Below are 72,089 nucleotides of genomic sequence, written 5' to 3' on the forward strand. Positions count from 1 at the left end.
TTTTACTACTAAATGTAAAAATTGTGAAATTTTTGAAACTTTTTTGTTTATTAGTTTACCATCACCAAATTTTTATGGTAGATTGCTAATACAATGGACCGTTTTCCCTAAAAAATTCAAGTTGGTAAAAAGATAGGGTTTTGAGATATTTGAGTTTTTGTGACAAAAATGATGTTTTTCAATGATAAAATAGATTTTTTTTCACAGTGTATATTTTCTTAGAAATCACCATTTAGCTATCTAACTTTGCTGAAAAATTCATAACAATCGAACAATCCGTTTTTGCTGTGCATATTTTTGAATATTTTTGAACCATTTTCACATACACCCTTTTGAAAAGTTAGTCGTGGCTCTAAATAAAAATTTGATATCGAAAAATGGCGATTTAGATGGAACTGAAAAACTGTGCAAAGTTTCAGTTCAATAGAAAATCATGAATTAAAAATTTTCCTTAATTTTGATGCTGTTGCTTGGAATCGCTCAGCCATTGAAATTACAGGACAAAAATCCAAAGAAATTTTCATAAAAAAAAAACAACCATGCCGAAGGAACTCTCAGAGCAATGGCTATAGTGCAGTCTACCGAATACGGAGTAGTGGGTTCGAATCCTACCAGAACGTGATTTTTTCACAAATTCATCTATTAATTTGGCAATTGGCAACTTTCTGAGCTTCTGTGCTTAATATATTACAAGTTTTCCCGCTATAGGATTTCACTAGAGATTTCTCTAGTATTACCTCCTAGGATTTCTCAGGAAATTCCCGAAATTCGTTTATGGATACCTCTAGAGATTTATATTGGGATTCCTTCAGCTCGAAGTGCTTGAAGAAGGTCAAGAGGAGTTCCAGGAGTAATACCATGATCAATTTCTAGAGTAATCCATGTATAAAAACTCTGGAGGAATTCCTGGATGAGTCTTGAGGAAAATCCCTGGAAGAAAAAAAAGGCATTTCTGGAAGTATTCTAGGAAAACTGCCTAGATGAACCCCAGTAAGAATGCCAGGAGAAACCCATAGAGGGATTCCTGCAGATATCACAGTAAGAATTTCTGGAGGAGACCTAGGAGGCATTCCTGAAACATTAGAAGCAGCAGGAATTGCTTAATGGAATTCCAGGAGGAGTTCCCGGATGAAAATTAAGAGGAGTTCCTAGAGAAATCAAATGAGAAATATTTGGAGAAATTCCAGGAAAAAATCCTTCAGGATTTCCAGGAGAAAACACCGAAGGTACTTCTGCAAGGCTCCTAGATTGCTCTGAATAATCCCAGCAAGTTTTTGAAGGAATCCCTGGAGAAATTCGTAGAAGAATCCCTAAGTATTCCGGGAGGTATTACAGTAAGAATTTCTGGAGGAGTCCTAGGAGGAATTGTTGGAAGGACCACAGCAGGAATAGCTTAAAAAATCCAGCTGAAATTCCTGGAAGAAGGCCAAGAGGAGTTCCTGGAGAAATCCCATGAGAAATTTGTGTCAGAATCCTTGGATAAAATATCTTGAGTAAAAATTTGGGGAGGAATCATCGGAGAGCTTTTGGAAAAATCACTTAAAAATTTCAGGAGGCATTCATAGAAGGATTCTAGGATGTACATATTCCTAGAAATCTCAGCAGAAATTCTGGAGGAATTGCTGGAGGAAACTATACAGGAATTTCTAGAGAAACCTCATCAGGAATGGCTGAGGGAATCCAAAGAAAAAATCCTTGGAATATCCAGAGAAGTCCCTGCTACAACCGGTAGAGGTATTCTGGAAGAATCTAAAGAGAAGGCCCAGAAGGAATCGCACGAGGTATTTTTGAAGCAATCTCAGGAGGATTTCCCGGAAGAATTCCAGCCATAATGCTCGGATGAATTCGTATTGGAATCACTAGAAGAATTTCTGGACGTATCATAGTAATAATTTCTGGAGGAATTGCAGGAAGAACCGCATTGTATTTACAAAAAAAAAGATCAGATTGAAAATAGAATGCGCTATAAGATTATTGATCCTTACGAACAAATTTGTGAACCCTTGCTTCGAATAACTGTCGTCGCTGCTTGAAACCGAAGATAATTCAGCCGCTGCACACAAATACCACGTCAAACTGCTTGGTAGCAACCAACGATGACATCACTAGCAGATCGTTGATCGCTCGCGCTCTCCAATGCTCGCCTATACGAGCATTCTCAGCCGAGTTTCGTCGGTCATGATCGTTACCATCAGCGACAGCAGCCGATCAATACAGGGAACGAGTGCGACTGGGAAGCAGTCGACAGTATTTGTCTGACCTTTCGTCCAACTGGTTTGACCACCGATCATCGAGCGCGAAACGTTGATTGCCCGCGGACAAGATTGGCAAACAAAAACGGGGAGAAGCCTCGTGCGCGGGAAAAGGTAGATGGAGCAGTGGACGTTGACGCAGGGAGACCCAGCTACTCTTCTATGGCTGGGAGAAGCACTGACATGGATGAAGGTTCCGTGGTTCAGAGTTCTGACGGTCGAGGATCGTGGAGGGACCGCACCAGCATGCGGGATCGAAGACGCCGTCACGTGGATAGAGTTCGTACCGCGCGTTGTGATGCCGTTCGCGGCGAAGAAAATGGCAAATGTAAAAGAAAACTGAGAAGCGCTTCGACGAAAATGTATAGTTTCTAAGTGATAGGTGTTAGACGCACAGAAAAAAAAATCGCAAATGTAACTCCTTGTCCTTTTATCAAGAGAAGGAAGAGCTAACTCCTTTTTTATTGTTACAGAAGGTTAAAAATGAATTTCTGTAGGAGTTCCACGAGGAATTTCTGGAGGAATCTTTGGATAAAATCGCTGAAGGAATTCCTGGATTAGTCCTTGGAGAAATCCTTGGTAGAACAACCAAAGGAATTTATGCAAGAATTCCAGGAAGATTGCCTTGAAAGATCCCAGCAAAAAAGCCGGAGGAAAGCTCTAGAAGAGTCCGTAGCATAATTCCTGAAGTACCACAGTTAGAATTTCTGGAGGAAGAATACCTGGAAGAACCGCAAGAATTGGGAGGTATCATGGAAGTAATTTCTAGAGAAATCCTAGAATCAGGAATACTTAGGGTCCTAAGAGAAGTTCCTCTAACAACCGCCTGTATTATTACCTACAGTTCTCCTTGAAAAAATCGGTAGAAGTATACTGGAGGAACCCCTGATGGTATCGCAGGTGGAATTTCTGGAGGAATGTCAGGAAGATTGCCCGAAAGTATTGCAGCAAGTAAGTATGCCAGGAGAAATCCCTGGAAGTATTTCCGAAAGAGTCCTAATGGGAATTGCTTGCCAAATTCCAGCTAGAATTCTTGGAGCTGCGTCACTAGAAGTTCTTGGAGAAATCTCCTATGGAATCTCTGGAGAACCTCTGGAGGAAGTCCTGGATAAACCCTTGAAGAAATTTCTGGACGAATCACCCAAGAGATTTTTAGAAAAATTCCAGGAGATTGTCCGGAAGAATTTCCGGAAGAACTTCCTTAGAAGCAGGAATTCTTCTAAGGAAGTTCTTCCGGAAATTACCACAGTGAGAATTTTTGGAGGAGTTCTAAGCGAAATAGCTGGAAGAATCACAGTAGGAGTTGCTTGAGGAATCCTATTCACAATTTCCGGAGGAAGGCCAATATATGCTCATGGAGGAATTCCATGAGACATTTCTGGAAGAATCTCTGAATAAAATCTCTGAAGGAATTCCAGGAAGATTGTCTTGAATCACCCAACATGAATTCCTGAAAGAATCCCAATAGAAATTTTTGGAGGAATCCCTAGAAGAATTCGAAGATGTATCCTAAGAGAAATTGATGGATCAATCTCTGCGTAAATTTCTAGAATGTATAACCCCGTCAGGACTGCCTGGAGAATTGAAAAAAAAAAAACAAAACAAATAAGGGGCTGTCCATTAATTACGTAAGGCATTTTTTTCGATTTTTCGACACCCCCACCCCCCCTTGTTAGATTTTTTGTATGAAACTCTGAATATTTTTGTATGGCGCGTAAGATTTTCCAAACCCCCCCTCCCCCCATAATCCCTTACGTAATTAATGGACAGCCCCTAAATCCTAAGGGAAGTTTATTGAAGAAATATCGGGATAAATCCATAAGAGAAATCACCGTATGAATAGATAGAGGAATTCCTGGAGGAATCCATGGAGAGGTATGTTGATTGTTCTTATCAATGTCCAAAACGCCATAACGTACAACAGTGATTCCGGGTGTGCTTAAGTTTTGTTCAAATGTGCCATTATTATTAAGAAATATTGGAATTATTGTGTGTATTTTTAAATTTTAGGTGACTGTCCAGGAAATTTCTAGGGGGTGAAAATTTGTTCTTGGGGGTACCAGGCACCCCTGGAACCCCCCCTAGCTACGCCAATGCTCGTCAGCTGGTGGGTACTGATTTACCTAAGCGTTTATGTCTCCTATAATGATCTTGACGTCGTGGCTTGAGCTGCGATCGTACTCGCGTTCGAACTACGCGTGGAATGTGTCATCATCTGTGATTCCGGAGTGTTGGCTGTGTACGTTGATTATGCTGTAGTTGAGGAATCGGCCCTTGATCATCAACCTGCACATTCTTTCACTGAACACGCATCCTCTGCATATCACTCTTTACAATGAAAGCTGTTCCCAGCTCGCGTGTGTTGCTGCAGCTCTGGTAGATGGTATGATTACCCTTACACGTGTACACCATGGATCCTGTCCAACACACCTCCTGCATCGCTACAATGCTGAACCTGTGGTCCTTTAGTAGATCGGCGAGTATACAGGTGCTCCCAATGAAGTTGAGAAGTAGGCAGTTCCACGTAACGAGTTTCCAATTGCAAGTCCTTTTTGTTCACTGGGGTCGTTGCCGTTGGTCTCGGTTCGTATTGCCCCCTACTTTCAGGAGGACCATATCACACAGTTGATCACATCCATCTCAGTCAGCTTACGACCAAAGTTCCCACCGGGGTTGGTTACCCGATCTGGTTGCTCGCAGCCCAGCCGGTGCCACGTAGAGGTAGGGAAGTTGCTGGATAGAGTCTATCGATATCAATGGAATCTGAATTGTCCGATTTACCCTACCTTTACTGTGCCTTGCACGGCAACTGAACCTTGAATCAGAATACATCGCTCTCTGGTTTCCAAATGATCCCAAGCGGGATCACGGACTGCGAATCTTCGAGGTCGTGCCACGGCTGCACTCATTGGTTCTTGGGAGGGATATCTTCGAGAACTTCGTTGGAGTTAGCAGCCCACTTCTCCATCGGTAATGCTGTCGAATCCAACCAAGAGTCCAACTCAGCGGAAACTTCACGCCGTTCACAGCTGATGGTATCGACGTCCACGGCGCTGAATATGAAATCATCGATGCTCTTGGAGACTGGCTCTGCGTTGGAGGGGTACTGGGTTCGTGGTGAGACAGATGATGCAGGCTGTACCGTAAGTAACGGTGTGCAACTGGTTGCCCAAAACGTTCGTATTCTTCCAAGAAATGACGATAGACGGATTCTACTTTGGAGTCTCGGTACACACCGTTCCCCTGCACATCGCCGAAGATCGTCCTTAGCAAGCGTCGCTCGAAAACTCCGAGTAGATTGGCATGTGTCAGATGAGGAGTCTCCATTTGACCTTCTTTGCACTTTTGAGTGTTCCTTCGCAAAATTTGCGTATTTAGGCGACCCTGCTCAACAAACTAGGGAACCTGTACTAATTGATTGCGATCACATTTTATGGATAACTCGCTTCCATTGCTACTCCAAAAGAGTTTCATTGCGGTTTTGTACCTACAACGCCCTCCATTGTGGTATACCATAATTATTGCTATGAAGGAAGCTTGTCCTCTGCGGTCTGTGCGGACCGCAAGAGGTATTCCTGAATGGAACTCTAATCTGTTCAAGTTCAAAATATCTTCGGATAAACCATTCTTTTGTATAGTTACGAATCTCTAGCTTCCACTTGAGAATTATAGCTATATAATCGACTTAGTGGGCCCTAAAAAACTCTGCTTACTTCAAATCTCCAGGCGCAAATGGGGGTTTGTCCCATTTTCCTCCAAAGGGATTTGAGTATTTCAAACATGTTTTGAACTCTTGTAGTTTGCTATTGGGTATTTTCATGGCGTGAAATTACTCCATAGTTTTATCCCGAAAGGGTGCGTGCGTTGCATAAAGAAGGAATAAGTTCCAGATTCATATGGTTACCTCGTTCTTTCTGAAATGCTTGAAACGCATTGTCGATTATCACATCTGTGATGTTCGTCTGGCTAACATGCCTTTTCATGTGAACTCACATGCCTCCCAATTTGGGATGTCCATAGTGACTCTTTTACACAAAGTCGTCCTTTTCAGGGCACTGATTAAACCCGTTGTGGTAAGGGCTATGAGCTCTCGTTGCGCTTATGAGTTCATTTTCTCTTCAAGGGCACCCCTTCCTATTCCATCACCTTTCCCTTTCCTAATCCCATTCCATCACTTGTCACATTCCCTCATGTAAATGATGAAATGGGCTTATATGTATGGCGATGGCACAAATGTCCCAAATGGAGGATAACGTGCCTCTGGAGCCGGCCTTCTGATACCTGATCTTAGAGCTGAATAGATTAATTCGGTTGTCATGCTGCCACACGGCAGCTGCCGGCCTCAACGCAACATCTACGCTCTCGAACCGCTCTTGGACAGCTCACATGCCTCACCTTCTAGAAATTGGATCAGGTATTGCAGTTTTGCAACAATGTGAATATCCGCAATCGAGGGCAACGTCGATTGTGTAGGTGTCCCGAAATCCCCGGAAACTAGAGTAGATAAACAATACGCACATCGTTCCTAAAGTCAAGTCAAATCACTTCATCCTAATTGGAATTCTTAACAAACGTTTGACTGATTTAAGATTTAAGCATTTGATTGAACAGTAAATCAAATGCTTTAATCGAGATTAAGAAAAGCAAATCTGTTGAAATTCCTATAGCAACATCTCAATATCCTTCTCCGATGAAATGCAAATGCCAACCAACCCACCTTCCTATTTGGCGGTCGGCACAGCATCTTCAAAGAAAATCCGCACTGTTTGCCGGTTTATTTAACTTTTTAATTAAATAACTACGCACTCATTACGACGGGGCTGGAACCTACCATTCATCCGGATCCCGACAGCCGCAACTCGCAGGGCCGACGCCAAATTTATGCGTCTATCAGAAAGCAATAAAAATCATGAATCCGCCTTCGGCCATTAGAACCAGGAGGTTTCGACTACACTTGTTTACAGCATTTTTGAACTCGGTAAGCTGATGATCATTTTTGGTGTAGAATCATGCCATGAGTTCGAAAACGCGAAAGAAAAAAATTACAGTAGAGCGGAAATTTTTTCGACTTTCCATACAAGGTTGATGATTTGAAATCGATTTTTGTTCTATTTTTAAGCAAAGTCGCTCACTTCAAACATCTCATTCACCGTAATCAATGCTCCGATTGATCTGAAATTTTTACTGTAACTCGCCTACATATGATATGTTAAATAAACGTCGAGAGAGAATTTTTAAGTTGGTTTTTTCTTATTGAAAAAAATACATTTCTTCAACATTTTTTGTGAATTTTGCTAAAATTTAAGAAGATCGTCCCCAAAACTCGCCAATATCTTGAATTTCATCAATCTGACGCAAAACCTGTATTCAGATGATCGAATGGTATTGTATTCAGCTTTTAATTTATGGAAAAAGATTTAAAATTGGTTGAACAAAACGCAATATATTTGAATTTTAGTAAATTACATATTTTGAAAAGTAGCAAAACGCGATATTGAGCTAAAACTCAAAAACTGTTCTACTTAAATTTTTTTGGAGGTCGGTTTCGAAATCTGCACTAAATTTTGCTTCAAAAATTTTGGTCGTTGACAGAAGTTCACGACTTTCGTTTTATTTTGTAAACTTGTGCTACCTTCCCGCACCGCGCGCGCGGTAGAACGGGACGATTTGCCCGGTTTGCTTCCGGTACTCAGGAAGGTAATTAAACATTCCTTTTGGTGTATCGTCGTCGTCGTCCGTCGGATGAAGCCACGCCACTGCCGTCCGCCGTTGCTCACTGATTTTTAATGCTGATTGTTTATGTTTACTTTCAACTTCTCGTTTTAACAACTGCTTTTTCGGATTTTTGGGCAACTCCCTCCGGATCCTTCCGGATCGGATCCAGGTCCAGGATAACACCACACCGGTACCTAGAGCTCCACGAAGCGGGGGAGGTTTTCATTACACGGACGAACGGTTTGTCATAGTCCCCGAAAGCCTCGCTCCTTCAGTTTCACTCAATTACTACGACTTCCAATCTCGGTCGGAGGAATGTTCCTCTGGAAGCTGGTTCCAAACGGTCGTCGTCGACGACGACGACGAAGCAGCAAATGAACTTGAGTTTAGTTTTAATTTTTTATGCAAATTGATTAAGATGTTGATTGTTTGGTGGCGATGGTTGCGATGATGGTGAGGTTTCGTTGGACGATTTATGGCCTGTTAATTCCTTCGGGAATGGGGAACACTTCATTGCGGGTGGGAGGGAAGAATTTGATGAAGGTGATTAGCTGAATGAAGGTATTGATGTTGGAAGTTTTCAGGCAATTGCTGATTTACATTTGGGGTTAGTGTACTAACTTTCCTCTGAATGGTGAGTTGACAACCCGGGGTTCCACGGCTCAAGAGATGACAGAGACCGCCAGCTGAGAGTTTGTGCATAGCTGGTAGTGCAGCCTGGGCACTGTTGTCCTTCTGACATAAACTTCATTTATTGAGGATGTACATGTGACATGAAATTGTTATAGTCACTTGGTTTCGCAGGATTTGACAGAATTATCTACGACGAACTACATCCCCCTGAAAATTGTTGTAGGAGTTTCTCCGGGAATTGCTTCATGAGTTCCATCGAAAATTCCTTCAAGAGTTCCTCCGAGATTGCTCCAAGAGTTCCTCTGGAAATTGTTCCAGGAGTTTCTGCAGGAATCCCTTCAGAAGTATCTCTGGAAATTGCTCCAGAAGTTCCTCCAGGAATTGCTCCAGAAGTTCCACCGCACATTGCTCCAGGAGATCTTCCGAAAGTTTCTCGAGAAGATCCTTCGGGAATTGCTCTAAGAGTTCCCTCGAAAATAGTTACAGGAGTTCCTCCGGGAATTGCTCCAAGAGTTCCTACGAGAGTTGCTCAAGGAGTTTCCTACGCGTATTGTTCCAGAAGTTCCTCCGGAAATTACTCCAGGAGTTTCTCAGGGAGTTTCTTCGGATTTTTTTAAGAAGTTCCTGCGAGAATTGAACCAACAGTTTCTTCCGGAAAGTGCTCCAGGAATTCCTCCGAGAATTGCTTCAGGAGTTCATCTAGAAATTGTTCCAGAAGTTCCTCCGGAAATTATTCCAGGAGTTTCTCAAGGAGTTGCTCCAGGAGTTTCTTCGGAAACTTTTCCAGAAGTTCCTCTGAGAATTGGTCCAATAGTTCCTCCGGAAAGTGCTCCAGGAATTCCTCCGGGAATTGCTTCAGGAGTTCATCTAGGAATTGTTCAAAGAGTTCCTCCACGATTTGCTCCAGGAGGTCCTCCGAAAAGTGTCCCAGGAATTCCTCCGGAAATTGTTTAAGGAGTTTCTCCGGGAATTGCTTCAGGAGTTCCTCCAGAAATCCCTCCAAGAGTTCCTCCGAAGATTGCTCCAAGAGTTCCTCCGGAAATTGTTCCAGTAGTTTCTCCAAGAATCCCTTCAGAAGTATCTCTGGAAATTGCTCCGGAAGTTCCTCCAGGAATTGCTCTAGAAGTTCCACCGTACATTACTCAAGGAGATCCTCCGAAAATTTCTTAAGAAGTTCCTCCGGGAATTGCTCCAGGAGTTTCTGCGAGAATTGCTGTGAGAGATCCATTGAAAATAGTTTCAGGAGTTCCTCCAGGAATTGCTCCAAAAGTTCCTCCGAAAGTTGCTCAAGGAGTTTCCCCGAAAAATTCCTCCGGGAATCGCTCAGGGGTTCCCCCGAAGATTTCTCCAGGGATGTTCCAGGAGCTCCTTCAGCAATTGGTCCATGAGTTCCTCTGGAAATTGCTTCAGGGGTTCCTCCGATAATGGCTCTAAGACTTCCTCCTAGAATTGTCCGGTTATCGTTTCAGGATTTCTTCCAGGAATTGCTCCAAAAGTTTCTCCGGAATTTTATCTAGGAGTTCCCGCGGAAATTGCTACAGGAGTTTCTCCGAGAAATCCTCTGGGGGATCCTCCAGGAATTGATTCAGGGGTTCCTCTGGAAATTGCTTCAGGAGTTTCTCTGGAAATCACTGAAGGAGTTCCTTCGTAAAATGCTAAAAGTTACATCGAGAATCCCCTCGGATATTTCTTCAGGAGTTTTTCCGGGAATACTTCTGGAGTAACTCCAGAAATTCTTCTGAAAGTTCCTCGGGAAATACCGTAAATTCCTCCCGGGAAATTATTGAGGAGTTTCTCTAGGACGTCCTACAGGATATCCTCCAGAAATTTGCTCTAGGAGTTTCCCAGGGAATTTTCTAGGAGTTCAATCAAAAACTAATTTAGTAGTTCTTCCGGAAATTCTTCAAGGAGTAGCCCCAGGAAATTGCTCAAAGAGCTTCCTTGGGAATTCCTCCAGGAACACCCCGGGGAAATCCTTTGGGAGTTTCTCCAGGAATTCCTCTAGGAGTTCCTCCAGAAGCTCCTCTGGTAATACAAGCAGTTTCGTCTGAGTTTCACCGGACATTCTTCTAGGAGTTCCGTCAGAAATTCCATAAAGATTTCTCTCGAGAAATCCCCTAGGAGTTCCTCTGGGAATATCTCTTCAGGAGTTTCCCTGGGAATTCCTCTAGTTGTTTCCCTGGGAGTTTCTCTAGGAGTTTCCCTTGAAACTCATCCAGGAGTTTTCCTGGGAATTCCTCTGGGAATTCATCCAGAATTTTTCTAGCATTTCATCCGGAAACTCCTTTGTGAATTATCTAAGAATTTACACTATAAATTTCATCGCAAATAATTTAAGAATTTTCCCTTCTCTATAAGTTGCCGCTAGAGTTCCTTTAGGAGTTTCCTAGGAATTCCTTCAGTAGTTATACCGGGAATCCCTTTTGGGTTTTTTTTCCTGAGAATGCCTCTAGAAGTTCCTCTGGGAAAGTTCCATAGGGAATAGTTCTAGCAGTTACATATGGATTTCCTGTTGAAGTTCCACCGATAATTACCAAAAAATTCTGTGATATTTTTCAAGAGTTGCTTCGGCAATTATCCGAAGTTCCTTCGCAAAATTTTCCTCAATTTTCCACTGGTGCTCTATCAGGATTTATTCTTGGAGTTCCTCCATGTTCCATAAAATTCAACTGTATTTTTTTCCCAAGAGCTGTTTATTCCGGGATTTTCTCCAGGAATTCCTTCGGATTGCAGCAATTCCTCTACTAGGAATTTATACGGAAGACTTTTTCCTCTAAATGATACCTACAGGCAGTTTTAGAATTCCTGAAAGCGATCATTCAATAATCTTTCCAGGAGTTTCTCTGCAAATTATCAGGAGTTTCCTCAAAAAGTCTTCTAGGGCTTCCTACGAAAATTCTCCAGCAAAGGAACTTGGGAAGTGTCATCGGAATTTTATCCAGGAATTACTCGTGGTATTCACCACGGAAGTCCTAACTGAAATTCTTCGCAGATTTTCACCAAGGATTCCTCCCGGATTTTTTCTAGTAAATCTGTCTTCTCCCGAAGTTCCACCTGAAATTCATGTAGCAATATTAATTCCATGTCTCTCTGGGTTAATCCCATGTCTCTCTGGAGATGTGGAAATAATCTAAGGAAAAAAATCAATGTTGATTGAAGTATTCCGCGAAAAATTTCTTGATAAATTACAATAAGAAACAAAATGTAAAAATATCTCAAACAAATAAACGTTAATCCCCAGGTTAATCCCAATAGCATGAATCAGTTTAACTCTTGAAGAAACTCCCTGAAAAACCTGAAATAATTTTCCGGGAAAATATATCCGAAGGGGAATAACATAAGAAATTTCTAAAAGTATTCTCGGAGAAGCTTCCGAAAAAAAAAAAATGCCGGAGGAATTCTTGAAAGAATTCTCTGAAGAATTTCTGGAGAAATTCGTGTAGGAACTCCTGAGGAAATTTTTGGATGAACTACAAATGGAGTTTTCGGAGGAACTCTAAGAAATTCCATAGAAACTCCTGGGAGAGTTCTCGGAGGACCTTCTGGAGAAAGTCCCATAGATTTTCTGGAGGAGCTCCTGTAGAAATTCCCAGAAGAACTACTACAGAAGTACCAGGAAAATCGTAACAGCGTCTAAGAAATTCCTTACGATTATTTTTCGGAAGAATTCCCGGTTAAACTTCACTGAGGAACTCCTGAAAGAATTCCTTGAAGAACTGCTGAAGCAATTATCCGAAGAACTCCTGAGAAAATTCCAAGAACAGCTTCTGGGGAAAATCCTGGAGGAACTTCTGAACAAAGTTTCTGAGGAACTCCTGACGGAATTTTCGGAGCAATACTCAAAGAAGTACTGCTGGATATATCCTTGGGAAATCAAGCAATTTTGAAAAAAAAACTCGTAAAACAATTCCAGGAGGAAATCCTTATGTTATTCTTGAAAGATCTCCTGTAAAAATTCCTTGGGGAGCCCCTTAAAAATCCTAAATAGTATTTTGAAGGAACTGCTGGAGGAAGTCGCGATTTAATTCTCTGTGAAACTTCTCTAAGAAACTCTCGAAAAGTTTGCCGAAGAAGCTCCATTGAAAAAATGTCTGGAAAAAATCTTGGAACTGTTTGCAGTGAACATTCTTAAGGAATATCCGGAAGAAGTGAAGAAATTCAAAAAAATGATGATACTCTTGAATGAATTTCCAGATAATGTCCTGGAGGAATTCCCTGGGAAACTCGTTAATTGATTTCTGGTGAAACTTCGTATGAACTCCTGAAGGAAATTCTGGAGGAACTCCTGTAGGATATCCTGATAGAAGTTTCTAAAGTACTTTTGAAGAAGTTTCCAGAGCAACTCTTGCAGCAATTTTCGGATCAACTCATAAAGGAATTCTTGAAGAAACTCCCTAAAGAATGTCTGAAGGAACTATCGAACTATTCTGAAGAATCCCTGATGGAATTTACAAAGCAAAGCAGGCAAAGCAAGCAAAGCAAGCAAAGCAAGCAAAGCAAGCAAAGCAAGCAAAGCAAGCAAAGCAAGCAAAGCAAGCAAAGCAAGCAAAGCAAGCAAAGCAAGCAAAGCAAGCAAAGCAAGCAAAGCAAGCAAAGCAAGCAAAGCAAGCAAAGCAAGCAAAGCAAGCAAAGCAAGCAAAGCAAGCAAAGCAAGCAAAGCAAGCAAAGCAAGCAAAGCAAGCAAAGCAAGCAAAGCAAGCAAAGCAAGCAAAGCAAGCAAAGCAAGCAAAGCAAGCAAAGCAAGCAAAGCAAGCAAAGCAAGCAAAGCAAGCAAAGCAAGCAAAGCAAGCAAAGCAAGCAAAGCAAGCAAAGCAAGCAAAGCAAGCAAAGCAAGCAAAGCAAGCAAAGCAAGCAAAGCAAGCAAAGCAAGCAAAGCAAGCAAAGCAAGCAAAGCAAGCAAAGCAAGCAAAGCAAGCAAAGCAAGCAAAGCAAGCAAAGCAAGCAAAGCAAGCAAAGCAAGCAAAGCAAGCAAAGCAAGCAAAGCAAGCAAAGCAAGCAAAGCAAGCAAAGCAAGCAAAGCAAGCAAAGCAAGCAAAGCAAGCAAAGCAAGCAAAGCAAGCAAAGCAAGCAAAGCAAGCAAAGCAAGCAAAGCAAGCAAAGCAAGCAAAGCAAGCAAAGCAAGCAAAGCAAGCAAAGCAAGCAAAGCAAGCAAAGCAAGCAAAGCAAGCAAAGCAAGCAAAGCAAGCAAAGCAAGCAAAGCAAGCAAAGCAAGCAAAGCAAGCAAAGCAAGCAAAGCAAGCAAAGCAAGCAAAGCAAGCAAAGCAAGCAAAGCAAGCAAAGCAAGGAAGCATTTTCTACAAATTGTTTTAAGTTCAAAGCTTTATTTTTTGCCACATAAAAATTACCCTCACGTCGATCAATTTCACCCGAAATCACGGTACTCTATTTTAGTTTACCCTTAAAAAAGGCCAAATACACAAGGCCGAAACATCGGGCAATACGAAACTAGTCGTTTTGAATTTCCCCAGACTGAGAAAGCCAGTTTAAATAATATAGTTTCACTTGTACATACAATAAAAACCCGATTAGGCATTACTATCTTTTTACTACTACAATACCCGTAAAGAAGAATTACGACAATATTTACCTAAATTTCATCCATTTTTTGATTCAATAATCTTCAACACACCAGGCACCTTCCAATTCAATTACAGCAAACTTTCCCAGTTTGCAACAATTTAAATTGTTTTCAAAACCAGATGTGATATCATAATATATTACAAGCTACCGGTACCCCCGTCTCTCCTCCCGTTCCACCTATGAAGCAGATATTTCTGAAAGGGAATTTACACCGTTCGCAAACGTATGCTCTCCTCTGCACCGTATTTTGAATGTGAAATCGAAAGTTTTGACACCCCGAACGCACCCCCACATGCTCCATCGCTCCATTCCCATCCGGATGATGCTGAGCCAGCAGAAATAATAAGTGGGAAACGGAAGTGGGTTAGACATCGAAAGCATACATATGCAACTGAGTTCTGGTGGGATGGCTTCGAGCGTATACGTTCTCCTATCCCCCAAGTATGCAAATTATCATACACCGTCCTTACGGAATTCTATTCCCACCACCGTAGGAAACGTTCTAATTGTTTGATCCTTAATCATTCCAATCAACATGTCGCAATGAATGCTGCTCAGCAGCACAACAAAGCATTAATATACAGCAGAAAATGGATAAAAAGTGCCGTCAACAACCATCTCGTCAAAGCCGAACTGGACAACAGGACTTCCAGCAGAGAGCAGTCAGTGGATTTTCACCACCGTGGCGAATAATAAAATTAACATCAAATTTTATTCATAAATTTAACGTAATAAAATTCAAACTTGTACTCATTCGGGAAGCCCCGCAGTCACATCAAACCGGAGCGGTGGCAGCGAAGCGACGACGACGCACACCATAACTGCCGGACGTAAAAAAGTTTCGAGCAGTCCGACAGCATAATTTATGTTCCACGCTTTATTTTTGGGATTCTGAGGGGTGGTATCAACTGACCTTGGTATTGTCCTCGCCCAGAGGAGTGATCGGTGGGGTATTTTGATTGCAAACCGTAGGTACACGAAATGAACGGTCCCCATTTCAGAGGGTTGCCTAGCGCTACCTTGCTTCGTATTTAACAATGTAAAGTAATTTGTCATATGAAATTTTTTATCCAGTTGATCCGGAAATTGATACGATGAAAAGCAGACCCCTTTTGCAAGTTCAAATTCTCTAGTACCAGATCTAAATATCGTGATTTTTTGGTTTATTACAACAGTAATCACACTTGTCAGGACATCCATGAATGCAATGGGGTGCATGATACGCACGGTATTTTACCTGATATCGCCTGTATCGCGATTTGACCTGAAGGCTACGGCCCTAGGACGTTTAAGGACTCGCTGACAAGGGGCTCTGCCTGCCCTGGTCCTTGTCGGGACCCCTTTCCATCCACATGCTCGTATCCAACCCAGTTGATCGACGCCACATGAGTGACTTTAACTGCAGCGACAGCCTCCGTAATTGTCTAGATGAGAAAACCTCCGAAGCATACATATCGAACTTAGTGCAGTTTCCCCGAAGACTATCCTAGGACGCGTGGACAACTAGGGGCGATCCGGAGTACAAGGTCCGAGTTGGAGGACGCCATTTGACGAATCGCATTCTGGCACCTACGGCCTCGCTGAGATACACCTCGTGGACAGACATCATGCAGACGAGATAAGTATGGCGCGTTTCGGGCTGGTGGTCCCTGCTAGTGACGCCAATTGCCAGCCCTCACGCCGCGAGTAGCACTCGCTACAGTCTCCCCCCCACCCGTCCACAGTGGGAAAAAAGGACCCAAAATCGCAACTTTAAGAAGCCGCTGGTTTGGAAAAGCATCAAATACCTATTTCTATGTAAAAAATGACAAGGAATCGAATGGTGGTGGTCTCGTTTTGTGCAGACCACGGGAAAGGTCCCATTTCGCCCCATTTTGCCTTTTTTTGCACTATTTTAATGCAAAACAACAAAGTAGCAAAGATAAACCTCTGCCGCTGACATATAACCCGGAAAAACGTTAACTACTATAGTAGAGGTTGATCTTAATTGAAATGGAACATTTCCGTGCTGACTAGATCACTAGAACGCCCCATTTTGCCCCACACTACTTATTAATTATGAAAAAAACAGGTTTCTCCATGGATTTTCAACCAGTTTTCGATGTTTCCATTCAAATCATAGCAATCATGATGCAAATACTCTTAAATAACTGGATAGAGTTGATTTTCAGCATGGCAGAGCACGAGTTGTGGCTTACTTTGCCCCAATTTTCCCTTATTTTCATGTTTTGGTGCTAAATTTTTCCTAAAAGCATATTAAGATCTCCGCTAACGATCTGTATTTATAAAAAAACGTTCAATATTTCAGCGAAGTTGATCCACAATGAAGGTCACTATAATGTCCTATTTTGCCCCGTATTCCTTAAAATCTAATAAAATGAGTTTTTTTAGTTCTCATGATGTATTCGAAGCTTCCATGCAAATCATAGCAATCATGATGCAAATACGCTTAAAAAAACTAGATAGAGTTGTTTTACACCATGGAAGAGCACGATATGTGACCTATTTTGCCCCAATTCAATCTAATTTTGATGTGTCGGTGCCAAATATGTCCAGAAAGCATATGAAGATCTCCGCTAATGATCTACATCCATGAAAAACGTTCAATATTTTAGCAAAGATTATCCACCACGAGGGTGGAGCATTTTCAAGTTGCCCATATCACGATAATGCTCCATTTTGCCCCATAATCCTTCAAAAATTTGAAACATTAGTTTTTTTTATATATTTTCAAGCTGTTTTCGAAATTTTTATGCAATAACATGAACTTATGATGCAAATACTCTTAAATAAAACTGGATAGAGTTTATTTTTACCATAGATGAGCAAGGGATGTGACCTATTTTGCCCTAATTCATTCTAATTTTCATGTTTCGTTGCCAAATTTGACCAGAAAGCATATGAAGGTCTCCGTTGATGATCTACATCCATTATTATTCTAGCAAAGATTATTCGCAACGAATATGGAACATTTTCATGCTGACCTTATCACAATAATGTCCGGTTTTACCCCATATTCTCTAAAAACTGAAAAAATAGTTTTGATAGGTTTACAAGCTGTTTTCGGAGTTTCCATGCAAATTATGTCAATCACGATTCAAATACTTTTAAGAAATGAGATAAAGTTTATCTCCACCATGTAAAAACACGGAATGTGACCTATTTCCGTCCCCAATTCAGTCTAATTTGCTTTGCCATGGTGGAAATTAAGTCTATCTAGGACATAAACGTGGCGACGCGAATCAAGGAAACGAGGGCATGCAATTGAGTTGTTAAGGGTTTTTGTTTCTTTTTTTTTGGTGAGAGACTGCATAAGCCTTGGATTTATTAACATCTTTATTATTCTTTATTTGAAGGATATAAAAGTAGCTCTAACAGCTATGAAGAAACATAAATTTTCATCATGTTTAAGGTATATGGGGTCTTAATAGCACGGTAATGTTCCTCCCTCATATCAAATTGAGCGTTTTTAAAAGATATAGATCAGTACAGTTGCATTAATATGTTTTTTGGTCAAGTTTTGCTCCGAAACATGAAAATTAGACTGAATTGGGGCAAAATAGGTCACATTCCGTGTTTTAACATGATGGAGATCAACTTCTCGCGTTTAGTATTATACAGGCGTATCTACAATGATCGATTTCTCTTCATCGATTTTCTCTTCGGATTATCCCGGGAAATACGACCAATATTCTGATGATCTCTTGGTGTGTTTCGGTGAAGGAGGACTAGGACTAGCATCCAAAACAACAAAAACAACCGAACATGATTTGCCGGTCAAGTTATTAATCAAAGAGAAAATCGATGAAGAGAAATCGATCATTGTAGATACGCCCGTATGATACTGAGCGCGAGACTTTATCTCATTTCTTAAAAGTATATGAATCGTGATTGACATAATTTGCATGGAAACTTCGAAAACAGTTTGAAAACCTATCAAAACTAATTTTTCAATTTTTAGGGAATATGGGGTAAAATAGGACATTATTGTGATATGGGCAGCATGAAAATGTTCCATATTCGTTGTGAATAATCTTTGCTAGAATAATAATGAATTTAGATCATCAACGGAGACCTTCATATGCTTTCTGGTCAAATTTGGCAACGAAACATGAAAATTAGAATGAATTGGGGCAAAATAAGTCACATCCCTTGCTTATCCATGGTAAAAATAAACTCTATCCAGTTTTATTTAAGAGTATTTGCACCATAATTGCGTGTTATTGCATGAAAACTTCAAAAACACCTTGAAAATACATGAAAAAACTAATTTTTCATAGTTTTGAAGGAATATGGGGCAAAATGGAACATTATCGTGATATGGGCAACTTGAAAATGCTCCACCCTCGTGGTGGATAATCTTTGCTAAAATATTGAACGTTTTTCATGGATGTAGATCATTAGCGGAGATCTTCATATGCTTTCTGGACATATTTGGCACCGACACATCAAAATTAGAGTGAATTGGGGCAAAATAGGTCACATCTCGTGCTCTTCCATGGCGAAAAACAACTCCATCAAGTTTTTTTTAAAGAGTATTTGCATCATGATTGCTATGATTTGCATGGAAGCTTCGAATACATCATGAGAACAAAAAAAAATAATTTTATTAGATTTTAAGGAATACGGGGCAAAATGGGACATTATAGTGATATGGGCAACATGAAAATGTTCCACCCTCATTGTGGATCATCTTCGCTGAAATATTGAACGTTTTTTTATAGATACAGATCGTTAGCGGAGATCTTCATATGCTTTTTGTTAAAATTTAGCACCGAAACATGAAAATAAGGGAGAATTGGGGCAAAGTTAGCCACAACTCGTGCTCTGCCATGGTGAAAATCAACTCTATCCAGTTGTTTAAGAGTATTTGCATCATGATTGCTATGATTTGAATGGAAACATCGAAAACTGCTTGAAAATCAATGGATAAAACTAGTTTTTTCATAATTAAAAAGTAGTGTGGGGCAAAATGGGCCGTTATAGTGATCTGGTCAGCACGGAAATGTTCCATTTCAATTAAGATCAACCTCTACTATAGTATTTAACGTTTTCCCGCGTTATATGTCGGCGGCAGAGGTTTATCTTTGCTACTTTGTTATGTTTTGCATTAAAATAGTGCAAAAAAGGGCAAAATGGGGCGAAATGGAACCTTTCCCGTGGTCTGCACAAAACGAGACCACCACCATTCGATTTCTAGTCATTTTTTACATAGAAATAGGTATTTGATGCTTTTCCAAACCAGCGGCTTTAAAAGTTGCGATTTTGGGTTCATTTTTCCCACTGTGCGTCGGATCACTTTGCGGTCTTCGGGAAAAATTTTCGGCATATCCCAGGCTATACTTCAACGTCATGAGTTAGATCGTTTTGGACGAAAAATTTCAATTTATGAGAAAAATACAAAAGCGCACGTTTTCCCATACTGATTTCCATCAGATTTCAATCGCAATGCGGAATACGGAGAAGCAACCAATCGCTCCCAAATTGTGCACACAGTTGGTTTGGACGCTTATACAGATTCAAGGGCGTAGCCATCTTTTCAGGAGGGGGGGCAAGCCCCCTTAGTAAACTTGTACCCACTAGCTTTTATAACTATGCACAATACGATGAAATTGAATATAATAACATTATATTCTAAAAGCATTATTTGACCCTTCTGAAATCACGCTGTTGTATTTTATACAATACGTTCAAAAACGCTACCGTGGTGCTGGTAGCGCTGACCAATTTCTGGAAGATTAAGGATTTTTATTATTCGTGCAATATTCTGCTCTATTTTTATGTTAATGTCTACAAAATATTCATAAGAAAATATAACTGAACTCTTTTGGAAATTACGAACTCTTTTGAGGACTAGAATTTCCGGGTTTCTGTATGAGTCATTTCTAAATTATCTTCCAATACTATTCGTTGAAGGAATCACTCCAGAAATTCTTGAAACAATTAAAAAAATCATCAGGTATTCCTGGAGAAGTTGTTGGGTATATCCCTGAAAAAATGATTGAAGGATTTCTGAAATTTCCGAAGGAAAACATTAGAGCAGGTGTTCTCAAACTTTTTCAGCTTTCGACCCACTTTTGATTTTCAAAGAATTTGGCGACCCACCAGCACGAAAATTTATAAAATAATTTTGATTTTCTTTTTGGCAAATTTAGACTGCCTTTTTAAATAAATCCATTTTATATTTTTCATAGGTTTTGATAAACTTACGTTACGTAGTCTTCAAACATTGATTATTTTTTTGTTTATTTATGGTTTTCTTTTAGTTTTTTTGGAAAAGTCTAAGAAAGGTAAAGGTGCCCAATTTTGCAACATCATTTAACTCTTAATAATCTTCCAAATTTGAGATAAGATTCCAAGTTTCTAATATATTTAAATAGTCTGGCTCCGGATATAGTGGTTATTTTATGCTTCTGCAGAATTTATTCACAGCGAGTAGGTGAACATCAAGTGGTTTTAAGAATTATAGTACTACTGGATGGTCAGATGAATCCTTTTGAAATTTTTAATGATATCCTTCATACACACTTATTTTATTACCATTTTTTATTGAAATCACTTTTCGGTTGTTTCGTTAAAGTTCAAAGTATCGACATTTATCGAGATTTCACAGAAGTTTAGCTTTACTGAAGGTAAGGTTTTTTGCCGAAGTTTGACAATTTTCTGCTGAGTTTTGGCATTTCTATTTTTTATATTTTAACTTCCAAAATTGGCGTGTATGTCTAACAGAAAATGCTAACTGCAAGCAACAACTTGAACTATTTTTTTTTCGGAACACATGTAAAATCTAAAATTTTACCCTAATCTTAAAACTTCCGAAAACTCATAGTTTTAGAATTCGATTTCAGAACGAAGACAGTAGTTTCAATATTCAATATACAAGACTTATAAACAAAATTTTGAATAGAATAAGGAAAAACCGAAATTCTAGAAATAATTCTTTCAGTAAGGGATTCTCTAAGGGAGTATTTGATAATTAGAAAACGATTAGCAATAGCATTCGACATAAATTAATAAAGGCTTCGCGACCCACCAAAAATCAGCCCGGGACCCACCAGTAGGTCGCGACCCATAGTTTGAGAAACGCTGCCTTAGAGGAATTTCTAAAGAAATCATTTTTGGAATTCCTGGAGCAATCGCCGGAAGAATTCCCGGAGCAAATCCTGGAGCAATTCTAACAGGAATGCCTGGAGGAAGCCCCTAGAATCCCTAGAGGAATTCCCGGAGGAATCACTGGAAGAATTTCTGAAAGTATGCGTAGAAGAATTTCTGTATAAATTAGTGGAGGAATTCCTAGAGAAATGTCTAAAGAGATCTTATGAGGAAACCCTAGATTAAATCCTAGATAAATTTCTGAAGGAATCCTTGGACAAAATTCTGGAGAAGTTACTGAAATGATTCTGGGAGGAATTCATAGAAAATTTTCAGAAGTAATCTCTTGAGCAATTTCTAGAGGAAATCTTAGAGGAAATTCAGAAGGAATCATTGGAGGAATTCTTGGAGAAATCCCTGAAGCAACTCCTGGAGGAATCCCTGTAGCAATTCATGGGAAAATCTCTAGAGACCGGAGAAATGCCTGCAGAAACAAGTTCCTGACGAAACTCCTGGAAGAGTTCTTTAATGAGACACTACAGGGATTTCTGGAGAAATTTCTTGGATGAATTCTTGGAGCAATCGCTGAAAAAAAAATCCTTGAGGAATTCCTGGATATATCTCCAGAGGAATTCTTGGAGGAGTTGATGGAGAATTTCTGAAAAAAAAAACCTTCAGAAATTCCAGGAGGATTTCCTGGAAGAACCCTTGAAGGAATTTATGGAGGAATCCCTGGAAAAATTGGTGAAGAAATCTCTGGAGGAACCCCTGAAGAATTCCTGGACGAATCTCTGGAGGAATTCTTCTGAATGCATTCTTGGAGAATTTCCTGAAAGGATCTCTGAAGAAATCCCTAGAGGATTTCCTGAAGAAATTCCTGAAAGAACTGCTGACATAATTTCTGAAGGATGAGACTCCTGCAGGAATTTTTGAAGAAATTCCTGGGGTATTTACTGGAGGAATTCCTGGATAAAACCCTGGAGGAATGCCTGGAAGAATTCCTAGTGGTATTCCTGTGGGAATTGCTGGAGAATATCTAGAGGAATTCTTTGTAGATTTACTGGATGAATTTCTAGAGGAATCTTCAAAAGGGTTCTGAGAGATTTCTATTTCGATTTCTGAAAAAAAAAATCCCTTGATAAATTTCTGGAGGAATTTCTAACGGCATTTCGGAAGGCATTTCTGGAGAAATTTTCGAAGTAATTTCTGGAGGAATCCCTGGGAGAATCCTTGCAGAAATTTGTGGAGAAACCCCTGGAGGAATTCCTGGAAGAAAACCTAGGGGAATCATTGAACAATTCTTGAAGGTATAGCTGGAGAACTTGCAGGAAGAATTTCTTAAGGAACTTTTTAATCCCTGGATAATTTCCTGGAAGAATCCTTAGAGGAACTTCTGGATGAATTCTTGAAGGATTTTCTGGATAAGTTCATGGGAAAATCCGTGGAGAAATTCGTGGAGAAATCTCTGGAGAAATTCTTGAAGCAATTCCTGATGGAATCTCAGGAGAAGTTCCGGAGAAAAGCCTGGAGGGACTTAATTTCTGAAGGATGTCCTGTCCAGGAGCAATTCCTGAAGAATTTCCTGGAGGAGTTCCTGGAGAAATTCCTGGAGAAAAGACTGGAGGAGTCAACAGAGGAATGCTGGGAGATTTCTATAAATTTTGTATTTCAAATAAAATTTCTTGAGAAAATTCTGGAAGAATTTCTGAAGGCATTCCTGGAGAAAACCAATGAAGCAATTTCAGGAGAAATAACTAGAAAAATGTTTGAAAGAATCTCTATAAAATTCCTGAGGGTATTATTCCTGGAGAACTTCCTGGAAGAATTTAAAAAAATCCCCAGAAGATTTTCTGGAAAAAATCCTGAAGAAATTGCTGACATAATTTCTGAGGGATGTCCAGGAGCAATTCCTAGAGAAATTGCTGGAGAAATTGTTGGGGTAATTCCTGGAGAATTCTATGGAGGAGTTCCTGGATAAATTCCTGGATTAAATCCAGGAAGAATGCCTGGAAGAATCCCTGGTGGTTTTCCTTTGGGAATTTCTGGAAGAATCCTTGAAGGAATTCCTTTAGGAATTTTTGGAGGAATTTATTGCTTCAATTACTGGATGAATTTCTGAGGGAATCTCTAGAGGAGCTCTGGGTGAAATTTCTGAAAAATCCTTTAAGAAATTCCTGGAGGAATTTGTAGACCAATTTCTGGACAAATTCTTGGAGAAATACTCCAAGGAATATCTGTAGAAATTCGTGGGGGAATTCTGGAAGGATTTCCTAGAGCAACTACTGGATGATTTGCTGACGTTATTTATGAAAGATTTTTTTGGTTAGTTCCTGGTGAAATTCCAGGAGGAAACTTTGAAGAAAACCCTGGAGGAATTCCTGGAGTTCTGAAAAATCCTTTAAGAAATTCCTGGAGGAATTTGTAGACCAATTTCTGGACAAATTCTTGGAGAAATACTCCAAGGAATATCTGTAGAAATTCGTGGGGGAATTCTGGAAGGATTTCCTAGAGCAAATACTGGATGATTTGCTGGCGTTATTTATGAAAGATTTTTTTGGTTAGTTCCTGGTGAAATTCCAGGAGGAAACTTTGAAGAAAACCCTGGAGGAATTCCTGGAGCAATCGCCGAAAAACATCCTGGAGAAATCTCTGTAAGAATCCAGGGAGGAATCCTTGGAAGAATGCCAAGAAAATTTCCTGAAAAAATGCCTGGGAGAATTCCTGGTGGAATTCTTGGAGGATTCCCTGAAGTTATTCCTGGAGAAATCTTTGGACGAATTCCTGTAGGAAAGAATCCCTTGAAGATTTTTTGGATAAATTTCTGTAGGAATTCCTGGTGGAATTCTTGGAAGAATCCCGGAAGCAATTACTGGAGGAATATGTTGGAGGAAGTCCTGAAGGAATGCATTGAGGAAATCCTGGAGGATTTCTTGGCAAGATTTCTGAAAAAAATTGTAAGATTTTTTGGAGGGATCCTAGAGGAATTCCTGAAGCAATCTCCAGAGGAACTCCTGGAGAAATCTCCAGTGGAATTTCTGGCGGAATTTCTAGTGGAATCTCTAGATAAATTCCTGGAGGAATTTTTAAAGAAATCCCTGCAGAAATTCCCTGGAATCCCTGCAGGTATCCCTGGAAAAAATTATAGAGGAATTCCGGAAGAAATTGAATCTGTTATGAAATTCGTAGAAGAATACCAGGAATAATTCCTGAAGAAATCGCAGATGGAATTCTTGGAAAAAAATCCGGAGGAATCCTAAGAAAAGGTCCTGAAGAGACTCCAGAAGGAATCCCAGAAACCATTTCAAGAGGAATTCTTAAGGGAACCCCTAAACTGAATTAATTCCTGGAGGAGTTCCTTGAAGAATACAAGGAGGAATTCGTTAAGGAATTCTAAGAAGAGTTCCTGAGAGAATCTTTGCAGGATTTTCTTTACATAAGTTGTTCCAGAAAGAATCACAGAAGGAATTCTCGAGATAAGCCCTGCAGAAATTCTTGAAGGAATCCATGGAGGCATCCCAGGAGGATATCCTACAGGAATGCCCGCAGAGATTAACGGAGGAATCTATAGAAATACTCCTGGAAGAATCTCTAGAAGAATTCCTGCAGGAATTTATGGAGGACTCAGGTGCGTTACATGGGGTCCGAGGCATTTCAAGGGGGATTCTAGAGGCATTTCAGGAATTTTCGGCGATATTCAGAGGCGTTATGGAAGCGCTACTGAGGAGTTTCGGAATGTCTCAGATGCGTTACATGGGGTTCGATGGGGTTTCAGGGGGATCCTGGAGGCATTTCATGAACTTTTTTCACAGTGTATTCAGAGACACCATCACACCCTGAAATACCCTTTAATTAAAAGGTGTTTTCGATCCCCCCTTATACGACCCTAACTTGAAATGCCTCGAAACGCCCCTAAAATCTCCGTAATCCCATTGAAACACCCTTTTCATATTCAATTTGAAGTGCCTCTCAAACCCCTTAACCCGTAAACACCCGGGACGATCTACTTTTGGCAGAAATGCAATATCCTCTTTGTTTTAAAGCATTTTGCCCTGGAGTTTTTTTTTTATAGTCAAGGGGAATAGTTGTGCTAAAGAATGTATGGTACCTCCCCACTTTGCACCCTCCCCCCTTTTGCTGGTAGCTGAAAATACGTGGCTTTTTTGTATTTTTTAAAAATTCTACATGATTTTGCTCAAATTTCATCGTTTTGCCAATCATCAATAGTTTTCACTGATCCTTGACCTGCAATATATTACTACCCATCATATTCTGTTGAAGTTTCGATTCCAGAGCTATTCTAAGGCTTCCAAAGTACTCCGAAGTTTGTGTCACAAATCTAACATCCTATAGCAAATTTTATACACGATGAATCATCACAGAACATAGTCTACGGTACTGAGAATACCGCTCAGCACTCCTAGAAAATTCATGGTACCTGAATTGGGTGATCTAGGTCATCCAAACTACTCTGGAATTCATTTTCTTAAGATCTACAACATCTACCATCATTTGTGTTCACTCTTTTCAAGAAATTTAGTCACGAAGATGTTCATTAGAACTCGTAATGCTACGAGCAACTCGATATTGTCGTAGCTGGATATTCCGTGCAATACAAATGGCCTCTAAATCACTTTGAAGTTTGGGTTACGATTATCTACATACTGTATCATGGTAAAATTGAAAAAAATATGAGTGGAATGTAGTTTATACTGCTGATGGAGCCTCAGCAAACAACAAAAATGCTTTTGGTACATTCATGGAATATTCCAGGGTTTCCAAACTATTCTGGAATTAGAACCTTCAAGGTCTACAGTGGGTTGCGGCTTATTTTTCAAAAGCTGTTGAAACCTGAAATTCGTAAGCTTTTCTGGACTCAAATGGCACAAAACGAGAAACCTGTTCTCTGAGTTTGAGGCAAAAATATTGAGATTTAGAGGTGGCGTAATTGCCTCAAAGTTTAATTTTCGAGTAATAAAAAGGTGTTTTCCCTTCAAGTGCCATAACTTTCTCATAAATTTTCAATCTTTTTTTATGAACTTCTCCCAAATTAAATTTCTAATGCACTCTCGCGCTCAGTATCATACGGGCGTATCTACAATGATCGATTTCTCTTCATCGATTTTCTCTTTGGTTAATGACTTGGACGGCAATTCATTTATGGTTGTTTTTGTTGTTTTAGATGCTAGTCCTAGTCATCCTTCACCGAAATACACCGATAGATCATCCGACTATTGGTCGTATTTCGCGGAATAATCCGAAGAAAAAATCGATGAAGAGAAATCGATTGTTGTAGATACGCCTGTAAGATACTAAACGCGAGAACTCGTTGAACATTAGCTTTATCCAAAGTCATGCAAAATATGAATTTTTAAATTTTTTTTTTCTTATTTATACAAAAAAAAAATAAATTTAGAGTTCTATAACTTTTAACCGTTTGACCAATTTCAAATTTTTTAGCTTGCTTTTGTAGATATTTTTGTTGCCTTCAGAAATTCCTCCAAGACTTTCGCCAAGAATTCCTCAAAAAATCTTTTCACGTATTCCTCTAACATTTTTTGCCAATAATTCCTCCAGGAATCCTCGAAAATTCTTCCAAGAGTTCCCCAAGACCTCTGCCAGAAATTCCCACAAGAATCCCCCTAGGAATTTGTTCAAAAAATCCTTCAAGAATAAAAAATGCCGAAAATTCCCCAAAGAATCCCTCTAGGTGTTTCTCCGAAAATTTTTCCAGGAATTCCTCATAGACTTCTGCTAAGAAATTCTCCAAGTAATCCTCCAGGAATTCCTCCAAGAGTTACTCCAGGGATTCCTCCAAGAATTCTTCTACGAATTTTTCCAAGAAGCTCTCGAGGAATTTCTTCAGAAATTCCTCAAAGAATTTCTTCTGAAACCTACAGGAAATTATTGTACAGAAATTCTTGTAAAAATTACTCCGGGGATCCATCCGAGATTACTTTCAGGCAATTCTCCAGAAATTCTTCCATGAATTCGTGAAGAAATGTTTCAAGGAATTCCAATAGAATTTACTTCAGGAAATCCCCCAAGAACTTCTTCAGGAATTCCTACCTCCTTCAGGAATTTAAGAATTCCTCCTGGATATTCCTTTCTAATTTCTTCACAAATTACTACATGCGTTCTTCCAGAAAGTACTCCAGGAACCCCTCCAGAGGTTTCTCCAGAAACTTCTTCACGAAATTCTTGAAGGAATTCCTGGAAGAATTCTTGTAGGAATTGTTTAAGCAATTCCTGAAAGCATTTTTCAAGGAATTCCTGGCGAATTTCCTAGAGAGATTCTTGGTAGAATTCTCGAAAGATGTCTTGAAGGTATTCCTGAAGTATTTATTGGAAGGGAATTGTGGATTGTTGGAGGAATTTTTGTCAGATATCTTGGAGGAATTCCTGGGGAGATTTCTGTAGGCATTTCTGGAGGAATTTCTGAAGAATCTCCTGGGAAAATTCCTGCTGGTATTTATTGAAAATTCCTGGAGGAGCTCCTAGAGTAATTCATATGGGAATCCCTGGCCAAATACTTGGAGGAGTTCTTGGAGAAATTTTCGACAGAAGCATTGGAGCAGGTCGTGGAGAAATTATAAGAATTTTTGAAAGTATTTCTGGAAAAATTCCTACAAGGATTCTTGGAATAATTCTTAGCAGAAGTTTTGGAGGAATAACTGGAGAAATTCCTGAAAAAAATCCTGGAGTAAGTTTTGGAGAAATTCCTGATGGGATTCTTGAACGAATTCTTAACAAAATTATTGGAGTAATTTCTAGAGAAATTCTTGGAGGAATTCTGGGAAGAAGTCTCGAAGTAGTTCCTGGAGAATTACCTGCAGGAATTCTCGTAGGAAACCCTGGAGTTGTCCCATGAGTAATTTCTTGAGGAAGTTCTGGAGGTTTCCTGAAGAACCTTGGAAGTGTTCATGAAGAAAATTTTGCAAGATTTTTTTGATGAATTATTGAAGAAATGCCTTGAGAAAATCCTTGGAGGTATATGTGGAAAAATTCCTGAAGGGATTCTTGGTAGAAGTTATAGAGGGACTCCTGATGAAATTTTTGGGGGTGGTCCTATAGGATTTTTTTTTGGGAATTCATGGAGGGCAATGATTTTATTGCCCTTTTCCGGATATACTAGTCGGCCAGTATGTTTGAAAAATTCCCTGAAGGAATTCCAGAAGAAGTTCCCGAAGGATTTCCTGAAGTAATTTCTGTTCTTCACGAATTCCTGGAGGAATTTCTGGAGCAATGCCTGAAAGTAATCTCTGGAGAAATTTTTGGGAGAATTTCTGGACAATTTGGGACATTTTTCTGGAAAAAATCTTTGAAGAATTCCTAAAAAAAACTCTTGGAGAAATGCTAGGAGAATTTGTTAGCAGAAGTCTATGAGGAGTTCCTGAAAAAACATATACTGACAGAACGCCCATAAACGCCCTCAAATCCTTTGAAACAACCACTTAAAACGCCCCTGAAGCCCCCGTTTTTGAGCTCTCTGGGAATATTCGGGAAACCCCCTTTGCAAATTCACAGGAGCAACACCTGTGCGGGCGAACTAGATCCCCTTATTGTATGCATAAATTTCCCTATTTTTAAGCCATTTTGGATTCACGCACATTTTTTAATTTATTCAGTCCCAGCCACAGCCATGTGCTTAAAAAGAAGTACCAGTGTATTTACAATCCTCTATCACGAGCATCAGTCCTTTACATCGTTTAATGTTTAATTTTTAATAACATGTTCTCTGTTTGACTAAATGAAAAAAAGATCTAATAACCTGAAGCCCGGTTAATTTCTGTTATCGTCAGCTTTTAATTTTGAAATGAAAGTCGATACACTGGAACCTCTTTTTATGCACATGGCTGGGACTGCATAAATTAAAAAAGGCATAAAAAGAGGGAAATTTATGCATAAATTAAGTTTGGGCTTTAATTAGAAAATCTAGCATGCGAGAACAGATCTTGCTCCTGGGCAGATGAGGTGGGGCTAAGGGGGTTTCCAGAATGTTCCCAGAGAGCCCAAAAAGGGGGTTCCAAGGGGCTTCAGGGGCGTTTTAAGGGGTTGTTTCGGGGGGTTTGAGGAGCCTTACAAGGGTGTTCTGTCAAGATTTTTTGGTGTTTTCATGGGATTACGGAGAATTCTGGGGTATTTCGATAGTATTAAGTGGGTGTCAGGGGCGTCCCAAGGGGCTTTACGGGCAATTCAAGGGATCTCAGGAGACTTCAAAGGGCGTTGCATGAGGTTTGAGGGGCGATTTAAGGTATTTCAGGGTCTGCTCTGAAACTTCCTGAAATGCCTCAAAAATCCCCCTTGAACCCCCGGGGGCCCCATGTAACGCACCTGAGAGGCTCCGAACCCCACGAAAACTCCTCGTAACGCTTAAGTAACGCCTCTGCATCCCGCCGAAAATATTCTGAAACGTCTCTAAATGCCTCTAAATTCCCTCCTTGAACCCCCTCGGACCCCATCTAACGCATCTCAGAGACTCCGGACACCCCGAATACTCCTCCGTAACGCTTCCGTAACGCCTCTGAATTACGCCGAAAATGATCTAAAACATTTTGAAATGCCTCTGAAATCCTCCTTAAACCCCCTCGGACCCCAAGTAACGCACCTGAGAAGCTCCGAACACTCCGAAAACTCCTCCGTAACGCTTCCGTAACGCTTCTGAATCACCCCGAAAATGCTCTGAAACGTTTTGAAATGCCTCTAAAATCCACCTTAAACCCCCTCGGACCCCATGTAACGCACCTGAGAGGCTCCGAACACCCCGAAAACTCCTCCGTAACGCTTCCGTAACACCTCTGAATAACGCCGAAAATGATCTGAAACATCTTGAAATGTCTAAAAAAAATCCTCCTAAACCCCCTGGTCGCCGTTGCAATAGTTCCTGTCGTCATTACATATTAAATATTCTTATGCACAATATTGGTTCAGAGTAGCTTTCCCTCTTTTTATGCAGGGCATAAAAAAGGTGCATAAATTAAAAGTGCATAAAAAAACATGCATAAAAAGAGGTTTTAGTGTACAATGACGGGAAAATATTCAGCTCACAAGTAAAAATAATGAGGTTTACCCGTAATTTTCGGGTGCGGCAATTTTACATCTTGTATTTTTTTACATCTGAAGATAACATTTCAAATAGAACAAAACAGCGAGGGAGCATTTTGGCCCCAGTTCTCCGATTACGTTCTTATAAACATAGTTTCACTGCGGTGAAGATCTCAATTCACCGATTTAAGAAAAGGAAAACTTTCTTCGTTCTATAAATACAGAAGAAGAAGTTTGGTTGATGCTAGTAATGAATGCTCCTTCATTTATAAAATCAATTCCGTTTGTTTCCACGTTTTCCCTATAACCAAAAGGCCATCCAAGAAATAGCTCGATTTCAATTCACCGGAAAGGGGTGCTTAATTAAAATTGAAAACGATTCCCCTCCTGTTTGTGATTTTCCGAATTAAGATTACAAACAAACACACTGATGTATTCGGAGCTGCGTGTCTTACTATGCGGCAACCAAAAGGTTAGCAATAATTTTGCTGATCATTCCGAAATTCCACACACCTGCGACTTTTGTAAAACTACTCTCGTTCGGTTTTAAGTTAATATGGGTCGGAATGAGCAACTGTGTCTGTCTTGACTTGTTCTGGTCATGCAGAGGTTTCCAAGTTGAACCTGTTCATCCAATAGCTATGCATTGCAATGGTGAACCCAGCATGTTATGTAAGAATTACGGCAGCGCAAGCACAGACAAACAGACGCAACACTTCGAACATTTTTCGATTCAAATCATAGTCACGGAAACATGTTTGCCCAATGCTAAAAGGACTAAGTTTGGCCGACCACCAACTAGGTGGCGGTAGTGAGCAAACGTCAAATTCGAACAAAAACTATGCGAGCGCCACGGTTGGGCAGTTAGCCAACTATCAAATTTTGAAAGAGACCGTTAAATCGGTGTACGATGAGAATTATCAGAGTGTTACGTCTGTTTGTCTGTGGCGCAAGCTTTGGTTGTATAGAACTTAATTTAACGTTATTCTAACACATTGCTATAGCATTCTTCAGAATAACGTCAAGTTAACTTCAATACAACCAAAACTTGCGCTGTCGTAACTCTTATATGACATGTGTGTTCTGGAAAAACTTGTAATTAGAAGGCACGAAATGTTGCTAATTGACAAATTGAGAGATGAAATTTGTGAAAAAAATCGCGTTCTGGTGGGATTCGAACCCACGACTCCGTATTCGCTAGACCGGCGCTTTAACCAACTAAGCCACAGAACAGGTAATGGTTCTGCGGAATAGAAAGCCAAACTGACTCCGAAGCCGCACCGTGAACACTCCTATTTCACAAACTCATCTCTCTTTTCGGCTTAGATGCCAATCCACAACACACTCCTGTTTGTGCCCACTAACGACAAGTGCGAGCGAGTTATTTATATGAAGCCGAGACTTACTCTCGCACTCCGCATACCTAGCCACCAGGCAGTTTGTTTTGCTGGTGTCTAATTAGTATGCGTCGAGAGCTCGGCACGGTCGGACGCTCGGACGACCGAACTGCGCCATGTGACGCAAGCAAGGGTACAATGATACATATTGCCCATTTACTGGCATTTTACCAGGTTTGCTGGTATGTCTTAAACATACTGGAAAAACTTGTAATTAGAAGGCACGAAATGTTGCTAATTGACAAATTGAGAGATGAAATTTGTGAAAAAAATCGCGTTCTGGTGGGATTCGAACCCACGACTCCGTATTCGCTAGACCGGCGCTTTAACCAACTAAGCCACAGAACAGGTAATGGTTCTGCGGAATAGAAAGCCAAACTGACTCCGAAGCCGCACCGTGAACACTCCTATTTCACAAACTCATCTCTCTTTTCGGCTTAGATGCCAATCCACAACACACTCCTGTTTGTGCCCACTAACGACAAGTGCGAGCGAGTTATTTATATGAAGCCGAGACTTACTCTCGCACTCCGCATACCTAGCCACCAGGCAGTTTGTTTTGCTGGTGTCTAATTAGTATGCGTCGAGAGCTCGGCACGGTCGGACGCTCGGACGACCGAACTGCGCCATGTGACGCAAGCAAGGGTACAATGATACATATTGCCCATTTACTGGCATTTTACCAGGTTTGCTGGTATGTCTTAAACATACTGGAAAAACTTGTAATTAGAAGGCACGAAATGTTGCTAATTGACAAATTGAGAGATGAAATTTGTGAAAAAAATCGCGTTCTGGTGGGATTCGAACCCACGACTCCGTATTCGCTAGACCGGCGCTTTAACCAACTAAGCCACAGAACAGGTAATGGTTCTGCGGAATAGAAAGCCAAACTGACTCCGAAGCCGCACCGTGAACACTCCTATTTCACAAACTCATCTCTCTTTTCGGCTTAGATGCCAATCCACAACACACTCCTGTTTGTGCCCACTAACGACAAGTGCGAGCGAGTTATTTATATGAAGCCGAGACTTACTCTCGCACTCCGCATACCTAGCCACCAGGCAGTTTGTTTTGCTGGTGTCTAATTAGTATGCGTCGAGAGCTCGGCACGGTCGGACGCTCGGACGACCGAACTGCGCCATGTGACGCAAGCAAGGGTACAATGATACATATTGCCCATTTACTGGCATTTTACCAGGTTTGCTGGTATGTCTTAAACATACTGGAAAAACTTGTAATTAGAAGGCACGAAATGTTGCTAATTGACAAATTGAGAGATGAAATTTGTGAAAAAAATCGCGTTCTGGTGGGATTCGAACCCACGACTCCGTATTCGCTAGACCGGCGCTTTAACCAACTAAGCCACAGAACAGGTAATGGTTCTGCGGAATAGAAAGCCAAACTCTCGACGCATACTAATTAGACACCAGCAAAACAAACTGACTGGTGGCTAGGTATGCGGAGTGCGAGAGTAAGTCTCGGCTTCATATAAATAACTCGCTCGCACTTGTCGTTAGTGGGCACAAACAGGAGTGTGTTGTGGATTGGCATCTAAGCCGAAAAGAGAGATGAGTTTGTGAAATAGGAGTGTTCACGGTGCGGCTTCGGAGTCAGTTTGGCTTTCTATTCCGCAGAACCATTACCTGTTCTGTGGCTTAGTTGGTTAAAGCGCCGGTCTAGCGAATACGGAGTCGTGGGTTCGAATTCCACCAGAACGCGATTTTTTTCACAAATTTCATCTCTCAATTTGTCAATTAGCAACATTTCGTGCCTTCTAATTACAAGTTTTTCCAGTATGTTTAAGACATACCAGCAAACCTGGTAAAATGCCAGTAAATGGGCAATATGTATCATTGGACATGTGTGTTGCTTGGGTATTATTTTTTCAAATGTAGTAACATGCAGTTATTATTCATCGAATGAGTGTAATCAGTTTCGTCCCTTTTAATTCCACCCTAATTGCTTATCCTTTGACCGATACGCGTATTTCGACTACCACTTGTAATCTTCCTCAGAGTCAGTTATCCACTGTGGATAACTGACACTGAGGAAGATTACAAGTGATAGTCGAAATATGCGTATCTGTCAAAGGATAAGCAATTTGGGCGGAACTAAAAGGTACGAAACTGATTACACTCATTCGAACAGGGTATTCTGCTTAAAGGGGTTCGAAAAGTCGGTACAAGATGCAGTTATTATGTCCAAGCGTCTTTCTATCTATCCACCCTTCTGAGTTATTTGGAAATCATAACTATGAAATTACCCCATGTCAAATTTAGGGGAGTTATACAAAGCACACATTTTAAAGTGTCGTCACCCCATCATTTGGGAAACACTGAGTTCGTAGGTGAGGCGCTTTCATCGTCTATCCGAATTTCGAATCGTTTTCAATACGAAAGTAATGAACTTTGAGTCCCACGCTCGTCATCACGTCCTAACGAATTTCATCCGTAGCCACGCCATACTCCGGTCGTAGACAGTATATGTGGTGTTTGTTCTTAATCTAATAATAGTTCATCGTTTCTGTTTCGGTTCGATTTGCTTGTAGGATATCGGGATGGGAAGCGTTGTTTTGTATACCACTTGTTTGGTTTCACATGCGAGTAGAATTTCTATTGATATCATTCAGGTAGACACATTGTATAAGAATATTTTTCTCATGATTCACACTAAAATATTTAATCATGCTATTGTCATTATTTGGTCACTGGGCACCAAGCCTCGATAGCGCAGTCGGTAGCGCGTAAGTCTCATAATCTTAAGGTCGTGAGTTCGATCCTCACTCGGGGCAGTAACCTTTTTTGTTTACTAAGACTTCTCTTTAATTTTCGAATACCAGAAATTAGCACCGCGAATAATGGAAGGCATCCGTCCGAAATTGAAACCAATTTGCGGAGGAGGACTGACACTCGTTCCGTAAACAGCAATTAAACATCAAGAAGGAATGTTATAACAGTCAGTAGTGGATACCTTCAACTTGTTCTTCCCTGCGATGATGATGGTGGGTAATTATCTCCGCTTTCAAGACGGTAACTGAACCGTCAAACGTCATTGTGGTTCATTATCTGTGAACGGAAGCGGTTCCCGTCTCGTGATGGTCGGGAACAACTTCACCGGGCTGGCTGACGACGCGACGTGGTGGTTTCCCCGGTCCTTGGTTGTGATGAACCGGGTGTAGACAGGCGAAGAAAATGAAACTAAATCGCGCACGTGGAAAGGGAGCATACCTTGACACTGGCTGTGAATGCCATCTTACAACACAAGTTGCTCTCGCTTGGGAGTGGGCAACATCTTATTGCCAACAGCAACGGTGAAAAGAATAGGACTTGTTCTTGTTTGCTCTCCACTTGATTGTAGTAATGCAGTCAAGGTGAACGGAGCAATTGGAATTGTTGAAAAGGATAATTTAGATGCAAATTTTGCTGCTTCGGGGATTTGGTGGAAACTGAAGAGAGGAAATCGGTTCACAACGTTATAATGTTGGTAAATGAGACGAACATTATGAACATTAGTGTGGAACTCAGCATTAGATCAAGCATTATAGAAAAGTGCCTATCGAAAAAGTCTTTGGCGAAATGTTCGCGTCACGTGTCGTCGTTTGAAATCTATGTATGACCTGTGGAGGGATAACTAGTTATTCTGGATTCAGCCACGTGACGTCAATGAGTAACTAATCCACCAATTCCTCTCGATGTTCTCCGATGATCATAAAGATTTATGTTTATAGGTGAGCTCGTTCCATATTTGTAATATTTGTGAACGCAAATGTACCGTCAAGGCGCCATTCACCGTGGGGGCTCCATTCACCGTGTGCCTTCGAATATTTTTTCATTATTTCCATATTATGATTGAATGATGGAGTATGGCAGCATAATCGATCGCGTTCGCTATTGTCTCGAGTGAAAATCAAAACAATAGATGCGCGGGTGTTTAGTGTTCAGTATTGTTTTGTTCTTTGCTGAGTATTGTGTTGTTCTTTACAGAGAAGACCATTAATCAAGAAAATTAGATGATCGGCATTGAACCACAAAAACCCCACAACAATTGGTGAGATCTTTCCAATATTATTTATTTATTTATAAATAATTCTACTTCAGTATATTTATTTTATAACTGCATATACGTTGAAAATTCGCTATTTTCAACATCCTTTCATATATTGGAAGATGCTTCAGTTCTGGGCTCTTTCTAAGTTGATGAAGGGATTTATAAATGCTTGCAAGGACTTGGCCAGGTGTGTGGAGCTGAGTGAATCTATGATATTGTAGATAGTAGCGACATCAGCGATGTCAATGGAAATTCAACTTTGCAACTCCATCCAAGATTTGTGCAAGTATTCAGCTATGCTATTTCCATATTATGATTGAATGATATGACAATTTCCCTTCAATTTCACCAATACAATGTTGTATTGGTGAAATTGAAGGGAAATTGTCATATCATTCAATCATAATATGGAAATAATGAAAAAAATATTCGAAGGCACACGGTGAATGGAGCCCCCACGGTGAATGGCGCCTTGACGGTACTTGAACTTGTTGACAAAATAAATAAATGAAAAATGATTAAAAGGAATAAAAGAAAAACTTATAAAACATATTAAATTCAGTTTTTGAATTGTAGAAGCTTCATATTGATTACGGTAAGCTACACATAAGCACTTTTGAGCCGTGACCAGGATATTGCTTTCCCCTTCCCCGACTACATAACGTAACCTCAAATGTACCACGGTGAGGCTTTCCCGTCCTATTATTGATTGTGGAGTAGACTGGTCCAAAGGTTTTACTAAGGAAGTTGCTGCAAGATTTAGAAATTACAAAATTCAAGGTCTCCTGAGATTGGAGGTTCCAGATTTTTACCTTTCCTATCGAATAATCTTGTGGTACTTCTGGTTCTGTTTCAAATGTTTCAGTGTGCGACTGAATCACATCCTGTTCAAGAGCTTCAGTATCGCAGAGTTGAAAATTTTCATTTTCAATGAATGAAATTCAACGTGAATTTTGAAAATTCTCAACTGAGGGATCAAAATAAAATTCATTTTGGAGAATTTTTTCACCTATTCATTCATTTTTCTGTCACTGACAATTTTCATTGAGAAATAAAACTGGACCGTAACTCCCGACTACACTTCCAATCACCTCGAAACTTGTGTTTAGTAGTTGATTAGAATATTAATTATGCTCTCTATTTGTCCATTAAGCCGGATTGTGCGTCTGTTAACAGAAATTGGACATTTTACGACGTGCGAAAAAATATTCGTGACAGAGAATTGAATGAAAAAAGAGAGGCATACAGCTGACAATGAATGTGGCCAAACACGAATGAAAAAATGAGAATGTCAATCTTCACTTTCACTCTTCAATTTTTTTACTCTCTGGTATCGATCCTTTGTGGAATTTCGTCCAAAAATTATTGGATTACGGATTACCTTTGCACATGTCCCTTCTTTGACCTTATACACGGTCTCCTGCGAATTCAGGTACCAGGTGAGTACCATTCCAATCGCATTATTCCACCGTTTGCGGTACTTCGTGAGTATTTTATGACCATTTTAACACTACTGCGTTAAACGTCAGCGAGGCGCTGAAGCGGTAGGACACGTTTGTCAAGAACTACGATCCCGATCAACATTACCATGAAGTTCCCCATCGTTTGGATCACTTAGAGAAGGTTTGTTGCGAAATCGTCCAAGAAGAGTACGAGAAGATGGACTTGTTTAACGCAATTTAGAGCTACGCGGAACTGTCGATGAACCCTATTTCCGTGTAAAGACTGGATCGTCGTCGAAGATACCACCCTCGCCAAACCTCGCTGCTGTTGTGCCGGTGCCCCTGCTGCTCAACCCACTTTGGCTAATGTAAAACAGCCAGACTTCGACGGAGACATCAACAATTGGCTGACGTTCTACGACACCTCCATGTCGACGAAGATCTCCCAGGTCCTAGAATTCTACTATCTTCGGGCGGCTTTGATGAGTGAAGCTGCCAGGTCGATGCATACGGTCACGATTACGGTGAATAACTACGCCGTCACTTGGGATACGTGGTTGAATCGTTACTTAAATAAGGCCATTCTTCGCAAGAAGCACACACGAGCCCTGTTGAAGCATCCCAAGATCCCGAACAATAACGTTGAAGCCTTGCATACGAAGGTCTTTGAGCATCTAGGTTAACTAGTTGACCAGTTCATCTCGATTCTCATCGAATTGTTGGAAGAAAAGCTGGACGATGCGGCGCTCCCCGCTTGGGAGGAGTTCATCGCGACGAACGCTCTCCAAAATACAACGATATGGTCGATTTTTTGCTGAAACGCGCCCATATACACGAGAGCATTTCGATCAATCGCCCGCAAAATAATGCTTCTAGGTCGTTTAGTCGCTAGGCTGTCCCAAAAAAAAAAACGATGTTCGAAAAATCAAGGTGCTCAACCCTGAAAGATATGCATATTTAAAGCACTTTTGTAGAACTTTTTGATTTTCTTAAAAATCATTTAGAGGTTCGGCGATGTTTGAAAAATTGTCATGAAAAGTCTAAAAAAAACACATTTTTTCGTAATATTTTTTCAACTTCTGAATTTTCCAATATTTTTATAGTTTTCTATGGACCTCTAGGCATTCTTGAAAGGGGATAAGTTTTTGAAATACTGTATTTATATTGACGGCAGAACCGTTTTCGTGCTGATAAATGGACTATATTTTGAGAATTTTTCATCTAAATTTGAGAAAAAAAATACATGCACGATTTTTTTTATTTTTAACTTTGAAAGTTTTATCTGATAGTACTATTTGTTGCGTCATTTCTATTAAAAAATTAAAATTTCTTGTCTAGAAGCTGAGATATCAGGATTTTAGTAAATGTACAATATTTCAATTTTTTGCAAATCTTTGTATATTTGAAATATTGTAAGGTCTTTGTGACACTCCAATGTTCGTATAATAAAAGAAGTTAAAAAAACATTAATCATGGATCTTTTATTCTGGGCTGGTTCGGATCGTCAAAGCTGATCGCTACTCGAAGGCTGGAGTGGTTGAAGCCAAGATTGGCCAAGGATGAAAGTATGACGACTCAGTACGCATGTATCGCTGATTCCAGCGAATCGCTCGCTCCAGAGAATTTTGTGGCGTATCGGTAGTTCAGAACCGATCCAGACGTACGAGTTAGTAACTGTCACCTAAAGGCCTCGCACCATCATCCTTCCTCACCACCAGAACAATTTTGCAGCTCGTCGAAGATGAAGGCATCACGTTCCCGAAAGCAAGCACCACTATCAAGAAAAACCCTAATTAATCCACCTCGCGGTGAAGGCACCTTTCTCGTGCCTTCGGAAAACCCATTTCAACAAAACCCAAGTGACATGTTGATGAATTCGACGTGAAATTAATCCCAAATAATGATTTCGATGAAATTCGCAAAACCAATAAAAAACCATAGGTTTTCACGAAGAAGTTATTTCGTATTTTGTGTTTCGATATAACTTACACTAATGTTTTTCCTAATTTGTACAAATTCTGGGGAACAAGAATAATGACGCAACAAAACATTGATTCGAGTGACTTCGTAGTTTATAAGGAAGTTCATTTCATTTATTTAGTTGACACCAAATTCATGATAATACTAAATCAACAATTTGCCGCCATAATACTCGATTTGCAGCTGCAGCTCTCCAACCTCGGTCACGCCCAACACACGCCAGATCACGCTCCACCTGGTCCGCCCATCGTGCTCTCTGCGCTCCACGCCTTCTTGTACCAACCGGATGGTTAGCAAACACCAACTTTGCAGGGTTGTTGTCCGGCATTCTTGCAACATGCCCTGTCCACCGTGTCCTTCCGGCTTTGGCCACCTTCAGAATGCTGGGTTCGCCGTAAAGTGCAGCGAGCTCGTGGTTCATCCTTCTCCGCCACACACCGTTCTCCTGCACGCCGCCAAAGATCGTTCTTAGAACCCGTCGCTCGAAAACTCCGAGTGCTTGCAGGTCCTCCTCGAGCATCGTCCATGTCTCGTGTCCGTGGAGAACCACCGGTCTTATTAACGTCTTGTACATGGTACATTTGGTGCGGGGGTGAATCTTTTTTGACCGCAGTTTCTTCTGGAGCCCATAGTAGGCACGACTTCCACTGATGATGCGCCTTCGTATTTCACGGCTCACGTTATTGTCCGCCGTTAGCCAGTGGTGGAAAGCATCATGCGCTTGACGTGTTTTTTGGTTCGCATCAAACACAATCTTTGCTCACGCGCTCGCGAACCCAAAAAAAGAGAACGGTTCACGATTTCCCGAATCGACGAACCAACACAAAACAAATGTCGAACGAGCAGAATCGCAGTTGGTTCGCCAGAATGATCACAATGTAGAGCACTTGGTTTGTTGTCATTTTTTGTACACTTAAAGGTAATTAGTTGGGTGTTTTATGATTATACTGGTCAGGTATCATACCCATAAATGATATCGACGAAAAAGTTTACCAACATTTGATTTCATTACAAAAATATCGGCCGCGAACCTCTAAAATAAAAAAAGCATCGCGCTTGCAAAAGATGCGATGCACTCGTTGGCGTTCGTGTCGTACGATCGTGAGCCACAAACGTGCGAACACAATCGCACAGTAAAGGTTTGCGATGCGATGGCATTTTTTTGTAGCGCGTAAGCACACGTTCGCGATCAATTTCCACCACTGCCGTTAGCAAGGAACCGAGGTAGACGAATTCTTCTACCACCTCGAAAGTATCCCCGTCTATCGTAACATTGCTGTCAAGGCTTGTCCTGTTTCGCTCAGTCCCACCTACCAGCATGTACTTTGTCTTAGCCGCATTCACCACCAGTCCGACCTTTGCTGCTTCACGTTTCAGGCGGGTGTACTGTTCTGCCACCGTTCCAAATGTTCTAGCAATAATATCCATGTCATCCGCAAAACAGACAAATTGGCTGGATTTCATGAAGATCGTACCCCGGCTGTTGAGCCCGGCTCGTCGCATAACACCTTCCAGGGCGATGTTGAATAGTAGGCAGGAAAGTCCATCACCTTGTCGTAGTCCTCGTCGAGATTCGAATGAACTGGATAGTTCACCCGAAATCCTTACGCTGTTCTGCACACCGTCCATCGTTGCTCTTATCAGTCTAGTCAGCTTCCCGGGAAAGCTGTTCTCGTACATAATTTTCCATAGCTCTGTGCGGTCGATACTGTCGTATGCCGCTTTGAAGTCGATGAACAGGTGATGCGTTGGGACCTGGTATTCACGGCATTTCTGGAGGATTTGCCGTACGGTGAAGATCTGGTCCGTTGTCGACCGGCCGTCGATGAAACCGACTTGGTAACTTTCCACGAACTCATTTACTTTAGGTGAAAGACGACGGAAGATGATCTGGGATAGCACTTTGTAGGCGGCATTCAAAATGGTGATCGCTCGAAAGTTCTCACACATTAACTTGTCGCCTTTCTTATGGACGGGACAGATTATCCCTTCCTTCCACTCCTCCGGTAGCTGTTCGGTTTCCCAGATCTTGACTACTAACTGGTGCAGACAGGTGGCCAACTTTTCCGGGCCCATCTTGATGAGTTTTGCTGCGATACCGTCCTTACCAGCCGCTTAGTTGTTTTTGAGCTGGTGGATGGCATCCTTAACTTCCCTCAGCGTGGGAGTTGCACCAACATAGTCATTTCCTCCGCTGCCTTGGTCCTCCGTGCCTACATTCTCTTCGCCATTCAGGTGCTGATCGAAGTGCTGCTTCCACCTTTCGATCACCTCACGTTTGTCCGTCAGGAGGCTCCCGTCCTTATCCCTACAGATTTCGGCTTGAGGCACGTAGCCTTTGCGGGATGCGTTGAGCTTCTGATAGAACTTACGTGTTTCCTGTGAACGGCACAGCAGTTCCATTTCCTCGCACTCCGCTTCTTCCAGGCGGCGCTTTTTCTCCCGGAAGAGACGGGTCTGCTGCTTCCGCTTCTGTCTGTATCGCTCCACATTCTGTCGAGTTCCATGCTGCAGCATTACCGCCCGCGCTACATCCTTCTCCTCCAGAACCGCTCTACACTCCTCGTCGAACCAATCGTTTTGTCGACTCCGTTCTACGTACCCGATAGTGCTCTCGGCTGCGTTGTTGATGGCTGCTTTAACTGTACTCCAGCAGTCCTCTAGAGGGGCCACATCGAGCACACCCTCGTCCGGCAACGCTGCCTCGAGATTCTGCGCGTATGCGGTGGCGACATCCGGTTGCTTCAGTCGCTCTAGATCGAACCGGGGCGGCCGCCGGTAATGTACGTTGTTAATAACGGAGAGTTTTGGGCGCAGTTTAACCATCACCAGGTAGTGATCAGAGTCGATATTAGCGCCACGATAGGTCCTGACGTCGATAACGTCGGAGAAGTGCCGTCCATCAATCAGAACGTGGTCGATTTGCGATTCCGTTTGTTGTGGTGATCTCCAGGTGTAACGATATGGGAGGCTGTGCTGGAAGAAGGTGCTACGAATGGCCATGTTCTTGGAGGCGGCGAAATCGATGAGGCGTAGGCCATTTTTGTTCGTCAGTTGGTGGGCGCTGAACTTTCCAATCGTCGGTCTGAATTCCTCCTCCTGGCCTACCTGAGCGTTTAGATCCCCTATGATGATCTTGACGTCGTGGTTTGGGCGGCGGTCGTACTCGCGTTCGAGCTGCGCGTAAAATGCGTCTTTGTCATCATCAGTGCTTATAAGGAAGTTATTACTGGAAAAATCAATATTGTACATTATATCGAAGCAAAACGTACGTTATTATATCGTATTCGCTAATGATGTACTTGGATATTTTGGTCGACATTTTTGAACTTCGGTCATCTTCCCCATATCAAATATACCCATATTGCAAGGTTTAAGAGCCTAAAACTCCATTAAACAACCGCCATCTTGAATTAGGAGCCGCCATCTTGGATTGTAGACCGTCATCTTGGATATTCTGGTCATTTTTTTTTAAGTCTAGACATCTTCCCTATTGCATGGTACTCGAGCCTAAAACTCCATTAAACAGCCGCCATCTTTTATTTTTGATCGCTATATTGGATATTCTGGTCACCACTTTTAGAGTCCAGCACCACCTTGGATTTTAGATCGCAATCTTGAATATTGTAGTCACCATTTTTGGAGTTCAAACAACTTCTCGATGCCAATTATACCATTATTGCGTAGTTCTAGAGCCTGAAACTCAATTAATCAGCCACCATCTTGAATTTGGAGCCGCCATCTTGGATTTTAGACCGGCATATTGTATATTCCTGTCGCCTTTTTTTTACTCCGGACATCTTCCTCATACCAAACATACCCATATTGCATGGTTTCAGAGGCTAAAACTTTATTAAACAGCCGCCATCTTGAATTAGGAGCCGCCATCTTGAATATTAGGCTGCCATCTTGAATTTTTGGCTGACATCGAGGAAGCTCTGGTCTCCAGTGTTGATTTCCGCACAAACCATCGTCAACCATGCTGAAGATTACAAAAATGAGGCTTGGTTCAGTTTTACAGTCAGCTCTACTGGTACTGGTCTAGATCACTTAAATGGCCATAACTCCGAAACGCTTTTACCTATATGGACCGTTTTGAATAGTAAACAATGTGATAAAACTCCGGTTCGATTCGAGCTATAATTCGGCCAATGAGAACCCGCATAAACGATAACCATAGCATAGGCGCCAACTTAGGGGGCAAGCACGGTTTTGCCCCCCCCACCTCCCCATAAATGACGATTTTTCGATTTTCCTATAAAAAAAAAAAAAACAGAAAAATCGGGCTTTGCCTCCCTATAATTTGGCCAAGTTGGCGCGTCTGATAAGAAGTGCTTAACCACCCATTCGGTATATAGTTCGAACAGTATGCGGTATTGTTGAATCATCTATGTTACGGTCCGTGAATGGTGTTGGTTTATTAGGGAAGTGCCTTTAAAGGGAGTGAACTGTTTTTGCGCACAGACATACTTGCACACATACAGACATCATCTCAATTTGTCGAACTGAGTTGATTGGTATATGTGACTTGACCCTCCGAGCCTTCTATCGAAAATTCGATTTTTTGAATGAACACTTTGGTAAACGAGAAAGGCAAAAACGTGTAAGTGGACGATCCAATCTACGGTTACCACAGCATCGAAGAAGCCATCGAACTCCGTGAAGAACTGGACAGTCTTCTACAGGAAGTTGGTTTCCGTTTCCGGAAGTGGTGGCTGGCTTTCTTCTCGAGTCACTCGGGACACAATTGTTTTTGGAGTTCGATCCTAAAGAAAGCATCTGGACATTCGGATATTTTCCGCTACGACGTCTCCGTTGCTATAAAGAAAGAATCGTTGACCTACGATAGCACGGCTTTTAGTCCCTTTTGGCACAAACTTCCACATCGAAAGATTCGCCTGTGCCACTGGTCTTCAGTCTGTGGATCTGCATTGTTTCACGTATTAGTCTTTTTGTTCCTTCTAAACCATAGAAACTGAAAAGTTTCCCATATGATCTGCAGCGCCTGAAAAAAAAAAGAACGAATCATAGTGTCTAGTAAATCACCCATTCACCTGCTAAGCCCATTCGTTGACGCTGATGGGCTTATCCGTGTCGGTGGCCGGGTGCGACTAGCTGATACACCCTACGACGTGAAGCACCAAATCTTCTCCCCGAATTTCACCCCTTTACCCGCCTCCTACTGATGGTGGGATTCAGATGATTCTTGAAGCCGTTTGCAACGAATTATGGCCTCAGGATGTTCCGAGAGCTGTTCGGAGTGCTATTCGAAGCTGTTACGAGTTCAGTAGAGCGAACTTGTAACCAATTCAACAACAAATTGGCCAACTGCCGATTACCGGAGTCACCGCAAATGAAGCCTTTGTCTGCGAAGAGGTTCATTATTGTGGCCCAGTTTTTCTAAAGGCCTTTCATGGCAAAGCTGCAGGCTGGAAATGGTAAATCTGCGTTTTTGTCTACTTGAGTACAAAGCTGCCATAATTCTGCAAAGTGACGTAAGCGACATTGACAATTTCGGCATATTTTTGGTTATTCTGCATCAAACGCCTGGTCGTTCTCTAAGTTTTCTTCCATATATGCTAGATTACGACTAGATCTTGCATTCTGATATAGCGAGCATACCACAGTGTTATTATTTTGCCTGATATATTCCAAATGACGTTGAAACTTAGGATGTCGATTACGTCACTTTGCAGAATTACGGCAGAAAGGCAGTTCACCTCGAACTCTTCATCGATCTGAACTTCTTTTTGAATGAACGCTTTTCTGAATGTGTGGAGATGAAGACGAAACAGGCCTCAGCATTTGTTCTCCGACAATGGTACAAATTTAATCGGCGCGAAAAATTAACTTGCACTGCCGTCACTTCTTTGAGATATGCGTGCTGCTTGGGTAGGTCGAAACGGGAACGAGAGGACAAGCCTTATGATAGTTGGGGATTCGTTCGAGGTTGTGGAAAATTTCGTCTACCTTGGATTCTAATCAATCGCAGACAACAAGACGCATCATTACTCATCACTCTACGGCGAACCTAGCATCCAGAAGGTCGCAAAAGCTGGAAGGCTACGATGGGCATGGCATGTTGTGAGAATGTCGGAAAACAACCCTGCAAAGCTGGTGTTCGCAAGTGATCCGGATGGTACAAGAAGACCTATAGGGCAGCGTGTGACAGCGTGCAAGATAGGCGGACCAGGTACAGAACAATCTGGCAAATGTGGGAATGTGGCCGAGGATGGAGGACTGCAGCCACGAACCGATTGTGCGGCAAGGAATTGTTGATTCAGTTTTATCGTAATAACGATGTAATACTAAATAAATAAATGAATGGGAAGCCGTTGTTACATCTGTAATATGAAGAGTATAGAGAAATCCGTCCCGATACTTACCCGGTGAGCCACCGTTGCCCTTCAGCACGGTTTTTTCGTTCCTTGTACAATTGCGATAGTTGCGATCATTCAACCAGGCGTTCATTGTAAAAGTTTTTATCAAAAGAACTTTGAGATAGTAAGCTTCTTAGCCAGCTGTACCGTAATTCTAAATTTTGTCTTCGTGTGAGTTTAGAAGTTTAAATAAAATATCCATTAATTTTAATAAAACATCTTCACATTGACAATTTTTGCAAAGAGTACAAGAAATCAGTGCTCAGTTGAGTTCTGATTTCCCCATATATCACAGCTCAAATCAAACAATCCAAACAGGCACAAGCCCTTCACAGATGCTGTTTAGATTCCACCAGTCGCATCCAGCCTCGTGTGTTGATAATTTATGCCATCAAAACATGTACAATTCAAACATCCGCTACTACAAATTCCAAGTGCATACATTAAATCAGGTGTGCCGGTGTAGGTACGGTTGTTGGAAAAGTTTTATCAAAAATTAGTCCGTTGAGGATTATTTTTGTCCACCGTTCCCTTTTCCTCGTTAGGAACGTACCTATCGCCGCCGTCAAGCGCAAACCTAAACTACCGGCTGGCTGCTGTATGCTGGTGACAGGGTAAACACGAGCGTGTAGTTTGTTCCTGGTAAACATGGAGCACCACTCACTCTTTTGCCACCATTACGGTTGGACCCCGAAGTCGGAGGGGGATGCCTAGTTTTAGTTACAATATTTGAACAAACGATTTAACCACTCACAAACGGTGTTTTCACCTACCTTCCTAGCTGCGGAGAAGGTTGGTCTTGTTCAGCACAGGACGTGGTGTTTAGATGTCCGTTCAAACGGTACCGTGCTTCTACATCGCTATGGATATAGTTTACGACCGATGGATTTGGATGAACCATTAGGTAACCCTTTCGAGTCTGGTGATTACACACATACATTTATTTACCCAATATCACATTAAAACAAGATATAATCACACAATAGTAGGTACGCCACAATACTCGGTACTAGTGTACTCTGCCTGGTCCGTCCATCGACCTCTTTGCACTCCATGCCTTCTTGTGCCAACCGGATCAATAACAAACACCAGCCTTGCAGGGTTGTTATCCGGCATTGTTGACACATGCCCTGCTAACCGTATCCTTCCGGCTCTGTCCACCTTCTGGATTCTGGGTTTGCCGTGAAGTGCAGAGAGCTCGTGATTCATCCTTATCCGCCACACACCGTTCTCCTGCACGCCGACGAAGATCATCTATAGCACGTGCCGCTCGAAAACTCCAAGTGCTTGTAGGTCCTCCTCGAGCATCGTCCATGTCTCGCGTCCGTAGAGAACCACCGGTCTTATTAGCGTCTTGTACATGGTGCATTTGGTGCATGGGTGAATCTTTTTAGACCGTAGCTTCTTCTGGAGCCCATAGAAGGCCCGACTTCCGCTGCTGATGCGCCTCCGAATTTCACGACTAACGGTATTGTCAGCCGTTAGTAAGGAACCAAGGTAGACGAATTCTTCTACCACCTCGAAAGTATCCCCGTCTATCGTAACATTGCTGCCAAGGCTTGTCCTGTCTCGCTCAGTCCCACCTACCAAGTACTTTGTCCTAGCCGTATTCACCACCAGTCCGACCTTTACTGCTTCGCGTTTCAGGCGGGTGTATAGTTCTGCCACCGTTCCAAATGTTCTAGCAATAATATCCATATCATCCGCAAAACAGATAAACTGGCCGAATTTTGCAAAGATCGTACTCCGCCTGTTGAGCCCGACTCGTCGCATAACACGTTCCAGGGCGATGTTGAATAGTAGGCAGGAAAGTCCACCACCTTGTCGTAGTCCTCGTCGAGATTCGAATGAACTGGATAGTTCACCCTGTTATGCTGTTCTGCACAATGTCCATCGTTGCTCTTATCAGTCTGGTAAGCTTCCCGGGAAAGCTGTTCTCGTCCATGTTTCTCCATAGCTCTGTGTGGTCGATACTGTCGTATGCCGCCTTGAAGTCGATGAACAGATGATGCGTTGGGACCTGGTATTCACGGCATTTCTGGAGGATTTGCCGTACGGTGAAGATCTCGTCCGTTGTCGACCGGCCATCGATGAAACCGGCTTGCCAACTTCCCACGAACTCATTTACTTCAGGTGACAGACGACGGAAGATGATCTGGGATAGCACTTCGTAGGCGGCATTTAAAATGGCGATCGCTCGAAAGTTCTCACATATTAACTTTTCGCTTTTCTTGTGGATGGGACAGATTATCTCTTCCTTCCACTCCTCCGGTAGCTGTTCAGTTTCCCAGATCTTGACTCCTAACTGGTGCAGACAGGTGACCAACTTTATCGGGCCCATCTTGATGAGTTCTGCTGCGATACCGTCCTTTCCAACCGCTTTGTTGTTTTTGAGCTGGTGGATGGCATCCTTAACTTCCCTCAGCGTGGAAGTTGGTTCGTTCCCGTTGTCTTAACTGCGTTCTTAGGTCCTGGTTTTGTGGTCCCAGACTAGCCTGTCTAACCTGAAAGGGGATTTCTTTACGTTCCGTACGATAAACGTGTTGCTCTCACTGATGTTAAAACTCTACTCATTTATTAACGAAAATCTTTTTCTATCGAGGCCTCGTTCTCGGTAGTGGCTACGTGACCCTTTCTGCGGGATCAGCATAAGCGCGTTCATCGGCCGGGTGGCCTGATCGCGTTTCTGCTGATCCATTTGTTTATAAATTATCGTTGTTTGGTTTGCGCATTTCTTGCTCAGAGTTCTTACTCTGCTGCGCCAACATAGTCATATCCTCCGCTGCCTTGATCCCCCGTGCCTAAATACTTTTTGCCATTCAGGTGCTCGTCGAAGTGCTGCTTCCACCTTTCGATCACCTCACGTTTGTCCGTCTGGAGGCTCCCGTCCTTATCCCTGCAAATTTCGGCATGCGGTACGTTGCCTTTGCGAGATGCGTTGAGCTTCTGGTAGAACTTACGTGTTTCTTGTGAACGGCACAGCAGTTCCATTTCCTCGCACTCTGCTTCTTCCAGGCGGCGTTTTTTTTTTCTCCCGGAAGAGACGGGTCTGCTGCTTCCGCTTCTATCTGTATCGCCCCACATTCTGTCGGGTTCCATGCTGCAGCATTACCGCCCGCACTGCGTCCTTCTCCGTCGAACCAATCGTTTCGTCGGCTCCGTTCTACGTACCCGATAGTGCTCTCGGCTGCGTTGTTGATGGCTGCTTTGACTGTACTCCAGCAGTCCTCTAGAGGGGTCACATCGAGCACACCCTCGTCCGGCAACGCTGCCTCGAGATTCTGCTGGTATGCGGTGGCGACATCCGGTATGTATGTTCAGTCGCTCTAGATCGTACGGGGGCGGCCGCTGGTACCGTACATTGTTATTAACGGAGAGTTTTGGGCGCAGTTTAACCATCAGATCCTATCCAGCACATCTGCTGCAGCGCTACGATTCCGAACCCGCGGACCTTCAGTATATCGGCAAGTATGTGGGTGCTCCCGATGAAGTTAAGAGATTTGCAGTTCCGCGTACCGAGCTTCCAATCGCAAGTTTTCGTCGCTGTGCTGTGGTCGTCGCCATTGGTATCGGTTCACATTCTTGTTGATCTTTTGGTGCTAGTCTTTTTTACGGCTGACTCGCAGGGCCTGACTCCAACCCACTATCCCAGGGAGTACTTGGAAGACCGAGAACATCCTTGGAATCAGTACTCTACGAGACTATCTTCTATGGACCTGCAGGGTGTTGCATCGCTTATACTTCTGAAGGCCTCTATTTGCGAGAGCTCTTGGATGTCCTAGAACATCCTAGGAAATTGTGGAGCTTGGAATTATTGTGGACAAGCGGGTGCCCCCAGGAAGTAACTTGTGTTTACACTTTGACGTTCACGAAGTAGTGACGCGATGACAGTTTGCACGCCCACTAGATTGCTTGGTGTGCATTTGGCAGACCATGTGCTACTAGCGTGCATCGGAAGTCTAGTCGAATAAGAATGCAGATTCAGTACCACACAGAAATCACTACTTTGCGGGACTATAGGATGTTGCAACGCATCAGTAATGTAATAATACTCCATTGGCCATTCTTATAGATCTTAAGACCCATATTTTGTTACCGTACGAAACAGTAACATTTTGCTTGGCTGATGTTTTGGGAAAGGAGGATATATGTTTTCCCGCGATAAGGTTCAACTTGAACCCCATCCGATCGTCCAAGTTCGCACCAGTGGTGTGTGGTTGGTACTGACGAGCATGCTCAAATTGGTAACGAATTCGACGACGATGGTGGATCGGAAGTACGAAGGCAATGGACGCCGAAAAAAGACGAACGTGTGGTGCGGATGAGGGAACGATCGGAGCAACCGAGAGGGGTATTGGGTACGGGTTATCGCGCGATACGGACGTCGACGGGATCGTACTAAGGCCACGTGACGTGTCAAAGACCAAGTCAGGGTGTTCCGAAGCTCAAGGTAGTCGATATCCTCGTAAGTGTTGTCCAGTCGGCAGGACGAGTTAGAGTTGTAAAAGTTCCCGTAACCATAATACGCATGCCCTCCCCCCTCCACGGGCACGAACCTCTGAAATGTCTGGACCCTTTCCCTTCCTTAACATGTAGGGTTTTAAACCGTATCAGTGATGACTACGCTTGTACTCGCGGAAGTTCTTTGAGGCTCTAGCACATTTTTGAAAATTACTTCTCAAGAGAACTATACTTCGTAGACCTAGGATGTTGCACCGTGATCGCGAGTGAAATCCCCATAAATCTACAACCATGGTAGACAAATAAGGCAATCTTAGTGCATTTTCACCTTTATCTGCGTGTAGGCTCCTATCTCAAGCAACCAAAAGTTCAGATAAAATAGCATGTTTGGGCTTAATCAGCTACTCGAAGGAAGATGAATAGCATTCTATTCAGCTCACTTTTTAAGTAATTAACCGAACTTGAGTTCACAAAAAGTACACTTATGTCGCTGAAAGGAACGCTATTCAGCTTCAAAATAAACTTCGAAAAAATAAACAAAAATGTGTTTAGTCCTCAATAGCAATTTATTATTAAGTGACATTAGTTCATGTGGAATCCAAATTGATTAATACCTTGAAATAATTTTTGATGTTGTTTACTTACTGAGATTTGAACTCGGGTTCTCCTCGTTGAAAGCCGGTGCCTAACCACTACTCCATGTATGTGTTGTTGGGCACTGTGGGATTTTACTCAATGTGCTGATATCATATAGTAGAGCTCAATCAGGTTCGCGTGTGAACCTTCTCTGAACTTGGAATACTTTTTGAAGTCGAAAGTTCAAAAGAAGTTCATGTGGAACTTCTTGTGAACTTACACAGTTTGACATTTTCAGTTTGTTGTGGTTCGCAGTGCAAAGCAATAAATTAGGGCCAGTGTATCGACTTTCAGAAAAGATTATAAGTTTCCAGCTTGGTTTCCAGTGATTACGATCGCGTCGATTACCGGCGCGCTGCAGCGACAGGTGAGCCGGGGTTGGAAACATCCAGCACAGCTGAAAAAAAAATATGCACAGCCGAAAAAAACTCCGGCGGAATCCGAGGCGGAACAGTTGCCCGCTGCGGGGGCAGCCTTTGAGCCACACATTACGGATGCTTTGCGTTGATTAAAAGTAAGTACGATGAAATATTATAGTGAAACAAAGTGTACTTGTGAAATTAACACAAACTGTGGCTGCTGAGCTCCATTTCCGAGTGATTTAATTGAATGAGAACATCTCCCGGGCTCCGCTGTCGTCGAAGTTGAAGTGAAGTTCACTTTTGGTACGGTTAATATTTATCTGAACTTTGAGTAGTAAGTTCAAAACAAGAACCAAACAAGTTCGAAACGGAACTTTTCAAGTTGTTGGAATATGTCCAACTGAACTTTATTTGAGCTTTAGAGGCACGCAAAAGTTCAACATGAGTTCGATTAAATTTTAATTGAACTCTGCTGAAAAGTTTAAAGTAAGTTTTTTCTGGACCGCTTTTCTACTTTAATGTCCTTTTGAAGAGAAGTCATAAGCTTGTACATGTACTTCCAAGTTCATAAACAATACATGAGTAACTTTTTGGAGAATTAGGTTCAACGAAACCGGAATAGAACCAAACTTGAACTTCTGAGTTCGTTCTTTAAGAGGAATCCAAACTTTTAGTTGCTTGGGTACCCATTAACCATACGCTACATAAGGAGAGCTGCTGTCAGAGTACGCTACATCAGCGAGCAATTCCCAACGTTATGTATTAGGAAGGTTAACGTGAAAATTGTTTTTTTTTTTAACTGGCACTTTGTACTCTCGTGCTACTCCTGTTTCTAGGAAAAGTTTATTCACTCTAGTTTATTCTGTAAATCGTTATAGTGTTTGTTGGGTACACAACTTCTCTGGAGGTTGGTTCGTTGCACTTCCCTAGATTAGCAGCATCAACAACTTACCGATCGCTTCAATGCCGACGACCGGGCACGCCCCGGTCACCAGCCACCGCACAGTGGGAAAAGTCGACCCAAAAATCGGATCTTTTAACGCCGCTGGTTTCGGTACGTGAAGTTGAACATTTCTGACGTAAAAAATTACGAGAAATCGATTGATGTTAAATTCATTCACCGCACGGCACAGGAAGTGGTCCATTTTGCCCCATTTTGCTCTTTTTTCATACAAAAAGAGAATCAAAATGTACTTTCAAACAACTAACACGACTATAGATCGTTGAAAATAGCTGCAGGTGTAACTAGAGGTTAATAGAAATCATAAACATTTATGAAAGATCCTTTGAAATGCTTATTTTGCCCCATATGCCCCAACAACTGGTGGAATTTGTGAATTTTATAAAATTATGAATGAATTTGCATAAACAAAAAGCGCTTTTTTTATTCCTGTTCGGGTTTGTCACTGCGACCAGTTTTTAGATCTATTGTGACATTACCCGTATCCTTAGTGTAGTGCATGTCGCATTACTCAATTGCCATTGAGGGGCAATAAAGTATCGATTTTGATACAGTTTTTGTTTTGTTTTCTTAGAAAACAAAACAAGAGTACTGATATTGGCCATGCATCGGAAATCTAGCATCACCCTTGTTTTACTGCTAAATTTTCCCCAGTAGGAAGTTTAGGACCCGGGTTTTAACATTAGCAGCAATATCATCCCAATAATGTAACATGTGTTCAGTAATAAGGATTCTAGTATGTTCCTTGCATACTAGCACTTTCCAGTCTTCGAAGAGTTAGTACATACATGGATCCCTAACCCAATTTGATTTCCTTTGCATTGAGTTTAGCCTCAGATGGTGAGGTTTTTAACTATATGCAAAGTAAAGTTGGTAAACTCAGTTTTGCGTTGCGTTGCGTTGCGTGGTAACGGAGTAATTCGTAGATTGCATACTGAAAGTTGTCATGTTATATCTTTAATACTCTTATTCTAATTGCTAAAGTTGGTAAACTCAGTTTTATTCAAAAACTGGAAGTCACCAAAACACCAGTAGTAATGACTAAATACTATAATTCCTTGAATTACCAGAACACATATTCCAAAATTGAAAAATAGGACGACACTAGATTTCGATTTGGTAGATCTATCTCCGCAACGCAACCCAAAAAGGCGATCTACCCACGCTACGGGCTCCGTTAAAGATCGAGCATCTTTTAAACTCCCTCAACCATTCATCCCTCAGCACGGGTCGCCTGACACCTTGGATTGGGGTTACCTGTTTGGTGAGCTTTTACCCCCGGAACAGGTGGTCCGTAGTGCTATTCTAAGCCGGCAGCTACACGGGCAACCGCTAGATCTGTTATCACCAGGATCATATTCAGTAGTTGTCCAATTTGCCCCATTTTGCCCTATTATCATAGAAAAATGAGATTTAAAATGCATTTATAAGAAACAGATACTGCTATGGAACGTTGAAATTAGTTTTAGTTGCAATTGAAAGCTAACAGTTATCATGCGCATATATGAAAGATATGTTCCCTATATTAACCTACATGTCCCCAAAACTGCTGGATGATAACATTTTTCGTATTGTTTTGAGATGTCACTGGTTGCAATGCATGAAGTTCTGTTAATTTTTTAAATATACATTTTACCCATTTTACCCCAATTTGCCCTGATTTGTTGTTGCATTGATTGATTTCTCGCATTTGCTAATGTCTGAATTGATGAAATTTTGGTAGTAAAACCAATGTAATCGAAAGGACAGCTAAAAATATGACTGGTAGGGAATTCAGGGAATAATAAGCATTAATCATAATCTAATTTGTAGCAAATATGCACACAACTGCTTAAGTGAAGCATTTCAAAAATATATAATTTGGTGCTTTAAAACCCTTTGAAGCCGGAGTAGTCAATAAGACCCCGGCGATGAAACCGAGCATAACAAACGTGTTCGAGGCCAGCGAGGTGGCGGCAGCACTGGTGAAATTATCCGGCTCCAAAGGGTAAAGACGCCCTATTCAATCAGTTTAGCGCATATTTGACATATTTCATAAAATGCTCAATATTCCCCTAATTCCTCATCTAAAGCTGAAATTGTAGAATAAGTCATATATGTTTTTTGATAACATTCGTTTCAGTACCAATGCTAATAAGGGAAATTAATTTATTCATTACATAACAAAAAAAATAGGTCAAATTAATTTAAACATTACATGACAAAAAATCACGGCTAATTGGGGTGAAATGGACAGCTATTCATACCGTTCCGAAAATGATTCTAGTATAAATCGATAAACCGCATTTGTATATATCCAAGATGTTTCAGGACTTCATGTTTTGCATCCAGCAACATTACAAAACCATTCAAAATATGTTATTATCCAGCAGCTTAAGGAACATGTGGGGTAAAATAAGGAAAATATCTTGCATATATGCGCATGATAACTGTTAGCTTTCAATTGCAACTAAAACTAATTTCAACGTTCCATAGCAGTATCTGTTTCTTATAAATGCATTTTAAATCTCATTTTTACTATGATAATAGGGCAAAACGGGGCAAATTTGACAACTAATAAAGATGATTCTAGATGAACTAGCCTAGGGCTAAAAATCTCGTTAATACAGATAAAAAAAAAAAAGATGATTCTGGTGATAACAGATCTAGCGCTTTTTGTTTATGCAAAAAAAAATCAAATTAAAATCAGTTACCTTAAAAATCCATTCATAATTATATAAAATCCACAAGTTGTTCCACCAGTTGTTAGGGCATATGGGGCAAAATAAGCATTTAAAAGGATCTTTCATAAACGTTTATGGTTTTTATTAACCTCTAATTACACCTGCAGCTATTTTTAACGATCTATAGTCGTGTTAGTTGTTTGAAAGTACATTTTGATTCTCTTTTTGTATGAAAAAAGAGCAAAATGGGGCAAAATGGACCACTTCCTGTGCCGTGCGGTGAATGAATTTAGCACCAATCGATTTCTCGTAATTTTATACGTCAGAAATGGTCAACTTCAAGTACTGAAATCAGCGGCGTTAAAAGATCCGTTTTTTGAGTCGATTTTTCCCACTGTGCGCTGGTTGTTATCTTGTAGAGCTGCAGCCATGTTTGATGTCGCCATTTTCAATAGAGTCCTTGATGAAATGGTAACGGATGGATACATGCTTGATGCGGGGTCTGAAACCATTGTTTCCGGCGATACAGGTTGCGGATTGGTTGTCACACAATACCGGTACGACCTGCTTACCCTCTATTTGTTCCAGCAGCTCCAGAGAGCCTCTTGAACCGTTGCCGATAGTGCCATAAACTCCGCCTCACAGGACGATAACGCCACGGTTGCTTGTCGTTTTGCGCTTCAGGAAACAGCTTCTCCCATCTTCATGAAAATGTAGCCCGTAGTTGATTTCCGCGTATCCACGTCTCCTCCCCAATCCGCATCGGAATAGCCGGTTAGTTGCGAGGTGCCATTCGCCGAATATTCCAATCGTGCTTCAGTGGTTCCACGAAGATACCGCAGATTTCGCTTTACGGCCTCCCAGTGCCACTGTCCTGGATCGCTGCAAAATTGACTCACCATGTTTACTGCATACGCAATATCCGGTCGGGTTGCTTGAGCCGCGTATAAAAGAGAACCAACTGCCTGCTTGAACGGAACAGCTTTTATCACTTCTACTTCTTCAGGAGTGCTAGGGCTCATCGTTTTGTCTAGCTTCAAACTTGCATTTGCAGGAGTCGACACAGCATTACTATTTGCCATATTGAATCGCTTCAAAATTTCCTCAATGTAGTTCTGCTGATCGATGAAAATCTTGCCTTTCTCGCAATCTCTTGTTATTCGCAATTCCAGACAAAACTTTTCTTCGTCTAAATCCTTCATTTGAATCTGCTATTCAAGAAACGTTTCAGCTTAAGCTTCATTTCCGCATTGTTTGAAAAAAATCAAAAGATCGTCCACATATCCAGCCTTTCACGCTATGATGAGGGGTGATTCAATGTTGGCAATTCTTGCCGATAGCCCTTGCAGCATCAGAGCTCATCGAAATAGTAAAAAATTTCAGTTCAACTCTAACAAGCTGTCAAAAAATTTCACCTTTGTTGTTTGTAAGTTTTACTTTCAGTTTTTTTTGTGTGAATTAAATATTAAAATGTTTTTTCTTCAATTTCAGGTTCGTGATGGCTGCTTTTTTTTTCGTTATACCCAAATGGAATAGACACGCAGATGAAGAAAATCATAAACTAACATCGGAGAACTACCAATTGGTTTTTTATAATGATCGTAGAATCATCAATCAAAAACCCTGGAGTGCGAAACTCGTCGCAGTTTTATTTCAATGCCCGAGAATCTGAGTAGTGGAAATAATCCAGATTAGAATGAATTGTCCAATTCACATTCTGAAGCAGCGAAGTTGCGGGAAAGGTTGATTAGTGAAACGTTAAATATGCTAAATGATAGACACAATTAGTTTGGAAGCCTTATTACAAGTTCAACACGAAATGATTATAATAGAGAATGACCACTTTTTGTAACCTTTTGGACTGAAAATACCGATAATTTTCAATAATCTAAATCCCATATTCATGCAATTAGAACTGGAGAAAAATCGTTCCAGTTATATATGATGCCACTAAAAATAACGATATCGATCTTAGGTATATGGAATGCGTATTCGGAAAGACAGAAAGAATGACACCAAGAACTAAAAAAATCAAACAAGGACTTCGATAGGTAGACAGGGTGAGCAATTTGGGTTTGTGTTGTTAATCCAAAGTTGCGACCATTGGAAGAAAGTCGTTAGGTTTTCCGACTCCCCTCATCTTTTATTTCAATTGCTTTGGTATAACAAATAAACGCGGCAATGACGAACCTGAAATTGAAGAAAAAGCTTTTAAATATTTAATTCATACAGAAAAACCGAAGCTAAAACTTATAAACAACAAAGGTGAAAATTTATGACAGTTTGCTGGAGTTGAACTGAAATTTGCGGCTACTCTGATGAGTTTTTGATGCTGCAAGGGCTGTCGGCAACAATTGTCAAAATTGAATCACCCCTCATCACAGCGTAAAAAGCTGGATACGGTAATAAACGTCATTCGTTCTCCTTCAATTATAAAATACAGGCACGAGTCTTGATTAGACCTTGTAAGGCCGAATTCTTGTAGTGCCTCGTCCAGTTGGTTATTCTAAACCCTTCTCGATTGTTTGAGCCCGTACAACGCACGCTTTAGCTTACACACCTACTTTGGTGCGCCAGTTAAGCCTTTAGGTTGCTCCATGTAAATATCCTCATTATTCAAATTGCCTTGCAAAAATGCTGTTACTGCGTCCATTTGCTCGATGTCTAAATTGAACTGCACCGCTAAGACCAACAGGTAGCGAATCGTGGAATACCGTACAACTGATGAATAGACTTCGGTGTAATCAATCACGAGTCGCAGCGAACATCCCTTCACTACCAGCCGCGCTTTGTGTCGTTCCACCTGTCCATCAGCTCCACGTTTGATTTAAAAAATCCATTTCGATCAAAACGCCTTTTTGCCTGTAGGAATGTCGGTCAACTCCCAAATTTCATTCTCGTCCAGGGCTCTGATTTCGACCTCCATTGCTTGCTCCCACAGCCTGTGGTCATCTCGCTGTAACGCCTCAGTAACTGTTTCCGGGTCATCATGGTCGATCATTGCCACATCCAACTGCTGGGGGAAAATCTGGGACAGTATTTTGATTATAACACACAAAATCGGTATACTGGTCCTGTAAGTTGCGGTGGGAGCGCACGTTCAGACATGGCATCTCTGGAACCAACGGGGTCACTACAGTTCGCCTGATCTTCATGTTGAACCACGATTGTAGTTCGAATTGCCTCATCTTCAATCTGCTCTTCTGGCTCAATCAATTCGGTACTTCAGACTTTGTACTGCAGGCACACTGGGCTCATAACCACTTGCAGTGAAAATAATAACGTGTGGTGTGTGCAGTGTCTGAACAAGTCAGTTTCACATCTATTGACTAGCTAATAACAAACTCGGTTGCTGAGACCTAACTAAATCGTAGGTTACTACAATCGTACGCTACGCCTCAACAAAAACTCACCGTAACAAATTACAGGTTGCACAAAACCGTGCCCTAAGAATGATCCTAGATCGTCCTTATGACACTAGGATAACTGAACTCCATGAAGAGGCAAATCTCCTTACCATTAACAATAAAATCAGAGAAATAAAAACTAAATTTGTAAATAAATGTAATATGTCAGAATATGCTTTGGTAATCAGTTTGTATATAGTAGAGTAGGTTAGTATTAAGGTGTAAATAGTAGTTTCAATTTATCTTAAAACACCAATCCCACTAAGGTGGTACACACAAACAAGACAATAAGTCTAATACTGTAAATATTATAGCTGTTTTTTTTTTTAATGTAATGTAATGTAATAATGTAAATATTATTTTATTTTATTATAACTGAACCAAAGATGAAAAATGAAAATTTGTATCACTTATAAGACAAACATGTAAATTAAACCCATGTACGAGAAACATAAATAAATGATCATTAAATGCCAAAAATGTCTGAAAGGCATTTGTTCGTTCTGCACGCGCAGAGCGCGTACAGTGTTCTTATACTGGCTGCCCTAAGTATGGTTTCTGACAACCAGTTCCGAGAAGGCTCCGAGTACTCATTGCATCGCAACACATCAGAATTATGTTCGGAAATTATGTTCCGTGCGTTCAATGCCATTCCCTACCGTCCACTACTACTGTTTGAACTTCAGTAGCGTTCGTTCGAGCGCTCGCCAATACCAGTAGGTATAACCATCATTGACCACCGCCACAGTCTAGTCTACTCGGTCGGTCCGATGTAAGCAATCGAATTGGCGGCCTTTCAGTTCACCCACATTTCCATAAAGCACTTAATTCTGGCGTCGAGTGTTAAATTAGCGCCGGCGACAGCAAATAGGCCTGGTACAGTAACAACTAACTACAGTGAGACTGTGTGTGGCGCTGCAGCGACCTTCAGTGCAAAACTTGGGGCACTATTTATCTAGGCGCGGGGTGGGTAAGGTAAATCGTGTGGTTCGGTCGATTATCCTCGTGTGGTTTACCGTTTTTGGGCCCTAAACTAACATGCAACAGCAACGGTTAGTGGCACTCACTAGGCCGAGTGGTGGCTGGAGCAATGATTTGCATACCTAGTTGTTCAGATTAATTTGGCGGTTTTATCTGTTTACTCGACGCGGGTTTACGGGTTTGTTTAGTTTGAATTAGTAATGAGTTCGTGACAGGATACGTATACCGTCGGGTTTCCAAAAGTATGAAAACGTTTTTGTTGATGATTGCTCATTTTCCACTCTACCAATCATCTTTCAATATTTGCGCCAAAATTGTGTTCCTCCTAGAAACAGCAGAACAAATTCAAACAATCTCCCACTTGAGTTGTGTCGTCGTCATTTTACGGCAAGTGGCACTTCTGGAATTCTTGCTGACCTCAAAAAGTCCTTTCCCATTTCAAGAACACTTCGGCGAGGAGGGGAAAACGATCCCAACCGGTAAAGCCATCAACATTTAAAGTGGAAAGAAGAATCAATTTTCACGCACCGGCAAGCCTCTTTGGGTGTCTGGTTGGCACGACCGCTGCTGTTGGCAGACTGCCCGACTAACTGACACTTTCGAAAAGGCCGCCCGAGCAGGAATGGGAACACGCAAGTAAGTCATCTCCCCCTGTCTCCGACTACACGGTTTGCCAAATAGGACATCGAATCCCCATGCCCAGTGAAAGCCAGAAAAAAGTCTTGTTTAAATTTCCTTCGTCTTCCTGTGCGGCCCCGCAAGTAATTCACCTAATCATGGTCGAGCAAGTCATCTTCCTGTTTTCGATCGTTTCCCTCTCCGCACTACCTCACTTCGACATTCATCCTCGGAGAGGTGAGACGACCGGTCTGTGTCCCGGAAAACTCATCAATTGAACTCACGTCTGCTGCTTAGGCCTTTGGCGGTAGGGGGGTAGGAAATTAAATTAATTTTTTCCTCGATTTTTTTGTGCTGTCTTTGGGCATCAGTTGGCAGTCTGGTGTTATCGATTGGCACGTTGACACTTTTTTAACTTGCCTACACTCGACGGACGGCGACGACGTGGTGTTGAAGGTGATTCAGGTCTACCTACTACCATTCCGGCTGCTCCCGGAAGGAAATTGACGGTTAACAAGAAACGGGCAGTTGTAAAATGTGTCGGTGACAGATTTGGGACGAGGCGGTAGAGTTGCGATGTCTTTTTCTGTGGCGGAAGAGGATATGACAAAAAAGATGAAATGGGCATTTTTTTTTGGAACCATTCATTCATTTTTTTTTATTTATTTAGTTCAAGATCAAATTCATAATTACACAGAGTCTACAAATTGCTACCACAATACTTGGTCTGCCGTTCCAGCTCTTTTACGACAGATACGCTCAAGCGTCCGATGTGCCTAAACTACAAAATCCATATCCAGCTCATTAGCGGCCGGTCCAGGATTGGAAAAGTGATGTTCAAACAAAGAATCCGAATCCTAAGGTCTCAAGTACACAGGGTCGAATATATGACAAGGAATGAACTAGAGATCAAACATCTGTTTGACACTAATGAAAATTCGATCGAGCCAAACGAGATGTTTGAGCATTGGTTTCTATTTGGACAAATTCAATCTTTAATTTAGTATTACATCAGATTCAAGATAAAACTGAATCAACAATATTTCTCCATAATACACGGTTTGTGGCTGCCTGATCAATCCTCGGTGTTCGCCTAGTCACGCTCCACCTGGTCCACCCATCGTGCTCTCTGTGCTCCACGCCTTCTTGTACCAACCGGATCAGTCGCAAACACCAAGTTTTCAGGGTTGTTGTTGTCCGGCATTCTTGAAACATGCCCTGCCCACCACTGTTCTTATCAGCGTCGCTCGAAAACTCCGAGTGCTTGCAGGTCCTTCTCGAGCATGGTCCATGTCTCGTGCCCGTAGAGGATTACCGGTCTTATTAGCGTTTTGTACATGGTGCATTTGGTGCGTGGGTGAATCTTTTTCGACCGCAGTTTTTTCTGGAGCCCGTAGTAGGCCCGACTTCCGCTGATGATGCGCCTCCGAATTTCACGGCTCACGTTGTTGTCAGCCGTCAGTAAGGATCCGAGGTAGACGAATTCCTCCACCACCTCGAAAGTATCTCCGTCTATCGTAACATTACTACCCAGAAGAATCCGCTCGTGTTTGGTTCCGTCTACCAGGATGTACTTTGTTTTTGAGGCATTCAAAACCAGTCCTACCTTTGCTGCTTCGCGTTTCAGGCGGGTGTACAGCTCTGCCACCGTTCCAAATCTTCTGGCAATAATGTCCATGTCGTCCGCAAAGCACACAAATTGACCGGATTTTGTGAAAATCGGTCCCCGAATGTTGAAGAGTAGTCATGAGAGTCCATCACCTTGTCGCAGTTCCAGGCGAGATTCGAATGAACTGGTTAGTTCACCCGAAGCCCTTACACAGTTATGCACAACGTCCATCGTTGCTTTAATCAATCTAGTTAGCTTCCCAGGAAAGCCGTTTTCGTCCATGATTCTCCATAGCTCTGTGCGGTCGATACTGTCGTAAGCCGCTTTGAAGTCGATAAACAGGTGATGCGTTGGGACCTGGTATTCACGGCATTTCTGGAGGATTTGCCGTACGGTGAAGATCTGGTCCGTTGTCGACCGGCCGTCGATGAAGCCAGCTTGATTACTTCCCACGAACTCATTCGTAGGTGACAGACGGCGGAAGATGATCTGGGATAGCACTTTGTAGGCAGCATTCAAAATAGTGATCACCCTGAAGTTCTCACATTCCAATTGGTAGCCTTGCCTGTGAATAGGGCAAATTACCCCTTCCTTCCACTCCTCCGGTAGCTGTTCGGTTTCTCAGATCCTGACTATCAGCCGATGCAGATAGGTGGCCAACTTGTCTGGGCCCATCTTGATGAGTTCAGCTGCGATACCATCCTTACCAGCTACTTTGTTGGTTTTGAGCTGGCGAATGGCATCCTTAACATTCCTCAGCGTGGGAGTTGGTTCATTTCCGTCCTCCGCTGCACTGGCGTCATCGTTTCATCCGTTGCTGTGGTCTCCCGTGCCTACGTTCTCAACGCCATTCAGGTGCTGATCGAAGTGCTGCTTCCACCTTTCGATCACCTCACGTCCGTCCGTCAAGAGGCCTCCATCTTTATCCCTGCATATTTCGGCTCGCGGCACGTAGCCATTGCGGGATGCGTTAAGCTTTTGATAGAACTTCCGTGTTTCTTGGGAACGGTACAGCAGTTTCATTTCTTCACACTCCGCTTCTTCCAGGCGGCGCTTTTTCTCCCGAAAGAGGCGGGTCTGTTGTTTCCGCTTCTGTTTGTAACGTCACACGTTCTGTCGGGTTCCTTGCTGCAGCATTACCGCCCACGCTGCGTTCTTCTCCTCCAAAACCGTTCTGCACTCTTCGTCGAACCATTCGTTCCATCGATTCCGTTCCACGTACCCGATGGTGCTCTCGGCTGCATCACTGATGGCTGCTTTCACTGTACTCCAGCAGTCCTCTAAAGGGGCCTCATCGAGCTCGCCCTCGTCCGGCAACGCAGCCTCGAGATTCTGCGCGTATGCTGAGGTTGTACCGTGGCGGTCGCCGGTACCGTGCATTGTTGATGACGGAGAGTTTTTGGCGTAGTTTGTCCATGACCAGATAGTGGTCGGAGTCGATGTTGGCGCCACGATAGGTCCGACGTCGATAATGTCGGAGAAGTGCCGTCCGTCAATCAGAACGTGGTCGATTTGAGATTCCGTCTGCTGTGGTGATCTCTAGGTGTAACGAGGCTGTGTTGGAAAAAAATTGCTACGTATGGCCATATTTATGGAGACGGCGAAATCCATGAGTCGTAGGCTGTTTTCGTTCGTCTGCTGGTGAGCGCTGAACTTACCAACCGTCGGTCTGAATTCCTCCTCCTGGCCTACCTGAGCGTATAAATCCCCTATAATGATCTTGACGTCGTGGTTTGGGCAGCGATCGTACTCGTGTTCTAACTGCGCGTAAAATGCGTCCTTGTCATCATCAGTGCTTCCGGAGTGTGGGCTCTGCACGTTTATTATGCTGAAGTAGAAGAATCGACCATTGATCCTCAACCTGCACATTCTTTCATCGATCGGCCACCAACCACTACGCACCTCTGCTTGTCACCTATCACGATGAAAGCTATTCCCAGCTTGCGTGTGTTACCGCAACTCTGGTAGATAGTATGATGACCTCTAAACGCTCGCACCATGGATCCTGTCTTACACATCTCTGTGGTAGTAGAGAGAAGTAAAATAGAAAATCTCATACCTTCACGATCACTAACAATTATAATTTGATATTTGAAATCGAAAAAAAAAAAAAGACAGCATTCCCAATCCTAATTTTATAAGACCGCCCAATGCTCCGCCGCCTAAGCAACTGTCAAAAAGCGAGGGAAAAGCAAAAGCTAAAGTACGAAAAACTTGAGCTAGAGATGGGAGAGTCAGTTGATTGACGGATGCGGACAGCATCGGACGGCAGCAGCATTATTCACCTTCTCCGGAATTTCACTCCAACTAGGAGCAAGCAGATTGCGTCGCTTTCTGTCTGTCGGAGTGTTTGTTCCGGAGAAGGAGTTTTTTGCCGGCTTTTCGGGCCCGTATGAAGTTGATCACCAATATTAACTTCTTTTCCCGATCAGCCTAGATAGCTGTGTAGTGTCGGTAGCGGTTAGTTCAACTGGCTAAGAATAGCACTACGGACCGCCTGTTCCAGTGGTATAAATCCACTAATCAGGTGACCCCTAATTCATGGTGTTATGCGGCTTTACGCTTACCGTGCCTAGGAATGAATGGTTAGGGGGGTCTTATAAAAACCTAATCGCAAACGGAGCCTGTGGAGTACCAGGGCACCCTCCACAGTATTTGCCCTTACTGTGCTAACCGGAGCAATAGCGCGGTGGACCTTGTGTTTCTCCGAGACAATCAGCTGCCCTTCTTCAATCTCATACTTGAGGCTGAATAAGGGCGGGATTATGAAGATGTTATTAATTAGTTTAGATTTTCACCTATATGGTTTCGCATTATGCGTTTTACACAGTGCATTCTGTGCATCCTCGCCTTTGGCGCACTCAAATCGATACCGATCTGGCTTTATTGTTGCTGTTCTTTTTTGTGCTGTGATTGTTAAGAGTTTAATCTTGCCTAGTTTGGGTAGTGGCTACGGTTAGGATAGCTCAGATCAATCTTCAGTACAAAAGAACAGCAACGATCAATCTTTGTAGACTTATGCAAAATGGTACAGCCCAAGTGGCGTTAGTCCAAGAACCTTACTTTCGTAAGGGGAATTTCTATTTAGGAAACCTTGTGAATCCGGTGTTTGCTACTTTCAGTAAAAATGAAATGGCAAACTCACGTGTCATGCCTCGAGTATGTGTGCTTGTCAACAACGCAATCGTTGCTACACTCATCTCTGAGCTAACTACCAGAGATGTATGTGCTATCACAATAGATGTATCTGTTGGAAACCTCAACAGGAAATACGTTTATTGTTCGGTTTATTTACCGCATGATGAACCATCTCCTACGGATGCTTTCAAGCAAGTCATTGCATACTGCACTTCAAAAAGCCTTCCGCTAATTGTTGGTAGTGATGCTCATGCTCACCATATAATCTGGGGCAGCTCAGACATCAATTTGAGAGGCTCCAGTTTGATGGAATACTTAAGTAGTACAGATCTTGGATTACTTAACATAGGCAACCGCCCAACCTTCATGGTATCTGGTAGAGAGGAAGTGTTAGACATAACGCTTTGCTCTAGCAGAATTAGTCATGAGCTGACCAATTGGCATGTATCAGCTGAAGAATCTTTATCTGACCATCGTTACATCTTGTTTGAACATGTGAATGTTACTTCGCAAACTTTGCGTTTCAGGAATCCCCGGTCAACCAACTGGGATCTCTTTACCGCTTTGGTAGCAGCCATATTTCATGGATACTCACCATCAATTGACACTCCAAGTGATTTAGATGATGCCGTTGATACTACAACGGCCTTCATCATGGAAGCTTCTGAAGAAGCCTGCCCTCTGCGGTCTGTGAAGACCACAAGAGGAACCCCTTGGTGGAACTCCGATCTGGCGAAGCTCAGGAAACAATGTAGAAAGAGTTGGAACAGACGACGTTCGGCTGGATCGGAGGCTTTCAGGTCGGCTCGCAAGGCCTACCAGAAAGCTCTTCGGTCTGCTGAACGATCCGGCTGGAAAAACCTTTGTACAAATGTTTCCAGTCTGAGTGAAGCCAGTCGATTGAACAAAATCCTTGCAAAATCTAAGGATTTTCAAGTGAACGAACTTCGTTTGCCAAATGGTGATTTCACTTCCTCTGATGAGGAAGTTTTAGAATGTTTATTGAGTACACACTTCCCCGGATGTGTGGATATTACATCTTCGGATGAACCTGATGTCTTTTCTTGTAGTTATGATTCTTTAGCTTCGGCTCGGAGTATCATAACTTTAGAATCGATTGAATGGGCACTTAATAGTTTTGCTCCTTTCAAATCTCCTGGGGCAGATGGGATTTATCCTATTTTGCTTCAGAAGGGATTTGATCATTTCAAACATGTTTTGAAACAACTACTTGTTTGCAGTTTTGCTACAGGGTATATTCCCAAATCCTGGCGGGATATTACTGTGAAGTTTATTCCGAAAGTGGGTCGCTCGTCGTATGAAGAAGCAAAGAGCTTCAGACCTATCAGTTTGACCTCTTTTCTTCTGAAATGTTTAGAACGCATAGTCGATCATCACATCCGTGATGTTCATCTGGCCAATGTGCCTCTTCATGTGAACCAACATGCTTACCAATCTGGAAAGTCCACTGTGACTCTTTTACACAAAGTTGTTTACGATATCGAGAAGGCATTCGCTCAAAAGCTATCCTGCTTGGGTGTTTTCTTAGATATCGAGGGTGCCTTTGACAACGTGCCTTTCGATGCCATATTGGAAGCCGCACGGGGTCATGGTATATCTCCAATGATTTCCAATTGGATTCACCAAATGCTCAAAAACCGACATCTCTTCTCGACATTGCGTCAAGCGGCGATTAGGAAATTGAGTGTTTGTGGATGCCCCCAAGGGGGAGTCTTATCACCACTTTTATGGAATCTCGTAGCAGATACGCTATTGAGGCAACTCAATAATAGCGGTTTTCCTACTTATGGTTTTGCCGACGACTACCTAACATTGTTAGTCGGTATGTGCATCAGCACCCTTTTCGACCTGATGCAAAACGCTCTTCAGGTAGTTGAGGGTTGGTGTCGCCAATATGGCCTTTCGGTAAATCCGAGTAAAACATCTATTGTTCTTTTCACGGAAAAGCGAAACCGTAATGGTGTTCGAACTTTACGTCTCTTTGATTCTGAAATCAATGTGACTGAACAGGTAAAGTACGTTGGAGTCATTCTTGATTCCAAGCTTTCCTGGACACCTCATGTTGAGTTCAGAATCAAGAAAACTTGTATGGCCTTCGGGCAATGCCGGCGAACCTTTGGTACAACTTGGGGTCTAAAACCCAAGTATATCAAATGGATCTACACAACTGTTGTTCGGCCAATATTGGCCTATGGATGTCTTGTGCGGTGGCAAAAGGGCGAAGTGAGAACGGTCCAATCAAAGTTAGGCCATCTCCAAAGGATGTGCTTAATGGCGATGTCTGGAGCGTTCTCTTCAACTCCCACGGCAGCGCTCGAAGTTCTCTTTGACGTTGTCCCACTACACATTCATCTCAAACAAGAAGCACTTTCTTGCACTTACCGCCTATGGGTACTCGGTTTACTAGAGGAAACTCCTGTGAACCGCAGTTCAACACACACCTCGTTGTTTCCATTTTTGGTGAATTGGGACAAAGTTGTCCTTGCTCCAAGTGATCTTACAATTGCTTGTAATTTTCCATATAGGACATTTTCCACGAAATTCCCTTCCCGGGAAGAGTGGACATCTGGTTATCTGGAGAGAAGTATTTCAGACGGCATCGTATGTTACACTGATGGCTCCCTTCTCGAAGGTCGAGCAGGTGCTGGTGTTTATTCTCGTGAGCTAAGGCTATATCAGTCTTATTCACTTGGCAGACACTGCACCGTTTTTCAGGCCGAAATCTTTGCTCTTATGTGCGGAGTGCAATCAGCACTTCAGCAGCACGTAATGGGCAAAGTAATATACTTCTGTTCAGATAGCCAGGCTGCTATTAAAGCACTTGCTTCGGCCAACTCCAGGTCGAAGATAGTTATCGCTTGTCGAACTCAAATTGAGGAGCTGAATTCAGCAAACGCTGTTCACCTTGTATGGGTACCTGGCCATTCTTCCATCGCTGGAAATGAATTGGCTGATGAGTTAGCTCGCACTGGAGCATCACATGACTTCATTGGCCCTGAGCCAGCTATTCCGGTATCCAAGTGTTGGGTGAAGCTTCAGATTGACACCTGGGCTGCCACTCAGCACAAACAATACTGGAATAGTTTGGAGTCATGTCGTCAAACAAAATTGTATTGTACTGAGCCATCTCTAGGGGTGGCAAAGTATCTAACAAATCTGTCTAAGCAGAATTGCAGCATACTGGTCAAAGCATTGACTGGCCACTGCCGACTCAGTTATCACATGGCGAATATTCAGCAAGCTGATTCATTTGCATGTGATAGCTGTGAATCCGATTATGGAACTTCGTATCATTTAATATGTAACTGTCCAGTTTTTGCGCAATTGCGTTCCCGAGTACTCGGGAAACACTTATTAAGTGAAACTGACTTCAGAAACCTGAATCTTCAGGACGTTCTGTTATTCTTGACCCGCTGTGGTAAAGAGCTATAGGCTCTCTTTACGCTTTATGCTTTATCACAGTGCCCTTCTCAGGGCGCTGTTCGAACCCATTGTGGCACGCTTATGCGTTATTACAGTGTCCTTTTCAGGACGCTATGTGAACCCATTGTGGTACGCTTTTGCGAGTATGACGATCCTATTCCCTTACCTGTCCTTTCCCATGTCCTATCCTTTTTCCTTCCCTTCTCCGTCAGGTAAATGATGAATAGGCTCGTGTTCATGGCGATGGCACAAATTTCCCGAATGGAGGAGAACGTGCCTCTAGAGCCGACCTACTGATACCTGATAATTATAATTTGATATTTGTAATCGAAAAAAAAAATGACAGCATTCCCAATCCTAATTTTATAAGACCGCCCAATGCTCCGCCGCCTAAGCAACTGTCAAAAAGCGAGGGAAAAGCAAAAGCTAAAGTACGAAAAACTTGAGCTAGAGATGGGAGAGTCAGTTGATTGACGGATGCGGACAGCATCGGACGGCAGTAGCATTATTCACCTTCTCCGGAATTTCACTCCAACTAGGAGCAAGCAGATTGCGTCGCTTTCTGTCTGTCGGAGTGTTTGTTCCGGAGAAGGAGATTAATTGAAATTTGAGTCCGGTTACCACAATCTCCTGCAGCGCTACGATGCCGAACCCGCGATCAATAAGTAGATCGGCGAGTATGCGGGTGCTCCCAATGAAGTTGATGCATCAGCAGTTCCACGTACCGAGTTTCCAATCGCAAGTTCTTTTTGTTCGCTGGAGTCGTTACCGTTGGTCTCGGTTCGTATTATTCTGTTGCTGATTTTCCGTTACAATGTTTTTTACGGCTGGCTCGTAGGGCCTGACACCAACTTTCTACTTTTCGGAGGACCATAGTGCACAGTTGAACTTAAAGTCCTTCCCTGGCACTCGGACGTTGATCAGTCGCCCCTAACGTGGTGATCAGACGCTGTTTTGAGCCGCTCCTCCTGGAGAACAGACGCTCAGGTTTACAGAAGCCATCCCCCTCTTCCCTTGCCTACGACCAAAGTTTCCATCGTGGTTGGTTACCCGATCTTCCCTAAGGTTGCTCGTAGTTTCCGGCCGGTACCACGAGGAGGTAGCGATAGGAGTTGCTGGGCAACTTATTATACATAAGAAAATGTCATACTGAAAGTACCCATGCAACTAGGAGGCTATACTTGACAGGAACACCCACGTGAGAAAATGAAGAAGCGATTTCGGGGATTTTCTCAGGAGTGAAAATTAAACTCAAAAATCACAACACAAATCGACACTGATTTTTCATTTGGGCCTAACTGACATTTTCCAGTTCTCTTCATCGATCCTCTCTTTGTGTTATCACAGAATGTGTATTGAGTTTTCCAAAGATTTTTTGGTTGAAATAAGAAGAAGACGACCACATGTTGCTATAGAAACAAAAAGAATAATGATTTTGTTTGTTTTGATCAAGTTATTAGCGAAAGAGAGAGTCGATGAAGAGAAATCGATCAAGTCAGTTAGGCCCTTATGAAAAATCATTGTGGAAGTCCTCAACAGCACCAAGTGCGAGCTTGTCGCAGCGCAGCGAGCAGTTCGTCCAACACTAATAATTGCTTGCTGTGTTTCTCACGTCCTCTCACACTCAAAAAGCACTCGGGAGATCCACTCCCATACACCCTAAAACGAAAGTACACAGCGAATGAGTAACTTGCAAAAAGACAAAGGATTTTTCACTCATATTTGCGTACGACTGGATCAGCACAAAAAATGTGCTGATCCGGTGTTACACAAATTTGCGTGAAATTTCACACAAGTTTGCATGAAATCTTTTGTCTTTTCGATCGCTGCGTGAAAATTACTCCTTGCTCTGTGTACATCGATCTTTCCGTGTACAGAGAAAGACTCTCGAGGCCAAAATCACACTCCGATACCCGAAATAATCATCAGCTCTCCCTCTCCCTCGCTCAGTTTTTATTGCCTCTCTGTTTGGGGTTCGTTTGCTCCCTCGCGACGAGGTAGAAGCGAAACACCGCTCGAGTGCATGTTGCAAATTCTTTCGATTTCGAGGAGGATTATTTTGTATGTACGAGGCGTTTAAGGGGTCAGCAAAAGGAGATCTCAGAGAGATCTGAGTGGGGAAAAGGTGCGAAAAGGCGAACATGAGGATTTCCAGGAACGTTTCAGGAGCATTTCAGATGGGTTTAGAGAGTTTCGGAAGCATTTGAGTGAATCACGAGGGGTTCCAAAGGGCTGAGGAGGTCTTACAGACATTTTAGGATATTTCAGAGACGTTTGAGGTACACTTCAGGGGGTTTAAGTTGGATTCCGGGACATTTTAAGCAGAGGTCTCAGTGGCGTTTTAGGTGATCTTAGCGAGTGCAGGGGATTTTATGAAGCGCAAAGTGGGTTTAAGAGAGTTGGATGGGGTGCCAATCAGACTTGATTTGAACAAAAGCTGTGCAAAAGAACTGTTATCATTAGTTCAGCTCTTAAACATCCAGTTTTGGCGATTTTTGCAAGCCATGAGTTGATTTGAACTCTCCAGATGGCTGAGTTAAGGTTGAAGAAGCGCTTATATCCAGGCGAAGAATGCTTACCTTCATCCAGCAATTATGCAGCAAATGGGAATGATTTATGATTCTATTTATAGAACAGACAAGGAACAAGTGAAGCTTCAGAGTCGCTTAACACTTATGTGGCCGGCAGGGTACCCGGGTACCTTTTTCAATTTCAAATCTCGATATTTTAATGGTTATTGAGACTAGGATGTTGGAACTCTATTAGATCTTAGAACTCGTGAATATACATCTATTACTGGGGTTGACCAAATTTTAAAGTGAGGAGGGGCAGGGGGAGGGGCTCCTGAATTTTTTTATTACGTGGAAGGCCGGCAGGGTACCCGGGTACCCACGAAATTGAAATGATCATATCTCCGTCATTTTTTCATCGATTTTGGAAATTTTTAGCTCATTCAACTCAGAAACTCATCATCTATCGGGAAAATTTTTGGTTAGACCGATCTAATCACCGTGGTTTTTGGAAAATCCATATTTTTGGGAGCATGTCCTTATACCATATTGAAACCCACATTGTTAAGGCTAGGATATCTTGAAGTGTTTATGGTCAACCATGGCCCCACGGGAAGCGTGTTCCGAAATCACAGTTTCAAAGTCAACACGTTTTATGATTCCAGGCCGGTCAAATACAATATGCCAAAGCAATTTTACGATGCTTGGTACCGAAATTGCTACTAACCTACTGAAAATTCCGTATATTGTATTGTATAAAAACATGGATCCGGAAATCCGTATTTTCCGGTACCTATGGGGATAGGACCGGTCCAACCAAATACGATCTCGATAGATAATGAGTTTCTGAGTTGAATGAGGCAAAAACTTTTAAAATCGGTGGAAAAATCGCTGAGATATGATCATTTCTATTTCGTGGGTACCCGGGTACCCTGCCGGCCTTCTACGGGTGTTTTTCTTGCTGGCCACACTACGGTTAATCATTTTTAGTTCAGCCATTTATCATCACTTGTGCAGCACTTAAAAAAATAAATAAAATTTGCCCCACAGAATGTCAGCCAGAATTGCCAGGGCTGTTGGTCTAGATGTAGGATATAGTTCATAGTTGCTGAAATTGAAATATACAAATAATGATTATGATTGATATTCGAACTTCGGTCCATAGATTCATGGTCACTTACCTTAGCATCAGCTCCACCTGAATTGGCACTGTCTTAGGGGCGATTTCTTCACTCTGGCTTAAGCGTTAAACCAGGTTTAACTATATGGGTAAGCCAGGCTTACCGGTTAAGCCAAGGTGAAGAAATTGGCCCTTTGTGATTTGTGAAAGATAAATAAAGGTTCAACAGTTTTGAACAAAGCCTGTGTTGAGGTTGAATAAGCACTTCAAGAGCTTGTTACGAACGCGTGAGTTAGCTGGCAAAACATCATTGTTTTGTTTACAGTTCAGTGCTCTTCGGTTTGGTAATCGAGAATCACCGGTGAAGTCAGGGAAAATCAACGAAATACGATCACAAGTAACTTTTATCTATTTCTAGAGAACGCTGGTATTTTCGCCGTCGTCGAAACGGTAGAACTCGATAAAAAACCGTAGAATGAACTCTTAATAGGGATGTCATCCACATTTACGTTGAGATCAACAGCAGTGGTGTCATCGTGGTTACTCCAAGTTACTCACTGAGTAACCAGCTCTTCAGTTGGTGAAAAAAAATTTTTTTTTAGCCCTCAGGATAAAAATA

At 42.1% G+C, this 72,089-nt stretch overlaps 1 protein-coding gene and 1 non-coding gene across 2 annotated transcripts; one reads left to right on the forward strand and one right to left on the reverse strand.

The window, feature by feature from the left end:
* The first annotated feature begins 34,429 nt into the window (after positions 1–34,429).
* Positions 34,430–34,502, forward strand: Trnam-cau (transfer RNA methionine (anticodon CAU)). Its single transcript has one exon. It is a non-coding gene; the product is annotated as a tRNA-Met (tRNA).
* Positions 34,503–55,323: 20,821 nt separating this feature from the next.
* Positions 55,324–55,845, reverse strand: LOC134289024 (uncharacterized). Its single transcript, XM_062855012.1, has one exon. It carries the CDS (start codon positions 55,843–55,845, stop codon positions 55,324–55,326), a length of 522 nt encoding a protein of 173 aa, XP_062710996.1.
* Positions 55,846–72,089: the final 16,244 nt, after the last annotated feature.

This window comes from Aedes albopictus, chromosome 1, assembly GCF_035046485.1.
Source record: "Aedes albopictus strain Foshan chromosome 1, AalbF5, whole genome shotgun sequence".
Lineage (NCBI taxonomy): Eukaryota > Metazoa > Arthropoda > Insecta > Diptera > Culicidae > Aedes > Aedes albopictus.

What these genes read in the sequence shown, in the direction of transcription:
- LOC134289024 (XM_062855012.1), bottom strand. Translation starts at nt 55,845, where the DNA reads ATGAAGGATTTAGACGAAGAAAAGTTTTGTCTGGAATTGCGAATAACA.